The sequence below is a fragment of the Mauremys reevesii genome, linkage group 4 (genome assembly GCF_016161935.1).
Source record: "Mauremys reevesii isolate NIE-2019 linkage group 4, ASM1616193v1, whole genome shotgun sequence".
NCBI lineage: Eukaryota > Metazoa > Chordata > Testudines > Geoemydidae > Mauremys > Mauremys reevesii.
The window spans coordinates 148,882,972-148,950,915 of NC_052626.1; the positions used below are offsets into that span (position 1 = coordinate 148,882,972).

The 67,944-nt window shown below is 54.2% G+C and overlaps 6 protein-coding genes across 7 annotated transcripts in view; 2 read left to right on the forward strand and 4 right to left on the reverse strand.

Moving 5' to 3' along the window:
* Nucleotides 1-12,217: 12,217 nt before the first annotated feature.
* LOC120403326 (serine protease 27-like) lies at nt 12,218-16,710 on the reverse strand. Its single transcript, XM_039534307.1, has 4 exons — nt 16,440-16,710; nt 16,031-16,302; nt 13,480-13,649; nt 12,218-13,134 (listed from the first exon to the last, which is right to left on the reverse strand). The coding sequence occupies exons 1-4, from the start codon at nt 16,550-16,552 to the stop codon at nt 12,853-12,855; spliced, it is 837 nt and encodes a 278-aa protein (XP_039390241.1). The 5' UTR covers nt 16,553-16,710; the 3' UTR covers nt 12,218-12,852.
* A 145-nt stretch (nt 16,711-16,855) lies between these two features.
* LOC120403314 (serine protease 27-like) lies at nt 16,856-40,194 on the forward strand. 2 transcript variants are annotated; one of them, XM_039534282.1, is made up of 6 exons: nt 16,856-16,932; nt 21,295-21,558; nt 38,562-38,724; nt 38,927-39,198; nt 39,392-39,549; nt 39,868-40,194. In XM_039534282.1, the coding sequence occupies exons 1-6, from the start codon at nt 16,896-16,898 to the stop codon at nt 40,177-40,179; spliced, it is 1,206 nt and encodes a 401-aa protein (XP_039390216.1). In that variant the 5' UTR covers nt 16,856-16,895; the 3' UTR covers nt 40,180-40,194. The 2 variants fall into 2 exon arrangements, with proteins under 2 accessions (XP_039390216.1, XP_039390217.1); XM_039534283.1 differs by lacking the exons at nt 16,856-16,932; nt 21,295-21,558 and adding an exon at nt 36,796-36,910.
* Nucleotides 40,195-41,079: 885 nt separating this feature from the next.
* On the reverse strand, nt 41,080-47,091 carry LOC120404108 (serine protease 27-like). The gene is made up of 6 exons (XM_039536109.1): nt 47,016-47,091; nt 45,436-45,462; nt 43,027-43,189; nt 42,175-42,446; nt 41,802-41,959; nt 41,080-41,378 (listed from the first exon to the last, which is right to left on the reverse strand). The coding sequence occupies exons 1-6, from the start codon at nt 47,089-47,091 to the stop codon at nt 41,112-41,114; spliced, it is 963 nt and encodes a 320-aa protein (XP_039392043.1). The 3' UTR covers nt 41,080-41,111.
* A 5,033-nt stretch (nt 47,092-52,124) lies between these two features.
* On the reverse strand, nt 52,125-56,508 carry LOC120403322 (serine protease 33-like). The gene is made up of 6 exons (XM_039534303.1): nt 56,387-56,508; nt 55,262-55,282; nt 54,809-54,971; nt 53,410-53,681; nt 52,711-52,880; nt 52,125-52,532 (listed from the first exon to the last, which is right to left on the reverse strand). The coding sequence occupies exons 1-6, from the start codon at nt 56,439-56,441 to the stop codon at nt 52,239-52,241; spliced, it is 975 nt and encodes a 324-aa protein (XP_039390237.1). The 5' UTR covers nt 56,442-56,508; the 3' UTR covers nt 52,125-52,238.
* Nucleotides 56,509-59,607: 3,099 nt separating this feature from the next.
* Nucleotides 59,608-63,174, reverse strand: LOC120404109 (serine protease 33-like). Its single transcript, XM_039536110.1, has 6 exons — nt 63,171-63,174; nt 63,028-63,048; nt 62,737-62,899; nt 60,798-61,069; nt 60,023-60,258; nt 59,608-59,877 (listed from the first exon to the last, which is right to left on the reverse strand). Exons 1-6 carry the CDS (start codon nt 63,172-63,174, stop codon nt 59,608-59,610), a joined length of 966 nt encoding a protein of 321 aa, XP_039392044.1.
* A 47-nt stretch (nt 63,175-63,221) lies between these two features.
* LOC120404110 (serine protease 27-like) overlaps nt 63,222-67,944 on the forward strand; it is a 10,143-nt gene continuing 5,420 nt past the window's right edge. Inside the window, exons 1-4 of the mRNA XM_039536111.1 lie at nt 63,222-63,263; nt 66,063-66,169; nt 66,399-66,561; nt 66,759-67,024. Of these exons, the coding sequence (XP_039392045.1) occupies nt 63,229-63,263; nt 66,063-66,169; nt 66,399-66,561; nt 66,759-67,024 (571 nt within the window). The 5' untranslated portion in view covers nt 63,222-63,228. The remainder of the gene's footprint in view (nt 63,264-66,062; nt 66,170-66,398; nt 66,562-66,758; nt 67,025-67,944) is intronic.

Here is a 67,944-nt window from a genome sequence, read left to right on the forward strand (position 1 = left end):
AGAACAAGAAACAAGCAAGAGATCTTGGAGTCACCGTGGATGGTTCTCTGAAAACTTCAGCACCGCGTGAAGCCATGGTGAAAAAGTGAACAGAATGTTAGGAGCCATTCGGAAAGGGAGGGACAAGACAGAACATATCATAATGCCACTATCTAAAGCCATGGTGTGCCCACACCTTGAATATTGGGTCCAGTTCTGCCCCATCTCAGGGAGGATACAGTGGAAGTGGAGAAGGTTCAGAGAAGAGCAACAAAGATGATCAGAAGTACGGAACGACTTCCACACCAGGGGACACGAAAAAGATGAGGGCTGATCGGTTTAGAAAACAGATGACCAAGAGAAGATGTGACTGAGGGCTATAAAATCACGAGTGGTGTGGAGAACGTGACTAGGGAAGTGTTATTTACCCCTTCACATAACACAAGAACCAGGGGCCACCCAATGAAATTGACAGGCCGCAGGATTAATTAAAAAAAATAAAATAAAAAAAGGGAAGTTGGGACGTTGCATTTCATAATGTTTCATGGAAATATGCTTATGAGTGTAAATATCACGTAACTGGAATCTGCTTTATTCAAAAGGCCTCTTGTAAGGTATCATTACAAAGTTTATAATCTACAGCGTGTTCACCCTATTTGTATGCACGTATCACTGTTGTATCTGAAACTAGGAATGTGAAGTATAACTCTGAGGTCCTATTGTAATTATGCAAAGTGTGGACCATTAATGGTGGCCTGGAATCTCGATGGCTCCCATTGACGAGAACAATTGGTTGTAAATGGCTCTGTTTACTCGCAAACTTTCCTGGGTGCCTGCGGGCCAGCCCTGGAAGAATGGAAGCTGGGGTCTTACAGTGACATGTGATCACGTCACCTGATACTGGAATCCATCTTAAATCTGGTGCTTTTCCACTGAGAAGGAGGAGTGGAGACCCAGAGAGACAAAAGATTCCTGCCTTGTGCCAAAGATATCAAAGGGGGTGGAACAGAAAAAAGGGGGTCTCAGGCATGAGAACACCCCTGCTTTCCACCGAAGATGTCTGCTGGAACTAACAAGGACTGTACCAGGGGAAAGGATTGGGCCCAGACTAAGAAGGAGTCTAGTCTGTGAGAGAAGCTTATTGGAACATCTCTGAGGGTGAGATTAGGCTTAGATTTGCATGTTTTTACTTTATTTTGCTTGGTAACTTACTTTGTTCTGTCTGTTATTACTTGAAACCACTTAAATCCAACTTTTTATTTTATACTTAATAAAATCACTTTTGTTTATTAATGAACCCAGAGTAAGTGATTAATACCTGGGGGAGCAAACAGCTGTACACATCTCTCTATCCGTGTTATAAAGGGTGGACAATTTATGAGTTTACCCTGTATAAGCTTTATACAGAGTAAAACAGATTTATTTGGGGTTCGGATCCCATTGGGAGCGGGGTGTCTGGGTGCTGGAGATAGGTGACCTGCTGAGCAGTTTTTGGTTAAAGTCTGCAGCTTTAGGGGCGTGGAGCAGACCTGGGTCTGTGTTGCAGCAGGCTAGCGTGTCTGGCTCAACAAGGCAGAGAAAATGGGCTCAGAAGTAAATTTAGCGTGTCAGGTGACAGTCGCAATGTGATGGAGCAGGGAGCAGGGCGGATTTGACCTGGGAATGTTGCTATTTGGAGGCAGTGAAGTGGGTGGAGCTAGAAAGCAGCCATTTGGCAGGGAAGTAGCCCCGAGGCTAGCGAGATGCCTTGCAGTGTTCTGGGGAGAATCCCTTTGAATTTGGCAAGTGAGGAGGCTTTGGGGATCAGGTTTCACACATGATCAGTAGATTGTTTTACCAATACAAGGATCACCTGAGGTACTGAAGGGAGTTAGCTTTCACAGGCCCAAGTCATTTCTGCAAGACAGCGTCCCCTTGGGAGTGATATCAGCTGCACTGAGCATGTGTGGAAGACCCTGCATCGTGTCCCTTTGCTATATTAGGCACCGCGAGAACTGGAAGCTGGGTCTGAGTTTCATGATGACGGGGATTGAAAAAAGTAACCTCTTTGTCTTTTCAAAATGGAATTCTTGTTTTCCAAGGACCCGTACGGCAAAGCACCTTGCATATTATCCCAGCGCGAATGAGCTTGTACAGAAGACATCACCTGCAGCCAAGGTCCGTGTCTCCTGGGGCCCTGGCTGGAAGGTCCGTGTCTCCTGGGGCCCTGGCTGGAAGGACCGTGTCTCCTGGGGCCCTGGCTGGAAGGACCGTGTCTCCTGGGGCCCTGGCTTGAAGGACCGTGTCTCCTGGGGCCCTGGCTTGAAGGACCGTGTCTCCTGGGGCCCTGGCTGGAAGGACCGTCTTCTGGACCTGTGATGGGCTGTACAAACTTCATGCTGGGAAACAGATGGTTAAGGAGCGTCTCTGGGCCCGGAGGTCTCACCCAGTCACACCTGCCTGGCAGGCTGTCAGTGGAGGTGCAGCGAAGCTCAGTCAGGGAGGCCTGTGAACGGGAGCTGATCTCCACTGGTAGGTCCTGCAGGAGCACAGCTGGAGCCCCATGCCACCCGGAGCAGAGCGCGGAGAGCCTGTGAGTGAGGGGGAAGAACCGCTGGAGAGGCAAGGCGGGGTGGCGCTGGGCAGTAGGCAGCGACCCATGGAGCAGGCTAGCTGATACCCTTGCCCAAGTGATGCACTGGAACCACCAGCCCCGGGGTGTGGGAGGGCACGTGTTCCCCTACTGCGAGGCCCACAGCCTTGAGGCACTAGGGGGACAGGAAAATAGTGTTCTGATCACTAGGGGACACACACAACCCTGCCCCATCTCCTAGGCCCCTGCCTAGAAGGGTCTGCTGGGTTAGAGCAGGGGGGAGGGGCTGGGAACCAGGAATCCTGGGTTCTCTCCCCAGCTCTGGGAGGGGAGTGCAGACTGGTGGGTTAGAGCAGAGGGGAGTGGGAGCCAGGACTCCTGGGTTCTATCCCCGGTTCTGGGAGGGGAGTGGGGACTGGTAGGTTAGAGCAGAGGGGACTGGGAGCCAGGACTCCTGGGTTCTGTCTGCATCTCTTGGGGAGGGGGATCTAATGGGTTAGAGTGGGGGGCTGAGAGCTAGGACTCCCAGGATCTCTCCCTCCTGTGGGAGGGGTGTGAGGGCTAGTAGATTACATCACTAGTGTTAATTATGGCTGCTGGGATCAGCACAAAACTGCTGCCAAGCTAATCCCTCCCAGGCTGGGATGACTGAGCATGTCGAACAGGAGGGAGGGGGTACAGCAGCCAGGCTGAGTGGTTACAGCAGCCCTTCCCAGGGTGGCTCCCAGAAATCATAGGCCTGTCGCCATGCCAAGCTGGCCGGCAAGGCTGCCATTACTGGGGAGTGCCTGCCTGTCTCCGCCAAGAGGCCTTGACTTCTTGACCTTTCACTCTGTGAGGCAAAGGAAACCGGTGCGGGGAGCTGGGGCCCAGGACTCCTGGGTTCTATCTTTAGGGCTGGGAGGGTAGTGGGGTCTAGTGTCTAAAATGCTCTGTGCATCATGCTGCCACTTACAGGTACGCAAATCTGCTCTCAAAACACTCCACTGCCCAGAAATTTCCCTGGCCCATATATCAAGAGGAAACCATGACGCCGAGGCCTTCCTCAAATGACGCATATTCCCCCAATCAATGGCAGCCGTGTGCTGTTGTTCCCTTCCTCTCGCCGCCCACAGGATTTATTCCCACCCCGGCTATGCAAGGTCCCAGCTGATTTCCCCATCGCTGCTTCACACCCACTTCCTGCTTTGGGTTCTGGGAAGGATTTGGGCGGCGGATCTCAGAGGTGGGCTCTGATTTCGGGGCACGGCTATTCGTACAGCCCCTGCTTTCTGGGCAAGAGAGAAGTGCCTGATCTTTAGCTGCTGTACGCTGAAATCGGGGTGTGTGTGTGTGTGCGTGTCACCGAGATCATATTCCTACCCCTATTAAATGTGTCATCAAACAGCTCGCGGGAAGCGGTGTTCACCTCTTCCCCATGCTGGTGCAAGCGCAGAGCAGAAGGACAGCCCCTGGCCTGAAGAGCGTAGAACCCAAGCACAGCGCCGGCTCGCTTTCTTCGCCCTTCGGCTCGACGGCTGGCGCCTCGGGCTCTTTGGAGACCAAGCGGCCACCAGTTTGGACAACGTGACTCAGAGATGTCACTCAGAAGCCTGTCCGTCGAGCCAATACGGCATTGCTTCTCAATGCTGCCCTCTAGGGGCCGGCTGGTGCAATGGGCCACCTCGCCCCGCAGGGAAGCATCGGTGTGATGAATTTGCTAGGGCTGCCAGAACGCTGGTCGGAGGACCAAGCCACAGGGAGAAAGCTGAATCCTCGCTAGTTAAGGCCAGAAGGGGCTGTTCAATCACCTAGTCCGGCCACCCATATTTCACGGGCTAGTAAATTTCTCCTGCGTCCTCCTCTATTGAATCCTGTAACTTGCATTGGGCTAATGCATTTTCCGGATAGGTGCCCAGGCTGGCTAGGAAGCCGTCAAGGGATGGGCCGTCAGCTGCTGTACATCAGGGTCTGTTCTAATGGTCAATCGCCCGTGCGACCACCAGCCGCCAGCTGGCAAAGGGCATGGGGTGCAGAGGATTTCACAGGGATCCCCTAGGTCAGATGTCTGAATATTAGCTCCGCAAAGGGGGGGAGCATGTGACGTCTCTGCTGAGAGCCCGCTGGCCGTCACAATCCTTGCAAGCTGGGTGCATGGAGAATATCGAAGGAGTTGTGTAACGACACTGCAAATTCTGTTCTTCAAGCCAGAAAGTTAAGGCAGGAGGTGCCCAGGCCTCGGGCGGGTTTCTCTCGGGCGGGGGTAGAGGAGGGTAACGCTATCTGCCCGCTCGCTTGTGTGAAGCGTATTGTGCGTCTCGCCCTGTCACAAGAGCGCCTCCTTCTGGCCAGGCGTGGCGTGGCAGCTTCCTTCGCACACGGCGCCCTCTGCTGGCGACCACTCCGCCGCTGTGATGCGCTCTGTTCCTGTGTGTCACAGCGCCTCCTATTCCCGACTCAGCCCTCCGGCCGGCTCACCACATCGTCCCCCCACCTCCGCGGTATCAAAGTCTCCCCGGACCAGCTGTCCCCGTGGGGCCTCTGATGGTCCTGTGCCTGTGGCTGGCAGAGAAATCCTGTACCCCGGGTTGCAGCCCAGACCCTTTAACCGCCAGCCAAGGTCTGCACAGTCCCCTTCCTGGCTGCTGTTTCTCTGGGTGTCAACTCATGCCTCCTTTCCCCACAGCTCCCCTGGGGTTTTCTCCTCTCTCCTCTCAGAGTCAGAGAGTGATGGTAGCCTCTCCCCCGGCTGCTGCAAACTTCCTCTCTTTTTAACCCAGGCTCTGAACGTCCGGGCCCGGAGGTGCCGGGGCTCTGAACGGCCAGGCCCGGAGGTGCCGGGGCTCTGAACGGCCAGGCCCGGAGGTGCCGGGGCTCTGAACGGCCAGGCCCGGAGGTGCCGGGGCTCTGAACGGCCAGGCCCGGAGGGGCCGGGGCTCTGAACGGCCGAGCCCGGAGGGGCCGGGGCTCTGAACGGCCGAGCCCGGAGGGGCCGGGGCTCTGAACGGCCAGGCCCGGAGGGGCCGGGGCTCTGAACGGCCGAGCCCAGAGGGGCCGGGCCTGTGAGCGGCCAGGCCCGGAGGTGCCGGGCCTGTGAGCGGCCAGGCCCAGAGGTGCTGGGCCTGTGAACGGCCAGGCCCAGAGGTGCCGGGCCTGTGAACGGCCAGGCCCAGAGGTGCCGGGGCTCTGAACGGCCAGGCCCAGAGGTGCCGGGCTCTGAACGGCTGAGCCTAGAGGTGCCGGGCCTGTGAACTGCCAGGCCCGGAGGTGCCGGGCTCTGAACGGCCGAGCCCAGAGGTGCCGGGCTCTGAACGGCCAGGCCCGGAGGTGCCGGGGCTCTGAACGGCCAGGCCTGGAGGTGCCGGGCTCTGAACGGCCGAGCCCAGAGGTGCTGGGCCTGTGAACTGCCAGGCCCAGAGGTGCCGGGGCTCAGCCCTGGCACAAATTAAGCAGTGGGTGCTGGGTTTTGGAATAAGGACAACGGGTTGTTCTGGGGCAAAGAGACTGGCAGGGTAATTCGCCTAGGAAGCAAGTTGACCCTGCGTTTGCCTGGTGCCCAGAGGATCACAGCCAAACCTGGCTGTAAATCGCCGGAAGGGCAGTCGCTGAGCAATCTTTAGCTAGACAGGAGAGTATCTTGTTGGCTGAGTCGAGGCTCTACACTGCGGCTTCGGGCGTCATTTTCTACGCAGGCAGCTGGTGGTTTCCAAGGCTTCTCCATGCTGTCACTCGGCTCTCTCTGCCGTGTGACACGCTCACCGACCAGCTGTCACTAGCAGCCTCTCGAAGGGCCGTGTGCTAGGCTGGAACTGGTAAGCAGGGGTGCCCGCCGTCCTCAGACGCAGATATCTGTAAATTCTGCAAGCATCCACTGGACCAGGGAGACGGTCAAGGCTGGGCGCTTGCCTGCTGCTAATCCCTAGCGTGAGGGTTGTGAGTTCAATCCTTGAGGGGGCCATTTAGGGATCTGGGGCAAAATCAGTACTTGGTCCTGCTAGTGAAGACAGGGGACTGGACTCGATGACCTCCAAGGTCCCTTCCGGTTCTGTGAGGTGGGTGTATCCCCATATATTACTATAGGAGAGCGGGGCTCTGCGAAGGCCTAGAGGGCGGGGCTTGTATTGCCTGCGGCTGATGGAGCCAGGGGTGCCAGAATGGGGGGCAGGGCATGGCCCCGCCACTTTTTATCTGCCTTAAGGGCGAGTGATGGGAGGAGGGGGCAGAGAGGAGCGAGTGGGGGCGGGGCCTCAGGGAAGAGGCGGAGCGAGGGCGGGGCCTCGGGGGGAGAGCCGGAGTGAGAGTAGGGCCTCAGGGTGAGGGGTGGACCAGGGAGCGGGGCCATGGCTCGGGCCCTGGTGGCCCCCCATGTCTAGGTAGCTTCCGGCACTCCTGGGCTGAACCCCAGTTGGCAGGTGGTGAAGAGGGAGCCCTGGGTACCCCAGGAAGTGTGTGTGTGGGGGGTACAAATGTCCCCCAAACGTGTCACCCTGTTTTCTCGTCCCTTGGCTGCCATAAAAGCCAGCCGGCTAGCAAACTCGGCCGTGGCCGTCACCACGTTTGCCCGAGCTCAGCGGCCCGGAAGCGCCAGAAGCAAGGTGGCGACTGCGGTGAATTTATAGGCACCGACCACACCGCACAGATGCTGAGACATGTGTGTGTGTGTTTCTCTGCTCCACCCAAATCAAGGCACCGCCCCAGCGAGTTAAACAGGCCGAGCTCTGTAAGCTTCCCATGATTTTCTCTGGCCCTCGGATAGTTTTTGTGGCTCCTCTCTGATTCTTTGAACGGCCGTTTTAACATGCGCGTGCCAGAAGTGGACGCAGTGTTCCAGCATCGGTCTCACCGATACAGAGGTAAAATCTCCGCGTAAGCCCTTTGAGGTACAGCGTCACGCCGGGAGCTCACATTGAGTTCTTTGTCCATCATGACCTCTTAAATCTTTCCACATGGGATTCTTCTTAAGGGGACGGGAATTTTGGCTCCAATTTTAAGGCCAGCTCGAAGATGGGAGCAGCGTGAAAAACAAGAAGCTGGCAACCGGGATTCTCATCCGACCGGTATGGCCAGATCCCAAGTTATCTCTCATCGCGATTGGCACAGGTTGCAACTGAGTCTTGGCGATGCCTCACCCATTATCACAACTGTCAACAACACCTCCTGTGTCACCTAATTGTTGCTGAGCTTTGGAGGTTTATATAAGTTCTTTTGCATGACAAAAGCTGGGCGTGGGCAGCCAGTGGTTTTGCAAATGCATGAGGTTGAAAAAATAGGGACTGCATATCTGTGGGATGGTAGCCCCCAGAGTCACCAATCGTGTCAGGCACTGCACTCCCCGACCAACATCAGGTCTTCTGTTGTGCTTGGTGCTGTACAGACCCACCCCATCAGGGCTCCTCAGACTCGATGATCGTAATTTTTCTGTTATGATCATTATAGAACGGTGTGTAACCAATGCGGTGCCATCTGTCTGAATCTGCAGGCAGCCTGAACAAATGGTCAGCTGACAGATGGAATGTAATGGGCTCAATGAGTGTTAACTCTGAAACCTAACGATAATAATGTCACAATCGGGCATGGGTTTGAACTGACATGGGGGCATCTGCCTGAGTCTGCAGAGAGCCTGGCATGATAGCCCCAAGAGGCATGTGTCCTGCTAACCCTATATTGTGAATGTTTGTTAATTCTGAAGTCTACCAATAAACATAATTGGAACTGAGGGGAATTTTTGCAACCAAAATTGTTAAGCCAGGAAAAAAAAAGCAGGGTTGGTGACCCCCAAAAATGTTTTGTGAATTTGTATTGGTTTTGCTAAATTTCTTTTATCAAAACAAAGTCAGAAAAAATCCAACATTTTCTAAACAAAATGTTTTTATTTTTCAAACATCAAAAAGGTTTGGTTTCTTTTGGTTCAAAAAGACTGTTTGTTTAATTTAATTTAAAGAAACATCAGCAGTGTTTCAAAGTGGTTGCAAGATTTGGGTTTTTTGCTTCAAAACAACATGGCGTTTCAAGAGTTCCTTCAATTGAAATGTAAAAAAAATTTAAAATGTTTCAAAGCGGTTGAAACATTTTGATTCTTTTCAGTTTGCAATGACTTCGTTGTTCAAGCTTCCTTGTAATTTAACTTAACCCTCCCCCAAATTTTTTTTAAAAAAACAGTTGAAATGTTTCGATTTTTTAAAAATGAAACATTTCAGTTGATGGATTTTTTTTGTTTGCATTTTCAAGTCACTAAAAATGTCTAAAACCTAATTTTTCAGTTCAACCCATCCCCTCTGCCCCGATTTTCAAAAAATCAATTATTTGCCCAGAACTAGATGTGCCATTTCATGGCTGATTGGAACAAAAAAAGGAGGATTGTATTGTATAGGGATCATACAATCCTTTGAAATCCCAAGTGGGTGGGACCTATGTTGTGGGAGGAGCTAAGAGGAGCCACACCCCTTATTTCCCTTATTCCCCCCACCCCTGGATTGTGAATAGACACAGCTTCGATTCATTTTTGCATCAAAGGCTTTTTATTAACAACAGAGGCAGAAAGCTACCTCACATCTAGAGCAGAATTGACACCCCGCAACGGTGTGTATGTCTGAAATGGGGGAGGGGGGTAATTCCTTACCCCTAGACTGACCACAACCCTTTCCTTTGTGGCTTCTCACAGCATCCCCCTGTGAGGTAGGAAAATTTTACAAGCTCCATTTGACAGATGGGTGGGGGGAATGGAGGGAAGCCAATTGACTGGCCCGAGGTCACACTGTAAACTGGTGGTAGAGCTGGGAGCAGAATGCACCCCCCCATATGAGGTCCCCTTTCTGAGCTAGGAATCGAACCCAGGCGTCCTGATTCCCATCCTACCACCTCTAACCACTACTCCCCTCTAAAAGGCAGACCTAGAACCCAGGAGTCCTGGCTCCCACGCCCCCTGCTCTAACCTACTAGGCCCCCCTGCCCTCCCAAAGCTGGGCACATAACCCAGGAGTCCTGTTTCCCAGCCCTCCCCTCCCAGGGCTAGGATAGAACCCAAGAATCCTGGCTCCCAGCCCGCCTTCCACTACGTACTGGATCCCTCTGCCTTTCCAGAGCTGGAAAATGAACCCAGGTGTCCTGGCTCCAGACTCTGTGCTGTAACCACTAGACACTGTGGTCCTGCCACCCCCTTTTGTGAACATCAAATGAGAACAAAAGCATAAACTATATTGCAAGGTAAAGTCAGAGAGTATTTTAACTAGAGAAAAGATCCAAAAATTCAGTGGTCCCCTTAAATCTGCCCCTGGTGGAATTTAATAGTTGGATGTAAAGGGAGTTCCTTCCAATTAAAGCTGTTCCAGATCTGGAAATCCTTAATCCTAAACCCTTTCCGATTCAGAATGAATCCCCCCCAACATTTTACGTTTCCATAAAACAACATTTTTGAAAAAAATCAAGTTTTGAATTTGATTTTTTAAAATTTCAGTGGATGTTCTTGCTCTTTTCATACTATGTTTTTCTTTCCTATAATGTGTCGTATAAAATAAATTTCAAACTGAAAAGTCTTTTCAAAATTTAAAAAAAATGGAATGTATTGTTCTGATCCAAAGACTGTTTTGATTTCCACGTTTCTGTATCTGATTGGTCTTTTTATTTTATAATTTATGAGCGAAAATACATTTTCAAATGAAAAGTCAGAACTTTTCAATCTGATCAAAATGTTCCATTCCGATGTCAACTTTTCTTTCCATTTCTTTATTTGAAAATAAAATACAAGCTCAAGAGGAATAGTGTGTGTGTATGTGGTATAGTATCTTATATACCCTCCTATGTAGACTATAAAGCATAATACATTTCAAAGTATCATAAAGTTTCATTTCAATTTCAACTTCACTTTTCTTGTCATTTCTTCATCCTGTATTATTTTGTATTTCATTTATATATATATATATATATATATATATATTTCTATTCTAGGCTACTCAATTGATAATAGAATATAAAATAAAATACATTTTGAAAGGAAAAATTGCAATATTTAATTTCAATTTCAACTTTGCTTTTCTTGATCTTACGTTTTATTTTGTAGTTAATTTTCATATTCTGAATTTTATTTTATAGACGACGATATTCATATATTTCAAATCACTTTGAAATTAAAATTGGAATATTTTAACCTGATCTAAGTGTTTCAAATGGGGTTTGACTTTTCATTTCTTGATCTTGTATTTTATTTTATGTTAAAGTCTATTAAATTCCATGATTATTTATAATAGAATAGAAGATCAAATCAATTTCAGAATAAAAAGTTCTTTCAAAATGAAAAAATCAGAACATTTCTTTGTCTTTTCTTGTCTTTTCATCTCTTGAACTTCTACTGTATTTTAGGAATATTAATTTGACTTTTATATTTTTAAATTTTATTTTCTAGCCTATTCTTTATTATTTATAACAGAATAGAAAATCAAATCCATTTCAAAGTGAAATACAGTTTTGAAATGAAAAATTGAGATGCTTAACCTTTTGATTTTGAAATGAAATTTCCTTGAAATTGACCTGTCCTCATGGAATATTTAGATCTCAATGAATCGGCATTTCCCAACCAAAAAATATTCCATCAGAAATTTTTCCATCTAATTGGAGCGGATCTCATTTCTCACCCAACACAACTCTCCCGTGGATTGACAAGTGTATCCAATTCTACTTTCCTAGGCCGAGTCTCGGTAGGCTGACTGTATTTTATCTTAGCCTCGTGGCTGCAGTGTGAATCAGCCACTGATTTTAAATTCTTCAGGGCAGGTTTTTTCATTTATCTCTATTGAAACATTCTGAGGGGGGAATGAAAATCTATCAAGCCCTTCCAAAAAATAATAAATATGGAATCTCATCTACACTGGGTTTATATAGTCAGATCTCTGACTTGGTAGGGGAGATAGATAGATAGATAGAGGGGGTATCTGGGGATGGATAGATAGATAGATAGAGGGGGTATCTGGGGATGGATAGATAGATAGAGGGGGTATCTGGGGATGGATAGATAGATAGATAGAGGGGGTGGATAGATGGGGTGGATGGGGATAGATAGATAGATAGAGGGGGTATCTGGGGATGGATAGATAGATAGATAGATAGATAGATAGATAGAGGGGGTATCTGGGGATGGATAGATAGATAGATAGAGGGGGTGGATAGAGGGGGTGTGTGGGGATGGATAGATAGATAGAGGGGGTGTATAGAGATAGATAGGTATATAGATAGATGGATGGATGGGGTGGACTAGTCCCAAAGTCCCCTGCTGGAGGCTTGAGGGTCCTGCCACAACCATCCCAGGAAAGGAGCAGGGGAGGGGTCCTCCAAGCGGCCTCAAATGCTTGTGAGGAGCCAACCAGAGGGGCTGCTAGAACGGCTAATCAGGGACCGGGGGGCCATATAAAAGGAGCTGCAGAGTAGAGGAGCACTAGCAGTCAGTGGCTGCTTGGAGCTGGAGAAGAAAGGGCGCATGACTGGCTGGGGGCAGGGACCAGGGGAGGGGGAGGCTCCTGGCTGGCTGCTAGGACTGAGCCAAAGACAGTTTGCTAGCAGGGACCAGGGGAGAAAAGAAGGAGCTCCTGGCTGGCTGCCGGGACGAAGGACTGAGCCCAGCTGGAGGCCACAGGAAGATAGTGTCTGCAGGGAGGAAGCCCTGGGGATATGGCCCCATACCAGGGCCAGGGCTATTTAGAGACTGAGCCCAGGGAGAGCTGGAGAGACACCACCAGAGGGGCACTGAGAGAGGCCCCGGTGGACTGTATGCCCCGGAAGGGGTCTGCTCTGGTTCACATGCAGACAGTGCGTGGGACTCAGCCGGAGGGCTGAGTCATTGAAAAAAACACCTGAGAACCACCAAAGGGGGTCACCGGAACTGAACGAATGCAGACAGGCCCCACCAGAGGGGGCGCTCGCCAGAGGTGGGTGCAGACCCTGTTACAGATAGACAGATAGGTTAGCTTAGATGGGGTATATGGAGATTAGGGATGGCTGGCTGGAGGCATGTGCATGGGGATATGCAGGCAGACAGAGCAGGGGGTAGAGAGGCCAACAGACAGAAATCCAGTGACTCTGATCAATAAATAAGGCTTGGATCAGACAGGCGAGAGAGTTGGGCTCTGGACGGCTGCGGAAGGACAGGCAGACAGATGCTGAGTTTGCTCACGCTGCCCCGTTCCCCCATGGGTGTGAGCGAGAGAGACGGGGGTGCCCTCCCCGGGAGCTCAGTGCATGGGGTGGTGCCCTCTGGGCAGGTGGCACTGACAGATCCCACCCCCCTTCCAGCCTGGGGACAGGGAGGGAGACGCCTCTCCCCCCGGTAGCCCTTTCTAGCCCTCCAGGAGAAGCAGCCCCACAAGCAGCAGCAGCCAGGTGGTCGTGCCGATCCTCGCGGCCCAGCCAGCCCCAGCGTTCCCGAACACGTTCCTCCCCTTCTCTTCTGCCACAAACTCGATGTTGGGGACGTGGTCATGGATCCAGGCCTCATAGGAGGTGAGGCGGATGTAGACCCCAGGGCGGTTCTTGATGGCGCAGCCTTCGCCCCAGCTGACGATCCCGGCCAGCAGCCACTCCTTGGAGGCCTTGCAGACCAGCGGGCCGCCGGAGTCCCCCTGTGGGGCAGAGGCAGAGACGGGGTGTGGGAAGGGGCGTGAGAGTGGTGCTGGGGATCGGGGCCTTGTGTGCGTGTGAGCAGCACTGCCTCCTGCCGGAGGGAATCCGGATCAATGGAACACCCGGCTAGATGGGCTGGTCCTGGGTAGCAGAGAAGGGGCAGGATACCGGGCTAGATGGGCCCATGAATCTGAGCTGGGACAGCAGGGAGGGGGCAGGATACCGGGCTAGATGGGCCCACGATCTGACCAGGGCAAGAGGTAGGATACCAGGCTAGATGGGCCCATGGGTCTGACCCAGGGAGGGTGTCAGGACTCCGCCTTCCCTGGCCGGGGGGCGCTCACCTTGCATGTATCCTTCATGCCCTCAGCATACCCGGCACACATCATGTCATTCTGGATGGACTTGGGCGGGAACTTCCCCCCCAGCGCCTTGCTGTAGAGATACCTGCAGGTCTTCTGGTCTATAATGGGCACCTGAAGCTTCTGGAGGGTCTGTGGGGCTGGCAGGTCCTCTGGGAAGGAGAACCAGAGACAACGGTGAGGGGCCCAGATGGCTTTGAAGCAGAGCCAACGATTCCAAAGGGAGTGGAGGATGGGGGGAGATCAGAGAATTTCCCCTCTCATCCAGAGCAATTGTCCATGTTGGGTGCCATCACACAGTCCCCATGGGAACATCTGTGATGGGCCTTGTTCAGTCAAGGGGAATCTCTCTGGACTCAACGGTGGACATTCACTGTTTGAATTCCTGTTTAACGGGTTTAAGTTTTCCTCACCCAAGATTTGTTTAACCTTTTTTTGGTGGGGAGGGAGGTCGGTTTCAAAGGATCAGGCTCTGTTTTGGGAGATTTGGTTTTCATTGGTTGTTGGCTTTCGTTTATCGGTTATCGTTTCTTTGGTTGGGTTTCACTGATTAGGTTTTCAGTTTGACTTATCCGTTTTCCTTTCTCGAGCAGTGGGTTTCATTTGCCGGGTTTCTGGTTTCATTGATCTGTTTCTGTGTTTTGCTTGTCGAGTTGGCTGTATTGGGGTTTGGGTTTCATGCCTGACATTTCATTAAGGGATTTTGTTTCTCAAGGTTTGGGTTGTTTCATGTATTATTTATTGGGTATTGTTTATTGGGTTTTATGTTGCCATGGTCGGGTATTATTTGTCAGGTTTCACATTTCTATGATCAGTTATTGGTTATTGGTTTCCATGATTGGTGTCGGTTATCGGGTTTCACATTGCGTTTATTGGGTATTGTTCATTGGGTTTCATATTTCCGTTATTGGGTATTGTTCATTGGGTTTTTTATTTCAATTATCGATATCATTTCTCGGGTTTCATGTTACATTTATCAGGTATTATTCATTGGGTTTTGCATTTCCGTTATTGGGTATTGTTTATGGTTTCTATTATCGGGTATTATTCATCAGGTTTCACGTTGCCATTATTGGAGATCGTTTATTGGGTTTCATGTTACATCTATCGAATCTTGTTGATCAGGTTTCATGTTTCTGTTGTCAGTAGACTTGTAGGATTCGATTTTTAGCAGTAAATGTTGGTAAACATCAGGTTTCACCGTACACACATCCACACACAAACTGATGAAAAAATATTTCCATTATCGTAACAGAAATTTACACATCGCCAAAGTAAGAAAAATGCTGCTTGAGAACTTATGAGAGTTTGATTTAAGGATATTTACTTTGTATCTTTTTGCCATGTGATTTTGACAATTTGTGTTGAGCGGTTATAAAGCTTTCACTTTTTGAAATCAATGTCTACAGTCACTAAATAATTATTGTCTGATGCACCCTGTTGTCTGATGGCTCCCCATAATTTCCCACAACTGAAAATTTAGATTGATGAAACTAAAAAGATGCTTAAAACTCATAATTTTGTGCAATTTACATGGATAAAAATAGGAAAAAGTGCATGAAAACAAATCTGTTGAAATTATAAAAAAATAGAAATCAAATTCTACCAAGTTATCAGCTATTTTTTACCGGGTTTTGTTTTTCTGTTATAAGTTTTCATGTTTCGTTTATTGGGCATTTGTTAATCGCGGTTGGTGTTTTGTTTATCATGTTTCATTTACTGGCCTTGCATTTTTGTTTCTTTGTTCTTTATGTTTCATTTATTGTTGAACATGTTTCAATTATTTTATTTCATTTGTCATTTATCTTGTTACTTTTGTAGTTTACTGTGGTTGGTTTAATCTTATTTCATTTATTGTTTCTTGTATTTCACATATTGTTGGTTGTTTCTCATTTATCGCAAGCCACTTATCGCTAATTGGGTTTTGCTTATTGAGTTTCCTTCTATCACCTTCCACTTTTATCATGTTTTGTTTCTTGTGTTTAATTTATTGTTGATGGTGTTTTACTGATCAGGTTTTGTTTACTGGGTTTGCTTTGTCATGTTTCTTTTATCACTGATCAGGTTTTGTTTATTGGTTTTGTTTGTCGTGCTCCTTTGATCATTTCTCAGGTTTGTTTAGCAGTTTCATTTATCACATTCTGTTTATTGTTTATTGGGTTTTGTTTATCAGTTGTGCTCCTTTGATTGATTGTTGGGTTTTGTTTCTAAGTTGTTTGTTTATTGTCTTTCATTGGTAAGTTTTCTTTATCAATTGCGTTCATCGGTTTCTGTTTCATTTCTGGGGATCCGATTTTGTTTACGGGTTCCCTGGTTTCCCCCTTTTCGAATGCACCCCATAAACTTCTTCGTAGACCATTTCCCATCATGAATCGTCTCGGGAAAAGAAATCCCAAATCCCGAACCTGCTAAATAACCTCCCCTTCCTCTGCGTCCATCATCCCAACTGCTGACTCCCACCCACCCTTTGAACCCACCGTTTTCCTAGTTTCTCTGCCCCAGTGCCATGATCCCAGCTCCCAAAGACACCTACCACCTTCCCGGATGTTGCCCCAGCCTGTTACCCAGCATTTCATGCCTGCTGGGAACTGGACAGAGGCAGCTGGGAGGCAGATGGGGAGGATATAATCGGTGAATTGGATGGGTCTCTCCAGCTCCACCAAGGCTATGTCTCCGCTGGAAGATTCCCCTAAGTATTTCGGGTGGCGGATGATGCGTTTCACACCCAAGGACAGCTTGTGAGGTTGACTGTTGGCCAATTCGTTGACTCCCAGCAGAACCATATAGTTGGAGGTGTTTGTACTCCTGAGAGCAGAGAGAAGAGTCAGAAAAGGGGGCTGTGGGCTGGCATTGAGGGGCACCGGCAGCACCGGGGGTGGGAGGAGCCCAGGACTGGGACAGCAGGGGGCTGCGGGTCGGGATCAAGGGACGTTGACACTCACCGTTGGAAGCAATGAGCCGCCGTCACCACCCACTGGTTGGAGATGAGGGATCCCCCGCACAGGTGTTTGTTGTACCAGAGCAGACTCGCCTGCCAGGGCCACTCACCTTCCATCGAATCCTCACCCCCCACGCTCCGGTACTGAGCTCTGGGGCGGCCACAGACTGGGGAGAAGGAGGCGGGGGTGGGGGATGCTCAGACAGCCTTGGGGGATTGCCAAAGCCAGCAGAAAACAGCTGGGTACATCTGGGGTGCATCCCCCACCTCACCCCGCCCCGCCCCGGGCAGGTCTTGAACCAGCCCACACGTTGGGCCCTGGCTGGATCCGTCCCCCATCACAGAACCAGACAGAGCCCCACTCTGATTGGCTGCCGGGAGCCAGTTGCCCGGGTAACCCCAGCTGTGTGTTACCAATGGGGAGGGAGGGACCAGAAACTCACCTCTGTTGGACCGGGTCATGTGGTTGCTGGGAACTGAAAGAGACCAGAGAGAAGGTAAGAGAGATCAGACCCATGGGCCCATCCTGCCCCCTCCCTGCCAGCTGGGAGCAGGCCATGGGCAAAATTTCTCCCCAGCCTTCCCGAGTTTGACACAGGCTTCTCCTCTGAGGCATGAAGTTTGTGGCCCAATCGATATGTGGGTCCTAGGTCGGGGGTTCTCAAACTCTTTTTCCTGGGCCCCCCTTTGAAAATATTTCAGGTTGTGATGACCCTCCCGCCCCGTCACACTGTTGGTACTGGACATAGTTTTCACGGCATCAGTGCAGATCCCTGCAGAGCGAAGTAACTATGCCAGGCCACCCTTAGTTCAGCAGCAGCGCTGCCTTCAGAGCTGGGCTCCCGACCAGCAGCCGACGCTCTCCGGCCACCCAGCTCTGAAGGCAAGAGAAAAGGACGGGCAAGGACCCCAAAAAAGAGGGCATGTCCGGGGAAGCCTGGACGTATGGAAACCCTATAACATTTTTGTGATCTTGCAACACCCCCTACAAGAGCCTTGCAACCCCCATTTGGGTCAGGACCCCCAGTCTGAGAAATATTGTCCTAGACCCTTTAAGTGTGTAGGAAATTTCTGTCCTTCCTCCAGATATTCCGCATTTTGGCTAGAATCCTGGGAAAACGTGTGACCCCGTCGCGTCCTACAGCAGGGCGATCTGCAGGTTAATTGAGTTCTACATTAAGCTTAATCGCCGTTGGTCAGTCCCAGCCATAGTCACCTCACTTCACCCTTTGTTTTTCGCTACCCAGAATCTACCTTGTGCCACACGTGAAATTAGTTTCACCGTAGCAGATAGATCAGGGCCCCATCGTGCCAGGTGCTACACAACGCCCCCCCCCCGAACCGAGATCGAGGCCTGCATTGTGCCGGGTGCCTTCACAGACCCCAGAGATTGCTGCACAGAGCCCGTGACCGAGATCAGGGCTCCCTTTGTGCCAGGCACTGCCCAGACACGCAGAGAGAGACAGTCCCTGCCCCAAAGAGAGAGAGACAGTCCCCGCCCCAAAGACCTTCCGGTCTGAATAAAGACGAGAGACAAAGGGCAGGAGGGGAAACTGAGGCACAGAGTGGCCTGAATCATACTGGCTCTCTGATCAGAAGCCATTGAGAGCTGGAAGAACACCCGCCTTTGTAAGGCTGGGCGTGACACAATCACTGGCTAATGTGGGTGTGAAGCAAACTCCCCAGGGTGACCAGACAGCAAATGTGAAAAACCGGGACGGGGCTGGGGGGTAACAGGAGCCTCTATAAGAAAAAGACCCAAAATTCAGGACTGTCCCTATAAAATCAGGACATCTGGTCACCCTAAAACTCCCCCATGGGGCGGGGTGACCCACGGCTGCCTCCTGCAGGGACCGTGGCACTTTCCAGCAGGGGTGGAGGAGCTGCAGACGGGATACCGGACTAGAAGGCCCCTGAGGCTGATCCGGGGGTGGCAGGATACAAAACTACATGGATCCATTAGTTTCATCTACTACAGATCCTCCCAGGGGCCAGGTCCAGGATTTCCCAGCGTGGATCCAAGCTGAACTGGAGGGTTCCTGGTCTGAACTTCCACAGGAGGGAATTCGGCAGGTCGGGGGGCCCAGGGCAGCTGCAACTGGCTGAGGCCCCATCTACCCACTCCCCTGCTCTCAGGCACCTAATGGGGAGGAGGGGGGAGGCAGGTTGTAAGGGGAGGGGGTTCAGGCTGGACTCTGTGACTGACCCCCTTGGGGGCCCCTCGGCTTGCCCAGCCCCACAAGCGCCTTCTCCCTGTGCGGCGCTGACGGCCAGGCCCCGAGGGGGGGAGGCGACGGGCAAACACCCACATGCTGAGGGCAGACGGTGGTGAGTCACTGCCAGGGCTGGGGAGAGAACCCAGGAGTCCTGGTTCCCAGCCCCCGCTCTGACCACTAAACCCCACTCCTCTGCCAGAGCCAGGGGGAGAACCCAGGAGTCCTGGCTCCCAGCCCCCTCTGCTCTGACCCATTAAAACACCCTCCTCTCCCCGAGTCCCGGCTCTCACCTCTGGAGAGCGATTCCGTCTCGTCGCAGCCTTTCCCGTGGAAATCCACTATGCTGGCAGCCGGCCCTGTCAGCCCGGCCAGGACCAGGAGCCGCAGCCCCCCCCAGCCCATCACCCCTCCCCTCTCCCTCATGCCACTCCTGAAGGGTACAAGCACAGCCTCTCCTGCGCCGGAGAGCTGCCAGGTGCCCTCTGGGGTTCGGGGCTCCTATATACCCAGGCGAGCAGGGCGGGGAGCAAAGCGGCCCAACTCGTTCCAGGTGAGGAGCCCAAGCTTTGCTCCAACCTGCGTGTGGTAGAACCCAGGAGTCCTGGCTCCTAGCACCACCCCCACCCGGCTCTAACCCACTAGCCCCCACAGCCAGGAGAGAACCCAGGAGTCCTGGCTCCTAGCACCACCCCCACCCGGCTCTAACCCACTAGCCCCCACAGCCAGAAGAGAACCCAGGAGTCCTGGCTCCTAGCACCACCCCCACCCGGCTCTAACCCACTAGCCCCCACAGCCAGGAGAGAACCCAGGAGTCCTGGCTCCTAGCACCACCCCCACCCGGCTCTAACCCACTAGCCCCCACAGCCCGGAGAGAACCCAGGAGTCCTGGCTCCTAGCACCACCCCCACCCGGCTCTAACCCACTAGCCCCACAGCCCGGAGAGAACCCAGGAGTCCTGGCTCCTAGCACCACCCCACCCGGCTCTAACCCACTAGCCCCCACAGCCAGGAGAGAACCCAGGAGTCCTGGCTCCTAGCACCACCCCCACCCGGCTCTAACCCACTAGCCCCCACAGCCAGGAGAGAACCCAGGAGTCCTGGCTCCTAGCACCACCCCCACCCGGCTCTAACCCACTAGCCCCCACAGCCAGGAGAGAACCCAGGAGTCCTGGCTCCTAGCACCACCCCCACCCGGCTCTAACCCACTAGCCTCCACTCCCCTCCCACAGCCGGGAGAGAACCCAGGAGTCCTGGCTCCTAGCACCACCCCACCCGGCTCTAACCCACTAGCCCCACAGCCAGGAGAGAACCCAGGAGTCCTGGCTCCTAGCACCACCCCACCCAGCTCTAACCCACTAGCCCCCACAGCCAGGAGAGAACCCAGGAGTTCTGGCTCCTAGCACCACCCCCACCCGGCTCTAACCCACTAGCCCCCACAGCCAGGAGAGAACCCAGGAGTCCTGGCTCCCAGCCCCCCCTGCTCTAACCCACTAGCCTCCACTCCCCTCCCACAGCCGGGAGAGAACCCAGGAGTCCTGGCTCCCAGTCCCCCTGCTCTAACCCACTAGACCCTACTCCCCTCCCAAAGCTGGGGAGAGAACCCAGGAGTCCTGGCTCCCCGTCCCTCCTGCCCAACCCACCAGCCCCCACTCAGAGCTAGGATAGAACCCAGGAGTCCTGGCTCCCAGCCCCCACCCCCCGCTCTAACCCACTAGACCTCACTCCCTTCCCAGAGCTGGGGATAGAACCCAACAGTCCTGGCTCCCAGCCCCCCGCACCACTCTAACCCACTAATCCTCACTCCCCTCCCATTGTGCTGGGCACCGCGCAGACCCTGCCCAAGACTGGGGCTCCTGATGGACACCCCTGAATGATCAAGGCTGGGATTTTATAACAGTAATAGGGTTACTTTAGTAATAGGTGTCTGGTTGGTGGGGCCAGCTGACCTGTCTTCTAGCCATCACCTCTCATTGCTCCCACAAAACCCCACTATCCCCCATTTGGCTCCAGTGGTGGTAGCTCCGGATTTACCCTGGGCACATGGGGCTCAGAATATGGCCCTCACGGCCTTGGCCTGAGTGGGTCCCTCCCAGCATAGGCCAGAGTCTTTGCAATCGACAGCTATGGAATCAGCCACTAGCTGGAGTTTGCCCTCCTGGGACAGACAGTGAAAGGTTTTTCTTGGTTAAAGAACCATGACCCCCTGCCCTTAAACCAGACGGGAGACTGGGCTAGATGGGCCCATGGGTCTGAGCCAGGGGGAAAAACCCCAATCTCTGCATGTTGTTATTTCTCACCAGATTCTGTAACTCTCTCCCTAGCGGTTATGAAGCTAAGATCTCTGGGTCATTGCTTGTGACCTGCTTTGTAGACCACTGAAGATAACCCAATGCTAGAGATGTTTCTGGTATTATTAATGAGCTGGTACTGACCTATAATCAGGGTGATTACTATTATTTAACTCAAATGACCAAAATGCACTTGGGAGAAACACATTTTGAGTTAAATTTCAGCATCTCGGGCCTTCCTGTCTTACTCTCTGTGTTGTGGTATCACCTCCAATGCCTGGAGCTGGAGTGCTACCCTCTGGGGCTAGGCCCTGGACAAAACCCTTTCATTCTGAAACCTCTCTTGCCCTTCCCAGGAGACCTCCAGCTGCCACAGGAGAAGAGCAGAGTGGATTGGAAATGGCATGGTCCCATTCGATCTTCAAGGCTCAGTTTTCCCTCTGCTCCGGCAGTGCCGAGACTGGTCCCAGCTCTTGTTATTTACTCCACCCACATGCCCACCCATGCCAGGCATGCCGCCCTGGCAGTTAGCCCAGTTCCTCCTCCCGCCCACGCTGGTCTGCGTGCTGCTTCTCCGAGGTGCCCTGGATGCCTGAGGAGGGTAACTCAAGCCTCCCCAGGTGAGTTTTGTGTCAGTGCCAACGGCTGCTGGTGACCCACCGCCTGCCATCTGCCTGCCAATCTCCTAACCTAATCTAATTTAATCTGTCCGCCCTAATCTCTGTGCCCGTCACGCTGATTACCTGACCTTTCCCACCTAAATCTGATAGTTCCTTCTCTTGTCCCTCCTAATATGAATTTTCTACTCCAAAACATCTCTGCTAATCTAATCTAATTTTATCTAATCTAATAATATCCCCGGATACCTAATCTATACTAATTTGAATCTAATCTAATCTAATATGATGCCCTGATAACCTAATCTCTTTTACTTTGAGCTTCTTCTAATCTAATCTAATCTAATCTAATCTAATCTAATCTAATCTAATCTAATCTAATATGATGCCCTGATAACCTAATCTCTTCTAATTTGAGCCTATCCCAATCTAATCTAATCTAGTCTAATCTAATCTAATCCGACTGTCTGCAAATCTAATCAAATATGATGCAGCAAAGAGTCCTGTGGCACCTTACAGACTAACAGACGTTTTGGAGCATGAGCTTTCGTGGGTGAACACCCACTTCATCGGATACATGTCAATATGATGCTTTCTTAACGTATTCTAATCTGAGTTTAAAAAAAATCCGATGTAAACCTCTGAAAATCAAATCTAACTGAGCCAGAATTTACTAATCTCATCTCTCTCCCACTATCACAGTGCTTCGTTCACCTAGCCCCGTCCTGTTGGATTTCCTATACAAACTGTCCATCAATTTCTCTTCTAATTGAGTTTAATCTAATTTCTAACTAAAATTATCTTCCACTTGCTACTTCTCTCGTAAACTAAACTCTCCTCGATTCTGCCTTTCCTGATCTAATCTGCATTCTACCATTTCTACCTCCATGATTTAATTTGATCTATTCTAAATGACCCCAATTTAATTTTATCTCCTCTAATCTAAAATATTCCTGTTCTAATCCAAACCAATTTAATCTGTTACCCCATAATCTAAAATAACCTAATTATCTCTATTGATACTAACATCTGGGCACCTCACAAATTCATCTAACCACTCTATTAATTTAGGGCCTGTTTCTAAAAGTAATTATTGTCATTGCCTTGATTTGGACTTTAGATCCACTGACTACAATGATTTATTCCCAGTTCGGAGAGGGGAGTGGGGTCTAGTGCTTAGAGTGGGGGTGCTGGGAGCCAGGACTCCTGGGTTCTGTCCCTGGCTCTGGGAGGGGAGTGGGGCTGGAAGCCAGGACTCCTGGGTTCTGTCCCTGGCTCTGGGAGGGGAGTGGGGTCTAGTGGTTAGCGTGCGGGGGCTGGGGGCCAGGACTCCTGGGTTCTGTCCCTGGCTCTGGGAGGAGAGTGGGGTCTAGTGCACTAGAGCAGTGGGGCTGGGAGCCAGGACTCCTGGGTTCTGTCCCTGGCTCTGGGAGGGGAGTGGGGATGGAAGCCAGGACTCCTGGGTTCTGTCCTTGGCTCTGGGAGGGGAGTGGGGTCTAGTGGTTAGAGCAGGGGGGGCTGGGAGCCAGGACTCCTGGGTTCTGTCCCTGGCTCTGGGAGGGGAGTGGGGCTGGAAGCCGGGACTCCTGGGTTCTGTCCCTGGCTCTGGGAGGGGAGTGGGGTCTAGTGGACTAGAGCAGTGGGGCTGGGAGCCAGGACTCCTGGGTTCTTTCCCAGACAGGGCAGGGCTAGAAGTTTAATAGTTAATACAGCTGGGTCTGGGAGACTAGGCGCCTGCATTCCAAGCCACACCCTACCATTCACTCACCACGTGCCCCTGGCAAGGCAGCCTTCTCTCAGTGCCTTAATTTACCCCTCTGTTCCCATCCTCCGCTCCTGGGGTGTGGCTGTGGCAGGATGAGTCCCCATCTCTGCAACACCTTTCGGGGGTTAGCAACACGCTTCAATCAATCAATGTCACACTTCCAGGTCAGCTTGGTCCAGGAATTGTCGGAGAAGCGACTGGATTCCGCGGCTTTTAATTTCATTACGATTTCAACGGCGTGAAGCATTTAACAGCTCACGGGCAGTGCCGGCAGGGCCCTGGGAGTCAGGCAAAGCCCTGGCTCTGGGCGGGGAGAGGGGGCTCGTCGAGCCCGGGGGTGGGACTGGGGTCCCATGGCTCCTGCCACAGTAATAGCGGGAGCAGGTACAATGTACTTTGTTGCGGGCGCGACTGGGTGGGCAAACCCCGCCCCAGATGGCGGGAATTTGTGGGAAATCTCTCGTCAGTTTGTCACAAACAGAATTTCAGCCCCGTAAAGCCCGTTTTTCCTTTTTAAAATAAAAGGTTTAATCCTTAAGTGGAAGCGAGGGATAGAAAGAGATTTGTCTCTTTTTAGAACAGGAGTGGCAGTATATATATATATATTTTTAGCAAGAGTGGTTTTATTCTTTTAGGGGTGAACAGTGTGTCTGAATTCCGTTTATATCTATAAAATACGAGCGTGGGGGAATCTGTCCCTCTTGCGGGATTTGTGGGCTCTAAGGTTTGTGTGAGCGAGGTTAAAACAATACTCATGTGCAGGGCCCTAGGATCTAGTGGGGGGCTGGGGGCTAGGACTCCTGGGTTCTATCCCCAGCTCTGGGTGGGGAGTGGGGGGCCAGCACTCCTGGGTTCTATCCGCAGTTCTGGGTGGGGAGTGGGGTCTAGTGGGGGGGCTGGGAGCCAAGAAGGCAAACTTTACTGATTTAATGGTGAAATGTGGCAGCTGTCTGAAATCCAAGCATCCTGCCTCCCAGCTCCCCCTCCCCGCCCGGTAACCTCCTTAACGCCTCAGACAAAGAGAAACAGACACTATTTGCCTCTACGATGCTTCCACTTATTTTCTGTTGCTGATTGTTTTATTACTGAGGTTTTATGTAATGGCTGTGCCCCGGGCAGGCTCACAGGTTTAGACAAACACACAAATAACTCTGTAAATGCATTTTGATAGCCCTAATTGTGTGGGACAGAAGCCATTTAAGGTGAGGGTGTGAACCCAGGAGTCCTAGCTGGAATTCAGACTGGAATGCAGAGGCGGCTGCATCTCAGCACCAGGGGAGCCCTCCCCATGCAGTGTTATATGCAGCTGTTCCCCAGCTGCTCCTCCCCAGAGGCGGCTGCATCTCAGCACCAGGGGAGCCCTCCCCATGCAGTGTTATGTGCAGCTGTTCCCCAGCTGCTCCTCCCCAGAGGCGGCTGCATCTCAGCACCAGGGGAGCCCTCCCCATGCAGTGTTATATGCAGCTGTTCCCCAGCTGCTCCTCCCCAGAGGCGGCTGCATCTCAGCGCCAGGGAAGTTCGAGGGAGCCCGTCCTGTTCAGCCAACCGGGAGCCACTTGTTCCCATTGCTGGGCCTTGGCTGCCCCCTTGTGGCTCAGCACCCGCACTGCATCGGTTGGGAATAGCTCCGGCACTGGAGAACAGAGAGAATTAACCTTGGTACCCAGCCCCCGGGCTGGAGCGCTAAGTCAGCAGATCTCCCTCTCTTGGCCAGGGATGGACCCCAGGAGTCCTGGCTCCCAGCTCCCCCTGATCTAACCACTAGACCCCACTCCCCTCCCAGAGCTGGGGATGGATCCTAGGAGTCCTGGCTCCCAGCTCCCACCCTGCTCTAACCACTAGATACCACTCCCCTCCCAGAGCCATGGAGAGAACCCAGGAGTTCTGGCCACCAGCCCCCCCTGCTTTAAACCCACCAGACCCCACTCCCCTCCCAGAGCTGGGGAGAGAACCCAGGAGTCCTGGTCCCCGCACCCCCTACTCTAACCCATCAGCTCCCACTCCCCTCCCAGAGCTGGGGATGGACCCCAGGAGTCCTGGCCCCCATCTCCCCTGCTCTAACCCACCAGCCCCCACTCCCCTCCCAGAGCTGGGGATGGACCCCAGGAGTCCTGGCCCCCATCCCCCCTGCTCTAACCCACCAGCCCCCACTCCCCTCCCAGAGCTGGGGAGAGAACCCAGGAGTCCTGGCCCCCATCCCCCCTGCTCTAACCCACCAGCCCCCACTCCCCTCCCAGAGCTGGGGCTAGTCCCATCTCCCTTTCACACCCTGCAGCTGACACCTCAGCAGTCCCGTCAGTCAGAGGGTCTGTGCGGTGCCCGTGGCAGTGTTCTCCACGCAGCCCTGTAATGAACGCGGGTGTGATCTCTCAGACTAATCCCCAGGGGAATTTCAAAGCGCCTTGGAGGGGGTAAGTCACCAGGGAAGAACTGGGGCTGCCCATTTTAATACACCTCATGTTTCATTGGTGTTATTAGTGACTATTGCTTTTCTTTCTGGCTGACACACATCACCTCTTACCCTGACCCCAAGACCGAGTCTATTGGAGTAAGATGAAAATAGACTGGCTGATGTCAAGCTGCGGTAGCCAGTGGTCAGAGTTGGGAGCCAGGACTCCTGGGCGCTCTCCCCAGCTCTGGGAAGGGAGTGGTGTCTAGTGGTTAGAGCACTGGGGCCTGGGAGCCAGGACTCCTGGGTTCTCTCCCCAGCTCTGGGACAGGAGTGGTGTCTAGTGGTTAGAGCACTGGGGCCTGGGAGCCAGGACTCCTGGGTTCTCTCCCCAGCTCTGGGAGAGGAGTGGGGTCTAGTGGTTAGAGCACTGGGGCCTGGGAGCCAGGACTCCTGGGTTCTCTCCCCAGCTCTGGGAAGGAAATGGGATCTAGTGGTTAGAGCAGGGGGGAGCCAGGACTCCTGGGTTCTATCCCCAGCTCTGGGAGGAGAGTGGGGTCTAGTGGGTTAGAGTGAGCAGGGGCTGGGAGCCAGGACTCCTGGGTTTTATCCCCAGCTCTGGGAGGGGAGTGGGGTCCAGTGGTTAGAGCACTGGGGGCTGGGAGCCAGGACTCCTGGGTTCTATTGGAGGCCTGCAGGGGGCAGTGCTGCTCCCACTGCTTTAAACCTGTCCACATTCAGCAGAGGCCGACGCTCAGCTTTACATAACTCGCCCAGTCCAATCATACCAACATCGCCGCCCTTCGTGCCTCAGCTCCCGCCCTGCTTGCGGTCCGGCGTGCGCCCGTCTGCCCTGGTGACCGCGCCCCCCAGCAGTGTTTTCCGGGCACGGAGCCCTGGAGGCACTAAACTTCCCTGTAATTATCCCTCTGACGGTGCCCTGAGCAGGCCGGGCAAGTCAGCCCCCTGGCAGGAAGCTGTTGCAAGGCCGAGATGCTTTGGAGGTGAAATCAGGCAGGGCCTTGCGACAGGCCCCTGGGTCCACACACCCGTTTGCAGCGTCGCCGTTTGCTTTTCTTGCGTGTGTCCTGACTTTTCTTTGGTCACTTGTTTCCAGCGGTGCTGAGCTTTGTGGCTTGTGTGACTTTGGTATCTTGGTTTTCTTTTCATGCGTTTCTCGGTTATTGGTTCGAATGTAGTGTTAGAACGTAACCATAGAGACGGGTTTGATACATTGCAGCCTCTCGCTCTTTGCTGTGGGCTTGTTTTCCCTTTCAGGCACTAGTTCTTCTTTTATAACTGATTATCATACACCTCCACCCCGATGCAACGCTGGCCTCGGGAGCCAAAAAATCTTACCGCGTTGTAGGCGAAACCGCGTTATATCGAACTTGCTTTGATCCGCCGGAGCGTGCAGCCCTGCCCCCCCCGGAGCGCTGCTTTACCGCGTTATAGCCGAATTCGTGTTATATCGGGTGGCGTTATATCGAGGTAGTGGTGTATCTTAAACCTATATCCGCTCTACTCAAATCGTAACTGAAGATGCCTCGATGAGTGGTTTTCATTTTTCATGGGTTTCCTACCCTGCATCTCGTTTCTTTGCTACTTCTCTGCTGCAATTCATGTGTGATCTATTGTCTCTCCCTTCTCTCCGTAACAAAGAAGAGGAACTAGATAATACGTTAATTGTGACAAATAAATAATGCTTGGTGAGAAACACATGAAAAATAATGTATTTCTTATTAGCGGTTCATTACCTGCTTTGTTAATTGCCTCTGATTTGGTTGCTGCCGGTGACCCAGTCTGCATCGTTTGTAGCCCGGTTGGGGGTGTCTTCCATCTTTGCCGGCCTCCTGCTGTAGTCCTGGCCTCTTCCCACACAATGGCTGGAGCTCCCACGAACAGTCACACACCTGCCGCAATCTCCGCCTCCAGATCCCTCTTCAAAGCTCACCTCTGCGCGATGCTGCTGGTGACCACAGCTCACTCCTGACTATGGTTTCCTTGTGCTCCTCTGTCCGTCTGCCTCCATCTGGCGTCTCTTGTCGTATACACAGGCTGGGGCAGGGATGGTGTGTGTGTACAGCGCCTGGCGCAATGGGCTTGTGGTCCTAGGCGCTACCGTAATACACCTAATAAATACTGTACAGCGCCTGGCACAATGGGGCCATGGTCTGTGACTGCTGCTTTTAGGTGCAACCATAATAACCTATTTACATAATGCTCCTCGCCTGACACAAGGGGGTCCTGCTTCCGTGGTTGGTATTACCGTAATACACCTAATGAGGAATAAGATTGTTCTAGATTATTGATTTACAACATGGTGATTACTTGCACACCTCCAGTCAAGCCACCTCCGGAGGTCTCGGTTGTCAATGTTTATTTGCTAGTTATGTGGTGCGGTTACCTCTCTAGTTGTTATATGTGAAGATATGATTTTATTTAATAAAATGTGCTTTGAGGTCTACTGATGAATCCTTGGCTTGTATCTACAAGATAAGAACGAAATATTTATTTTTGTTAGCTACATAGTTACTTCTTAGTGTGCCTATTTTTACTTCTTAGGTATTTATAAGTTTGCTACTTATATATTTTTGATTAGTTTTTTCTTTCTAGTAACGTATTACTTAATTTTTTCCCATGATTGCTCTTTGATGGGTATTTTTTGTTGTTTATTTATCAGTCTTTCTTTATTAGCCCTATCGATTTTTGTTATTTATTTGTTACTGTGAAATGTATTTAATAGTTATTTGCGTTTTTCTAGGTTTTGTTTTAATGTCTAGTTAGTTATTGCTCGGCATTCTTATCTGGTTTTGCCATTAGGGATTTAAAATTGTATTTATTTATTAGACGGTCATTCTTTAGTAAGACAGCCTATTGGTTTTCTTATTTATTTACCCTTGTGAAAGTTATTGATGCGTCAATAGCTTGACCCATGTGTTTCCTATTCTTTGTTTTGTTTTTGTGTGTGACATTTATGTATTAGTCACTGTTCTGTAAATGTGTTGGTTACTTTTGGGACATGGAGACACATTAGCTCTTGTCTTCTACACTTGCCCTTGTTGGTTAGCTACATCGAGTTATCGTTTCCATTTCTCCTTTGCTTTTTGTTATTTTGTAATTTTATTAATTATTATCTGGAGCGCCAGCAGCCTTTGTGGCGCCCTAGGCGGCGGAAGGCCCTGCTCTCGAAATGGCACCCCCGACAGAGGCGGCGGAAGGTCCCGCCCCCAAAATGGTGCCCCCGACAGAGGCGGTGGAAGGTCCCGCCCCCAAAATGGTGCCCCCGACAGAGGTGGTGGAAGGTCCCGCCCCCAAAATGGCGCCCCCGACAGAGGCGGTGGAAGGTCCTGCCCCCAAAATGGCGCCCCCGACAGAGGCGGTGGAAGGTCCCGCCCCCAAAATGGCATCCCCGACAAAGGCGGTGGAAGGTCCCGCCCCCAAAATGGCGCCCCCGACAGAGGCGGTGGAAGGTCCCGTCCCCAAAATGGCACCCCCGACAAAGGCGGTGGAAGGTCCCGTCCCCAAAATGGTGCCCCCGACAGAGGCGGTAGAAGGTCCCGTCCCCAAAATGGTGCCCCCGACAGAGGCGGTGGAAGGTCCCGCCCCCAAAATGGTGCCCCCGACAGAGGCGGTGGAAGGTCCCGCCCCCAAAATGGCACCCCCGACAGAGGCGGTGGAAGGTCCCGCCCCCAAAATGGTGCCCCCGACAGAGGTGGCGGAAGGTCCTGTCCCCAAAATACTGCCGACGACTGGGGCGGCCGGGTGTTTGGCTGCCGCGGTCACCGCCCCCCAAATGTCAGCGCCCCAATGGGTTGTGCCGGCCCTGATTATTATATGCTGGTTACTGTATTTCTTTTTTTGACAATTTCTTTTCATTTCTGATTATCTAGTTGTTTGTCTATATTTGCTATTTGATGTTTTTTTTGTTTATCTTGCTTAGCACATCGATGGCATTGGTTATCTGAGAGTTATTTCTTTTTCTTTACTAGCGGTTCCTTCTTTATCAGCACTAGCTAGTGTTTTTGTTATGTGACGGTCAGTTTATTTTACTTCTTAGTTGTTCATTCTTTATTCACACTTTGTTTCTTCGCTGAGCGTTCCTAATAAGAACTAGCTATTGATTTTTCTGTTTTGTGTTTCTTAGCCGATATTCTGTCAATAGCACTGCATATTGTTGTTGCAATGTCTGATTTGTTAGGGTATGGCTACACTTACAAATCTGCAGCGCTGGGAGTTGCAGCGCTGGTCGCCCAGCTGTGCAGGGCCAGCGCTGGTGTGTGGCCACATTTGCAGCATTTGCAGCGCTGCTGGGAGTGATGCATTATGGGCAGCTATCCCAGCGTTCAAGTGGCAGCAACGTGCTTTTCAAAAGAGGGGGGTGGGGTGTAGTGTGACAGGGAGCGGTGGGAGAGAGAGAGAGGGGATTTTTGGAACCGACACTGTGCAAAATCAGAAAAATTTCCCACCCCCTTACTGTTAACTGCAAACAGCCTGCATCCAACATACTCTCTTTCCCCCCTCTGCCCCCTCCCCCCGTTTCTCTCAAGCAAAGCAAACACTGAACCCCTGTGAATGAGACAGGCAGGGGGTTAGCTCATTTCAGTGTTGACAGTAGTTACAGACTGATGACAGCAAACAGGAGCTGTGTTTGAAGCAGCTCCGGGTGCACGGAGCCCGGTGCACGGAGTTGACAACAAAACCCAACCCCTTATTCTTTAACTGCAAAAGCCTGCAGACCAGATAAGCAGCTGCCGACTTGCTTTCTCCCTGCTGGTCAAGCAAAAAGCAAACACTCAACCCCTGTGAATCACGCAGGGAGGAGGATACAGATTGATCACAGCATAAGCAGCTCCGGTAGCAACGGGAGTTCACAACAAAACAAAGAGAGGCTGCATAACAAAGCAAAAGGAGTAATTTAGTTTAAAGCATTCTGGGATACATCCTTATACCCTGGAGGCCAATCACAGCGCTGGTGTGTGGCCACACTTGATGACCAGCGCTGGATCACCAGCGCTGCAATCCTTATTCCCCATGCTGAGCCAGGTGTACGGCCAGCGCTGCAGCCAGGGAGTTGCAGCGCTGGATGTGCCCTGCAGGTGTGGACACTTACTAATTGCAGCGCTGGAAAGCCTCCACCAGCGCTGCAACTTGCAAGTGTAGCCATACCCTTAGTGCTTCTAAGGAAAGACAAGCCAGCTGTTGGTTTTTTTGCTATTTGATAGCTATTTCTCAGCCGATCTTTCTTTAGTAGCACTCTCTATTCTTTTTGCACTTTTGTTTCGTAGCTGTCTGTTGGGGTCCCACCGCTCTGGCTTATTTTGTGCTCAGACATCAAGCGTGTGGCTGAGATACCAGTAATTAAATAACGACATCCCTGCTTGGACATAATGCATTTCCCCAGGCACTATACGAGAGCTGTGTGGCCTATGATTATCTAGGAACGTGGACATGATTTCAGCCCATCATCTGCAGACCCCTTGGGATCTTCTAAGGGGTCTGCAAAAAGTTGTCATTACATAGAGTAGTGGTTTTCAACCTGTGATCTGCAGACCCCTGGGGGTCCGCTGACTCTCTGTCTAAGATTCCCAAAGACACGTCCTTTTGAAATTGTTTAGGGGTCTACAAATAAGAAAAGGTTGAAAGCCACTGTATTCGAGTCTAGCTCTTGCTAAGTATTAGCTAGTGCTTTGTCTGTGAAATGTATTTCTTAGTGAAAAGCTAGTTATTGGTTTGTAATTTATTCAGCAGTTGTCATTTAATTTATATTTGTCTGTTATTTGCATTGATTATTTCCTAGCGATGTATTATTTTGTAATGTCTTTATTAGTTGTTCTGTATTAGTTTAATGGTTATTTATTATTTGTATTTGATTTTTAATAATGTATTAATTGGTTGTCAATTATTAGATAATATTTAACAATTATTTATTTCCTGGTTATTTATTATTTGGTAATATATCTATTAGCTCTCATTTATTAGTTTACATTTATCTATCATTTGTTTTTCTTATTTCCGAGCCATTTATTGTTTTGTAACAGATAAACTAATACACGACAGCTAATAAGTGCATCGTTTGTTTTTCTTATTTACGAGCTATTTATTGTTTTGTAATATATCCATTAGTTGTCAGTTATTAGTTTACATTTATTTATCATTTGCACTGATCATTTCCTAGTTATTTTTGTAACAGACGTAGCTGTCATTGATTGGTTTCGATTTATCTGTCATTTGTGTTTCTTATTTCCTAGCTATTGATTGTTTTTAATATATTGATTAATTGTCAGTTATAATTTTGTATTTATCTGGTATTCATATTTGTTCATAGTTTTTTTTTTATGGTTTGTAATATATTTATTCAGTATTATGGATTGGGGGTCTAGTTCTCTGTAACTTGAATTGGTTACTTCCTAACTCTTCACAGGGGAGGGATAGCTCAGTGGTTTGAACATTGCTATGCTAAACCCAGTGTTGGGCGTTCTAATCCTGGAGAGAACCGTTTAGGGATCTGGGGCAAAGGAACAAAAAAAAAAAAGTCATAATATGTCAGGGACAGTACTTGGTCTTGCTGTGAAGACAGGAGACCCAACTCAATGACCTTCCAGTTCCAAGAGATAGGTCCATATCTTACCTATGTTTATTTATTAGTTTGAATGTACCGATAACTTCTATGGGTTAATTCCTAATTATTTATTGCATTCACATGAATTAGTTGTCAGTTATTAGTAGATTTTTGGCTATGGTTTGGATTGGTTATTTTCTAGCTATTGGTTGGTTTGTAAGATCGTCAAGGGCCATTGGAAAGAGAGATTCTTGCCACATCCAAAATTCTAAGCAGAGCAAACCCCGGTGAAGGATCAGACAGAGGAAGAAGAAGGTAGTGGGTATATTGAGGACCATCAACATGATTTCCATGGCGAGGGCTAATATGGACACCCCCAGAAACAGAAAAAGAGGGTGACCCCAATAGAGGAAAAAGCCAAATCCATCCACATGATGCTCAGATGCTTCAGCAGACCAGAGCAAGACTACCGCTTCCATCCTTTAGCGTTTCTCGGGGGTCTTGTTCTCTGCAGCGAATTGTCCTACTGCTCTGTGGCTCGTACATTTCCACCGACGGATGAGTCATAGATTCTAAGGGCAAGAAGTCGCCATTAGAACATCCTGTGGAGCCCAGGGCACCACATTTCACCCACTTCCTCTTGTGCTTAGTCCTGTAATTTGTGTTTGGTTAAAGTGTCTTCCAGGAAGGTCTCCTGTCTTCATTGGAAGCTAACCAGAAATGGTGAAACCTTCTCTTCCCTTAGGAGTTTGTTCCAGTGCTTAATCACCTGAGCTGTTTAGAATCAACGGTGGGAATTTCCCTGCCTTTAACGTCAGGCCGTTGGTTCTTACTCTGCCTTTCTCTTCCTGATCCAAGAGCCCGTTAGTGCTCAGGACTGTCTCGTATTAACTGGCTTCCAGGCAGCTTTGGAAGTCACCCAAAGATGGAGACTCCAGGTGGTGAACATGGGGTTGTTTTTTTAACCTGACTCCAGATTCTGCCCGTCTCCTGCGACTCAAACGTCTTGTACTGATGATCCCGTTCAGACAGCGCGCCTCGGGGTGCGAACCCCTGTATCAATGACAAACGTTTTTTATATTTAACCCTATTTTCTATGCTAAACCTATACCCTTATTGTTTAAAATGAATTTCCCTTTTCTCACAGCTTTTAAATTAAGACGATAAAACACAGTTTTATCAAAGGATTCTTATGGGCAGAACAGTTCGTTTTTAAAATAGTTGCTGTTTAATCCTGGGGTTGGAGGGAGGACGTGAAGAAACGTTGCCAATATCACCTTGAGCAGCAGATTTAGCGCCCCGTGGCCAATTTGCCACCCTTACTTCTGCGCTGCTGCTGGCAGCGACGCTGCCGTCAGAGCTGGGCGGTGATAACACCGGATGTATTTTGTTTAGGGACAATGATTGCTGTGTTATACGGTTACGATACTTTCTGATGTAACTGTACTACATTGCGACGGAAAGGTGTGTGCGACTTTCTAAAAGGCTAGATTTAAAGGATATGTTTTAGAGCCATTTCTCTGTTTCGTGCATGTACTCATGACCCCCACATAATTATCTCGTGACCCCCCCCCCGAGGGGTTCTGACCCCCGGTTTGAGAACACCTGATCTCAGGGGATTGAAATCAGCATGAGGCATTGTGACGGTTGCCATCCGGCCAGCTTTGAAGCCGCCTGGCTGGTTTTTCGCAGTGCCCCGTCACAGGGTGTCCCGGATGCACAGGATCGGTGCTACGCCCCCGCCTTGCCACAGCCCCTCGGAGGCCCCCACTTCCCCCGTGGACTCACAGTCTCCGAGACTGAGGCTCTGGGCTCCAGCCACGACCGGCTCCAGGCACCAGTGCAGGAAGCAGGTGCTTGGGGCGGCCGATGGAAAGGGGCGGCACGTCTGGTTCTTCGGCGGCAATTCGGCGGCGGGTCCCTCAGTCCCTCTCTTGAGCTGCTGCCGAGGAATGAAGCCGCGCGGTGGAGCTGCCGCCGAAGTGCCACCGATCGGCTTTATTTTTTTTTCCATTTTTTTTTCTTGCTTCGCTGCTTGGGGCAGCAACTCCCCCGCCCCCCGCAAGCTCTGCCCAACGAGTCCAGCTGAGAGAGAGGCCTGCCCACGCTGGAGGGCCCAATCCCCCTCAGCCAGGATTTGCAGTGACGCCCGGCAGCAGAAGAAGGTTGAGTTATCAGCCAGACCGCAGCCTGGGAAGGCCTTAGGTTAGCCCGGAGCAGCAAAGGTGAAGACAGACTCGCCCCAGCCAAGCTGCCATGGACTCTCTCGCCGTCTCTCTGCCAGTCCCAGCCAGGGGGGCCCCATCAGTTTTAAATACAGCCCTCCCACTTTTAACAGGCCGTAAGGGTGCACGATGGGGGGGAGGGGATGGAGAGGAGCGATTGGGGGGCAGGGTCTTGGGGGGACGAGGTGGTGCCGGAACGGGGCCTCGGGGGAACGGGTGGTGTGGGGGCAGCCCCATGGGGGCAGGGCAGGAGTTCAGGGAGAAGGGGCAGCATGAGGGCAGGGCCTCGGGGGGAAGGGGTGATGCGGGGGGTGGAGCCTCGGGGGAAGGGGAGGCACAGGGGGCGGGGCCACGGTTTGGGCACCGGGGGCTCCCCCAGTTGTAGGGAGGTTCCACTGCTCCGGGTCCTGGCTGCTCTCTGCTCTGTCGCGTCAGCAGCCCGTTGGGCTCCCCCGTCGCTCTGACCGCACGGGCCAAAGAGCGAAAGGGGTTACTCCAACCCCGTCGCGGGCCGACAATGACCGGCGTTGAACCGGGCCCGGGGCTTGGCACCCGGGGACCTCCGCCTGCTTCACTCCTGAGGCCAACACCCCCGGGAAAATCCTTTCCTTCCAGGCCCGGAAAAGAAGGGGAAAAGCGGCGAAAGCCTTGGAAGTGTAACGCAGGAACCAAGGCTTTTCATTTCCCCGGCAGTGCTGGGTCCCCGGCCCGGGAGCGGGAGCGAGGTGTTAGCAGGAAAAGCCCCCTTCTTTGACTGTCTCTTTGGTGGTGTCCAAGATGTGGTAACTGGAGGAGAAGGCAGCTGAGATGGGCGGGAGCTGCTGTTAATGTCTGATCCTTTTGCATCCCTGGCGGTGGTGGGGATTCCCCTGGGGCCGGTGGCGATGTTGCCTGGGTCCCTCTCTCCAGACCTGGGCTCCCAGGCGAGAATGGCGGCGGCACCGGGATGGTGAAGTCAATTCCCCCCCAAAGATCTTTTTCTTTACGTGGTGGGTGGAGCAGCCCACCGGTGAGGTCTCCTTTCCAACTCACCAATTTTGGCCCCGTAGCTCACTTGTCTCTTGTTTACCAGGGTTCATGGTAACACGATCCTGGAGTTATATCAGTAGGTCTTTTCGTTTGGACTAATTCAGGCTTTCAGGCCCTACGTTACTGGGACGTCCCATGAACGGTCCGGGATTTCTTACAGCTGAGCTCAGAATTCGGGCCAATCTGCAGGCTCCCACGAGCCGCCCACCGGAGATCCCTGTGGATCTCAGCCCACCACCCATACGGGTCAGCCAGTCCCGTAACGACTCAGTCACTTCACCCCAGGCGGTGACGTCACCCACGCAGGCCCCATTTCCTGATCTGACCCAAGAGCAACTTTCTTAATCCTCCCCCGGGTAGCGATGCGCATCACAGAGGGAAACTGAGGCAGGCACCGGTGTGCCAAAAATAGGACTGAAAATTCCCGCTTTGTCACAGCGAGGTCAGGCAGGTGGGGGGCGGGTGCCGAGTCTGGACTTTCCGCTCCTTGGGGGTGGCAGTGCATGGGGCTGGCTGGCCAGGCTGGGGCCAGCATCACGCCCCTGGTGGGAATCCCTAGCCAGGGGGAATTTGGCTGACAGCTTCAACGGAGCAAAGCTGTCCCCTAACTTCCCCTGCTCCTCGTTAGCCACCCAGCGGCCAATCCCCAAGACACCTCGGGTGAATCTTTCTGCCCTTGGCTTCCGCCCAGGCCCGTGGCTCATCGTGCGTGAGGCCGGGGTGGGGTAACGCGCCTGAGTCACCCGGCGCCCTGTTTCCTTGTGTGGCCTCATCCCCGGGTCTTTCCTAACAGACGTCGCCTTTGGGTCTTTTGCAAACTTGCCCCTCCTGGGCCAAGCCGGGCGCCTCCCCTGTTTCCCAACGGGTTGGTGGCACGGGGGTCTCGCCCGCTAAGCAGGCTTGGGACGGGACGGCTGGCGGAGGGGAGACCGGTAGCAGGGGGATGGAATTTGGGAAGCGGAGAGAGGTGCGCAGAGCGGCCGTACTGAGGCGGGATCCCGGCAGCAGGGGAGGTGGGTGGCGGGGGGTGGATAGCGGGATGGGGGAGGGGAGCAGCTCCCGAGATGGCCTGGCCCGGGCAGGGACAGGGAAGGCAGCTTGCTAGGAAGGAAGGAAGGAAGTCGAGAGGCGTTTGCCAACGTTGGCCCAACAAGTCGGGCGACATTCCCAGCCCCACACCCTGCCAGGGCTGAGGATATAGGAAGCTGCCGTGCCACAGGGCCCCCTCACAGTCTGCTTGTATCCCAGGATGAGTGGCATGGGGCAGCGGCAACAGGCAGCCCAGAGGAGATGGGTGATGGGCAGAGGGACTCTGCTGGCGCTGCTGACCCTGGCAGGGCTCCTAGGGGATGGACCCCAGGCAGGGAGTTGCCTGGCACAATCTGGTGAGAAACATTGGCCAGCTGAGTGGGTGGCTGAAAGCCAATATCCAGTGCAAATGGAGCTGGGAGGCTTCTTGCTACAGCCTCATAATCTAATCCATTTATCTGTTGTTCTGTGCTTAGACACCCATCTTTCGTTCTTTCTTTCCTTTCTTTCTTCTATCTATCTATCTATCTATCTATCTATCTATCTATCTATCTATCCCCAGACACCCCCTCTATCTATCTATCTATCTATCTATCTATCTATCCCCAGACACCCCCTCTATCTATCTATCTATCTATCTATCTATCCCCAGATACCCCCTCTATCTATCTATCTATCTATCTATCTATCTATCTATCTATCCCCAGACACCCCCTCTATCTATCTATCTATCTATCTATCTATCTATCTATCTATCTATCTATCTATCTATCTATCTATCCCCAGATACCCCCTCTGTCTGTCTATCTATCCCTTAATGTTTTTAGTGCTTTTAATATGATTGCTAATGAAGTGGTTATTATTAACTGTGGTGAGTGGTGAGATTCTACTAATTCTGATTAGAAACTGTAGTACTGTTGTTAGTTAATTAGCAATGAATTGTTTGATCAGGTCTCTTGCACGGTGTCACTGTGTGATCATGAGTAGAACATGTCGTGATAATTACTGCAAGAAACAGAACTGCTTTATTAACGGATAAGCAGCGAAATATGACTCTATGAAATGGAATTGACTTTACAGCTGATTAGCAGGGAATGAGGGTTATTACTGATAACCCCCTTTCCTCCCAGCCGCAGATCACAAAGCGCTTTACAAAGGGGGGCAGGATTATTATCCTCCTTTGGAAACTGAGGCACAGGAGCTTGCTCTAACCACTAGACCCCACTCCCCTCACAGAGCTGGGGAGAGAACCCAGGAGTCCTGGCTCCCAGGCCCCCCGCTCTAACCACTAGACCCCACTCCCCTCACAGAGCTGGGGAAAAAACCCAGGAGTCCTGGCTCCCAGCCCCCCCCCCCCCCGCTCTAACCACTAGACCCCACTGTCCTCACAGAGCTGGGGAGAGAACCCAGGAGTCCTGGCTCCCAGCCCCCCCTGCTCTAACCACCAGCCTTGGTTAATAGAATTGCTTTGTTAGGTGATTAACTGTGAATTTTCAATTATTGGTTTCTTAGTGTCCTGTTCTCAGTGTTGTACCTACCTGGGATTCTTAGTACAACAGGGTCCGACTTCTCCTGCCTCGTTACAATTCTGGGCTTTTCACTGGACTCTAAGATTCGCTTTGGAGATTATATTTAATTGTGTTGGGATGAAGTCTATGGCGTCAGGGCTGCATTATGAGCTCTGCGACCCCCGGTGTAAATCTGGAGTGACACCAGTGGTGCCAATGGAGCCAGGGTTGGGACCTGGCTCAGTGACCCCTGGTGTAAATCCGGAGTGACCCCACTGGTGCCAATGGAGCCAGGGCTGGGTCCCGGCTCGGTGACCCTGGTGTAAATCCGGAGTGACCCCACTGACGCCAGTGGGGTCAGGGCTGGCTCCTGAGCTCTCTGTGTCTGGGACCCAGCACAGGCCAATGCTGGAGGTGCACGGCTGGTCCATACAGCCCATTACCGCCCCCCCACCCTCCCATCCCCGCCGGTTCCAACTCCCACCTCTTCTCTCCACAGTGTGCGGGCGCCAGGGCCCCACGAAGCGAATCGTGGGGGGCTCGGAGGTGCGGGACGGGGAGTGGCCCTGGCAGGTCAGCCTGAGACTCAACGGCACCCACCACTGCGGGGGGTCCCTCATCGCGCCACAGTGGGTGCTGACGGCAGCTCACTGCTTCAGAAAGTGAGTATCAGGGTGCTCCTCACTCCCGACCCGCAGCCCCTGCCAGCCCAGCCCCCCCCACAGCTCTGCCGGTGCCCCTCACTCCCGACCCGCAGCCCCTGCCAGCCCTGCCCCCCCAGCTCTGCTGGTGCCCCTCACTCCCGACCCGCAGCCCCTGCTAGCCCAGCCCCGGGCTCCTCTCACTGCTGTTCTCCGTCTCTAGGACCAGGAACCCGTCCCGATTCTCAGTGCTCCTTGGGACCCACAAGCAGCTGCTCTCCAGCCCGCCTGCCGTCATCGCCTCCGTGGGGCAGATTGTCCCCAACCCCCGCTACGGGGGCAAAGTCTCCAGTGGGGACATCGCCCTGGTCCGGCTGGAGAGGCCCGTGAACCTCACCGACCGCATCGTCCCCATCTGCCTCCCGGACGCCCAGGCCCAGTTCCTGCCAGAGACCAAGTGCTGGGTCACCGGGTGGGGGGAGGTCAAAGACAGAGGTGAGCGAAGCGTGTGGCTGGGGTTGGGGGAGCGGAGAGACGGTCCTGCCGTGGGGAGGGAGGACACAGAAAATCTGGGGCACGGCTGTGCTGGAAAGTGTGGGTGGGGGAAGGGATTGTGCCCCCCCCAGTCCATGCCGCTGGGCAGGGGGAGGGGCGGTGGGTGTGACTCTCACGCTGCCCCCTCCCACAGCAGGGGACGGCAAAGCCCCAGAGATGCTGCAGAAGCTGGAGGTGCCCATCATCGCCCAGGCAACGTGCGACGCCTTCTACCGCAAGGGCAAACGGCAGAGTATCCAGGAGGACATGCTGTGCGCCGGGTACACCGAAGGGGGCAAGGACGCCTGTCAGGTGAGAGCCCTGCCCCAGAGCCAGCTGCATCTCGGAGCTGGGTGGGGGGGTTCCCAGAGAAACAGCTCCCCCATCCCACCCCAGAGGTGGCTGCATCTCAGCGCTGGGCGAGGGGTCCACACATAACCAGCCCCCACCCCAGAGGGGCCATGTCTCAGCACTGGATGCGGGGGCCCTCTGGGAATATCCCCTGCGCCCCAACCCAGTGGGGCCACATCTCGGCGCTGGGCAAGGGGGTCCCTGAATAACCAGCCGCCACGTCTCACCCCAGAGGTGGCTGCATCTCAGTAACCCCTTGTCTGTCTCTTTGACCACTAGGGTGACTCCGGTGGGCCGCTGGTGTGTAAAATGGGCCAGAGCTGGGTCCAGGCAGGAGTGGTGAGCTGGGGAGAAGGCTGTGCTCAGAAAAACCGCCCCGGCGTTTACGTCCGAGTCACCAGTTACCACGGCTGGCTCCAAGAGACCGTCCCAGGCCTGGCGTTTGTCCAGGGCACCACGAACGGAACAGCCCACGGCTCCGTGGCTGACAGGAACCGCGAGAAAAAATTCAAAGATGGCAGCTTCAGTCATGCGCCCATGGTGCTAGCCAACACCCTGCTTCTTGCGGCTTGCGCCCTGCACCTCATCTGAGAGCCAGGACTCCTGGGTTCTATGTCTGGGAGGGCAGTGGGGTCAGGGGGTTAGAGCAGGGGGGGCTGGGAGGCAGGACTCCTGGGTTCTATGTCTGGGAGGGCAGTGGGGTCAGGGGGTTAGAGCAGGGGGGGCTGGGAGGCAGGACTCCTGGGTTCTGTCCCCAGTTCTGTTCTTTCCTCACTTGGTGCCTCAGTTTCCCCATGTGCAATAGCAGTCCAATCCCCCTCCCCCCCCGGGAATTATTCTACGGTTTCTTTTATTCCTGTTTGTAAAGCACTTTTGTAACCTGCATTAGGCGCTGCAGAGCAGTAAATTATTTATTTATTATTATTCCATTCTTCCGTGTTTAAATTAAAACAGTGCACAAGGGAGCCGGCTGGATCAAAGCCATGGGCCCATCTAGCCCGGTATCCCGGCTCCTCCCCCTTGCCCCGGCTCCGCCCCCTGCTTGGTCCCATGGAGGAGAATATTGCCGGCAGGCCGAAGCCTGGGGCCTGTGACCCACCCATGGCGCGGGGAAGCCACAGTCTTTTTCCACCACAGGGGCAGGGCTTGTGCCTGGGTGGGCGTGGCCAGAAGGGGGCGGGGTCACTTGACATGGGGTAGGCAGGGCCCATCCATTGGCCACAAGGGAGAGTCCACAGGGGCGGGGGGGATTCCACGGCACAGTCCACTGGTGGGCGTGGCATGTCATGGCTGGGTGGGCGTGGCCAGCAGGGGGCGGGGTCACTTGACATGATGCAGGCAGGACCCATCCACTGGCCACGAAGGAGAGTCCACAGGGGCGGGGGGGATTCCGTGGCACAGTCGTAGCTGGGTGGGCGTGGCTGGAAGGGGGCGGAGTCACTGGAGAGCTGTACCATGGCCCTCTCCCCTTGGGGCCTGGCCTATCCGGGTGGGCGTGGCTTGAGCTGCCAGGGGGCGGGGCTTCAGAGACTGCTGAGCAGCCAGGTGGCTAGAAGCAGGGCGGCGGGGGCGGGGCTGGGGGGCGCGGCCCCGGGCAGGCCGTAGGAGGTGATATTGACCACCCCGAAGGTGGCGTTGGGCACGTGCCGCCCGATCCAGTCCAGGTAGGCGCCGACCCGGATGTAGACCCCGGGGCGGTTGGGGAGGGCGCAGCCCTCGCCCCAGCTGACGACGCCGGCCACGAACCACAGCCCAGCCTCCTGGCAGACCAGGGGGCCCCCCGAATCGCCCTGGGGAGAGAGAATCGGTGACACCGGCCTCAATCCCGACCCGCAGCCCCTGCTAGCCCGGCCCTGCCCCCCTCCCAGCTCCGCTGGTGCCCCTCACTCCCGACCTGCAGCCCCTGCTAGCCCGGCCCTGCCCCCCTCCCAGCTCTGCTGGTGCCCCTCACTCCCGACCCGCAGCCCCTGCCCCCCAGCTCTGCTGGTGCCCCTCACTCCCGACCTGCAGCCCCTGCTAGCCCGGCCCTGCCCCCCTCTCAGCCCTGCCGGTGTCCCTCACTCCCGACCTGCAGCCCCTGCCAGCCCAGCCCTGCCCCCCCCCGCAGTGCCGGTGCCCCTCACTCCCGACCCGCAGCCCCTGCTAGCCCAGCCCTGCCCCCCCGCCAGCTCTGCCGGTGCCCCTCACTCCTGACCCACAGCCCCTGCTCTCACCTGGCAGGCGTCTCTCTGTCCCTCGGCGTAGCCGGCACACACCATGTCATCCTGGATCTCCCGCATGCTGCTCCGGCGCCGATAAAGGGCATCACAGGGCAGTGGGTCGATCAGAGGCACCTGCAGCTGCTGCAGCGTCATGGGGGCTGGGAGTGGGGCTGGGGGGGGAAGGAGGGGTTAACGCTGCCTGGGTGGGGGAGGGGACCCTGGGTGGGGGAGGAGAACACAATGCCCCCCTCCCTGCCCCCTCCAATGCTCCCTCCTCCTTGCCCCTTCTCCTCTGGGTCCCCCTCCCCTCCCCCTTTGCTCGTGGCCCCTCCCACCTCCCCTCCCCCACCTCTGTTCTTCCTCCTGCCCCCTCCCCTCTCCTCACCTCCCTCTTGTGGCGACCCCCAGCCAGTCACCCAGCAGAGGGTCCCGGCGGGGAAGTGGACCCCGGCGTCCGGGAGGCAGGCGGGCAGCACCTGCGGGGTGAAGGTGACGGGGCGGCCCAGCTGGGCCAGGGCGATGTCTCCGCTGGAGCCCTCCCCAGAGTAGAGCGCGTGGCCCACGGCGCGGGACAGGGGCAGCCGCAGGGAGCCGGGCTCTGGGAGCGACAGCTGGCGGGAGCCCAGGACGGCTCGGTACCGAGACAGCTCCGCGTGCCTGGGGCGAGAGAGGGGTCAGCGCCCAGAGACCAAGAGCGGTGCCCCTCACTCCCGACCTGCAGCCCCCTGCTGGCCCAGCCCTGCCCCTCCCAGCTCTCCCGGTGCCCCTCACTCCCGACCTGCAGCCCCTGCTAACCCTGCCCTGCCCCCCCCAGCTCTGCCGGTGCCCCTCACTCCCGACCTGCAGCCCCTGCTAACCCTGCCCTGCTCCCCCCAGCTCTGCTGGTGCCCCTCACTCCCGACCTGCAGCCCCCTGCTAGCCCAGCCCTGCCCCCCTAACTCTGCCGGTGCCCCTCACTCCCGACCCGCAGCCCCTGCTAGCCCCGCCCCCCCCCCCCCCAGCTCTGCTGGTGCCCCTCACTCCCGACCTGCAGCCCCTGCCAGTCCAGCCCTGCCCCCCCCAGCCCTGCCAGTGCCCCTCACTCCCGACCCGCAGCCCCTGCCCCCCCCAGCTCTGCCGGTGCCCCTCACTCCCGACCCGCAGCCCCTGCTGGCCCAGCCCTGCCCCGCCCCCAGCTCTGCCGGTGCCCCTCACTCCCGCCCCGCAGCCCCCTGCTGGCCCAGCCCGGGTCACTCACTGGGGAAAGCAATGTGCAGCGCTGAGCACCCACTCCGAGTTGATGAGGGTCGCCCCGCAGACGTGGCGGTTCTCATACTGCAGACTGACCTGCCAGGGCCAGGCCCCCAGCGGGGCGTCCTCCCCCGCCACGATCCGGCCCTGGGGCCCCCCCTGGCCACACACTGCGGGCGGAGGGAGAGAACCGTGACAGAACCGAGGACATGCAGCGCTCCCTGCTGGAGGGGACTGGAGCTGCGCCGAGCTGCAATGCAGCCGCCTGTGGGGTGCTTGGTGCCACACAGCGCCCCCTAGTGCCGCCCGGGGGCCTCGGCGCCAGCATTCATTGCCTGGGGCGGGCGCCCCCTCTCCCTGCAGCACAGCGCCCCCTAGTGCCGCCCGGGGGCATGGGCGCCAGCATTCATTGCCTGGGGCGGGCGCCCCCTCTCCTGGCAGCACAGCGCCCCCTAGTGCCGCCCGGGGGCCTCGGCGCCAGCATTCATTGCCTGGGGCGGGCGCCCCTCTCCCGGCAGCACAGCGCCCCCTAGTGCCGCCCGGGGGCATGGGCGCCAGCATTCATTGCCTGGGGCAGGCGCCCCCTCTCCCGGCAGCACAGCGCCCCCTAGTGCCGCCCGGGGGCATGGGCGCCAGCATTCATTGCCTGGGGCGGGCGCCCCCTCTCCCTGCAGCACAGCGCCCCCTAGTGCCGCCCGGGGGCATGGGCGCCAGCATTCATTGTCTGGGGCGGGCGCCCCCTCTCCCTGCAGCACAGCGCCCCCTAGTGCCGCCCGGGGGCATGGGCGCCAGCGTTCATTGCCTGGGGCGGGCGCCCCCTCTCCCGGCAGCACAGCGCCCCTAGCGCCACCCTGCGGCCTTGTGATTCATATGTAAGAACATGAGAATGGCCATATTGGGTCAGATCAAAGGTCCATCCAGCCCAATGTCCTGTCTGCCGACAGTGGCCAATGTCAGGTGCCCCAGAGGGAACGAACAGACCAGGGAATCATCCAGTGATCCATCCCCTGTGCCCATTCCCAGCCTCTGGCAAACAGAGGTTTAGGGACACCCAGAGCCTGGGGTTATGTCCCTGCGCATCTTGGCTAATAACCATGGATGGACCTGCCCTCCATGAACTGACCTAACTCTTTTTTTTAACCCAGTTATAATTTTGGCCTTTACAACATCCCCTGGCAACAAGTTCCAAAGGTTGACTGTGCGTTGTGTGAAGAAATACGTCCTTTTGTTTGTTTTAGACCTGCCGCCTGTTAATTTAATCAGGTGACCCCTGGTTCTTCTGTTATGAGAAGGAGTAAACAACACGTCCGTCTTCACTTTCTCCACTCCAGTCATGATTTTATAGACCTCTGTCATATCCCCACTCAGCTGTCTCTTTTCCAAGCTGAAAAGTCCCAGTCTTATTAATCTCTCCCCATACGCCCCAATTCTAAAATATCTTGTTTGAGATGGGGCGACCACATCTGCACGCAGTATTCAAGATGTGGACATGGATTTATATGGAGGCAATAGGATATTTTCTGTCTTATTATCTATCCCTTTCTTAATGATACCTAACATGCTGTTGGCTTTTTAGGCTGCTGCTGCACACTGAGTGGCTGTTTTCAGAGAACTATCCACAATGACTCCGAGATCTCTCTTTTGAGTGATCACAGCTAATTTGGACCCCCATCGTTTTAGCTGTATAGCTGGGGTTATGTTTTCCAATGTGCATCACTTTGCATTTATCAACACTGAATTTCAGCTGCCATTTTATTGCCCGGTCACCCAGTTTTGTGAGATCCTTTTGTAACGCTTCACTGTCTGCCTGGGACTTGACTAACAAGATATTTTGTAACATCTGCCAACTTTTCCAACTCACTTTTCCCGGATGATTTATGAGTATGTTGAACTGCAGTAATCCCAGTACAGGCCCCTGGGGGACACCACTATTTACCTCTCTCCATTGCAAAAGCCGACCATTTATTCCTACCCTTTGTTTCCTATCTTTTAACTAGGTGCTGACTCATGAAGGGATCTCCCCTCTTAACCCGTGACTGCTTACGTTGCTTCAGAGCCTTTGGCGAGGGACCCTGTCAAAGACTTTCTGAAAGGACAAGTCCACTTTATCCACTGGCTCCCCCTTGCCCACGTGATTGTTGACACACTCAGAGAATTCTAGTAGAATGGTGAGGTATGATTTCCCTTGACTCTTCCCCCACAAATCGTGTTCCTCTATGTGTCTGACAATTCTGTTCTTTACTATAGTTTCAAGCACTTTGCTCAATGCAGAACTTAGGCTTATCAGCCTGTAATTGCCGGGATCGCCTCTGGAGCCTTTTTAAAAGATCGGTATCACATTAGCTACCCTCCAGTCACCTGGTGCAGAGGCTGATTGAAGCGATAGGTGATATGATTTCAGCGATAGGTTACATACCTGTCTGGATTCCATTGTCCCGTGCAGCTGAGGGAGACAGGGGGAGGAGTCATAGATGGCGCAAAGCGGGGGAACCGGTTTCAGAAATGACCAGGAATCAGGAAGACAGCAAAAGAAAGACACGCTCACTAAAATAAACAGTGCAAAGTAACACAAAGCTCTCAGGACACCTGGTCTCTCTCCCCAGCCAGGGGAGGTCAAGGGAGGGTAGTTTAGTGGTTAGAGCAGTGGGGGCTGGGAGCCAGGACTCCTGGGTTCCTCCTTGACTCTGGGACAACAGCTGAGTCTTTCTCACCCTGCCCCGCCCACGGGACACAAATACAGCTGCACTTCCTATCTTGTTAACCGCTTCCCTCCTGAAGCCTTGTCCCTGAGTTATTACAATATTTAGAGCAGCTTCAAGAGCCCTACAGTACATTTTTGGTGCTGGCTCAGAGGGTGGGGATGAGCGAGGGTGTCTGTGGCTGAGAATGAGAATTGAACCCAGGAGTCCTGGCTCCCAGTGCCCCCTGCTCTAACCCACTAGCCCCCACTCCCCTCCCATAGGACCCAGGCATCTTGGCTCCCAGCCCCCACTCACCTGCAGCATGGGCAGCAGGAGAAGGATGGTTATTGGGGTGCAGGGGGCTCCCATGGCACAGACGCTCCCAGCTCGGCTTCCACAGGTGACTAGAGGGTCGGTGAGCTGCCCCAGTGACCCCCACTGTCCGTCCCTGCATCGTCTGCATTGCCCAGCCAGTCCCTGCATCGTCTGCCTCTTCTTACCCTTCCAGGGAAACTGCATCATGTGCCGCCAATTCCCCCCGCTCCCATGATCACCGTCCCCCCTGCCCCAGCCGCACTGGCCTCCTGCTCCATCCCCAGGTCCCATGCAGCTGAGAACTCCCCCACCCATGTTTCCGTGACATGGGGCCGCTGGCCTACGTGGATGAGGGGATGTGTTCCGAAATGGCCAGGGAGCTTTCTCAGGTACTTCTGTGTGCGTGTGTGTTTGTGTGTGTGTGTTTGTGCAGCTAAACTCCAGGGTGTGTGTGGGTCTATAGCTAGACTCCGGGGCTGTGTGCATCTGTGTGTGTATTTGTGAGTGTGCGCGGGCACCTCAGGGGTGTGTGGGACACTAGTATGGCCTTTGCTGGGTAAATGGCCAAGGACAGAACCGCCCAAGGAAATTCACAGTATTCTCAGGGTTATTTATTTTGTATCGTTGTGGGTAATGAGCGATGGACCCGTCCTAGACAGACAGACACAATATAGACAGATGGTGACAGTACAGACAGACACAATCTAGATAGACAGCCAGACACAACAGAGACAGGTGGTCGGATGTAACACATTAAAAGGCAGGCAGCCTAGACAGAATTTAGAGAGAGGGGCAGACACAATCTAGGCTGACGGGTATATACGATGTAGACAGTCAGTTGCAGTTGAGACAGACAGACATATGTTTTGTTACTAGTATTCTCTGTATTATTATAGGACCTACGATGCTCCAATATGGGCCAGGAATCCTTTGTGCCAGGTGCTGCTCAGACTCCAGCCGAGATCAGGGCCCCGTGGTGCTGGGTGCTGCCCAGACCCACCGTGGGAGCCAGTCCCTGCCTCGAAGGGCTCACAGTTTAACCGGACAAAGGCAGGAACATTCTCCCCCTTTTCCATCTACGGAAACTGAGACTCAAGAGAGTCTGGGACTTGCTCAAGGTCAGACAGGCAGTCTGTGGCAGAACCAGGGATAGAACCCAGGTGTCCTGGCTGCTAGCCCCTGCCCCACGCTAATCCACTACCCCCATTCCCTTCCCATAGGACCCAGGCATCCTGGCTCCCAGCCCCCACTCACCCTGCAGCATGGGCAGCAGGAGAAGGATGGTTATTGAGGTGCAGGGGGCTCCCATGGCACAGCAGCTCCCAGCTCGGCTTCCACAGGTGACTAGGAGGTCGGTGAGCTGCCCCAGTGACCCCACTGCCCGGTGTCAGCTGTCTGCCTGGCCGGGGAATGTGGCTCAGCCCGTCCCCGCATCGCCTGCCTCTTCTCACCCTTCCAGGGAATCCGCATCATGTGCCGCCAACCCCCCACCCCCATGTTCACCCTCCGCATTCCCAGCCTGCCCCAGGAGCATTGGCCCCTCATTCCCCCAACCGTGTTTCTGTGACATGGGGCCGCTGGCCTATGCGGATGGGGGGATGTGTCCTGAAGTGGCCAGGGAGCTTTCCCAGGTACTTCTGTGTGCGTGTGTGTTTGTGTGTGTGTGTGTGTGTTTGTACAGCTAAACTCCAGGGTGTGTATGTCTATAGCTAGACTCCGGGGCTGTGTGCATCTGTGTGTGTGTTTGAGTGTGTGCGCGGGCACCTCAGGGGTGTGTGGGACACTGGTATGGCCTTTGCTGGGCAAATGGCCAAGGACAGAACCGCCCAAGGAATTTCACAGTATTCTCGGCATTATTTCTTTTGTATCATTGTGGGTAATGAGCGATGGACCCGTCCTAGACAGACAGACACAATATAGACAGATGGTGACAGTACAGACAGACACAATCTAGATAGACACAATCTAAACAGACAGACACAATAGAGACAGGTGGACGCAGTACAGACAGACACAATCTAGATAGACACAATCTAAACAGACAGACACAATAGAGACAGATGGACGCAGTACAGACAGACACAATCTAGAGAGAGACAATCTAAACAGACAGACACAATAGAGACAGATGGACGCAGTACAGACAGACACAGTCTGGATAGACACAATCTAAACAGACAGACACAATAGAGACAGATGGACGCAGTACAGACAGACACAGTCTAGAGAGAGACAATCTAAACAGACAGACACAATATAGACAGATGGACGCAGTACAGACAGACACAATCTAGATAGACACAATCTAAACAGACAGACACAATAGAGACAGACGGACGCAGTACAGACAGACACAGTCTAGATAGACACAATCTAAACAGACAGACACAATAGAGACAGATGGTGACAGTACAGACAGACACAGTCTAGATAGACACAATCTAAACAGACAGACACAATAGAGACAGATGGACGCAGTACAGACAGACACAGTCTAGATAGACACAATCTAAACAGACAGACACAATAGAGACAGATGGACGCAGTACAGACAGACACAGTCTAGATAGACACAATCTAAACAGACAGACACAATAGAGACAGGTGGTCGAATGTAACACATTAAGAGGCAGACAGCCTAGACAGGCAGAATTTAGACAGACGGGCAGACACAGTCTAGGCTGACGGGCATATACGATGTAGACAGTCAGATGCAGTTGAGACAGACAGACATATGTTCTGTTACTAGTATTCTCTGTATTATTATAGGACCTACGATACCCTAATATGGGCCAGGAATCCTTTGTGCCGGGTGCTGCCCAGACCCACAGTGGGAGCCAGTCCCTGCCCCGAAGGGCTCCCAGTCTAAACAGACAAAGGCAGGAAAGTTCTCCCCCTTTTAAATCTAGGGAAACTGAGACTCAGGGAGACCTGGGACTTGCTCAAGGTCAGACAGGCAGTCTGTGGCAGAACCAGGGATACAACCCAGGCATCCTGGCTCCCAGCCCCCACCCCATGCTAATCCACTACCCCCATTCCCTTCCCATAGGACCCAGGCGTCCTGGCTCCCAGCCCCCACTCACCCTGCAGCATGGGCAGCAGGAGAAGGATGGTTAGTGGGGTGCAGGGGGCTCCCATGGCACTGCAGCTCCCAGCTCGGTTTCCGCAGGTGACTAGAAGGTCGGTGAGCTGCCCCAGTGACCCCACTGCCCGGTGTCAGCTGTCTGCCTGGCTGGGGAATGTGGCCCAGCCAGTCCCTGCGGCTGCCTCTTCTCACCCTTCCAGGGAATCTGCTTCATGTGCCACCAACCCCCCCCCCCCCCCCGTTCCCAGCCTCCCCCTTGCCCCAGGCACGTTGGCCCCTCACTCTGTCCCCGGGTCCCGTGCGACTGAGAACTCCCCCAACCGTGTTTCTGTGCCACGGGGCTGCTGTCATATGGCGAATGGGGGGATGTGTCCTGAAATGGCCAGGGGGTTTTCCCAAGAGGACTCACTGGGTTCTGCTGTGCGTGTGTGTGTGTGTGTGTGTGTGTGTGTGTGTGTGTAAACTCCGGGGTGTGTATTTGTACCTCCAGGTTTCGCGGGGTCTCTTGTGTTGTCTTTGTTGGGCAAATGGCCAAGGACAGAACCGCCCAAGGAATTCCACAGTATTCTCGGGGCTATTTATTTTGAATCTCTGTGGGTAATGGGAGATGGACCCGTCCCAGACAGACAGACACACAGATGTTCGTATTCAACACAGAAAGAGACAGCCTAGATGGCAGAATTTACACAGAGAGGAAGACACTATCTAGACAGAAGGCGAACTAGACAGATGGGCATATACGATGCAGGCAGTCAGATGCAGTTGGGACAGACAGAGATATCTTTGGTTACTAGTATTCCCCGTATTATTGTAGGTCCTACAATACTCTAACATGAGGCAGGAATCCTTTGTGCCAGGTGCTGCCTAGACTCCAGCTAAGATCAGGGCCCCGTGATGCCAGGGCGCTGCTCAGAGCCACCGTGGGAGCCAGTCCTTGCCCCGAAGGGCTCCCAGTCTTAACAGACAAAGGCAGGAACATTCTCCCCCTTTTCCACCCAGGGAAACTGAGACTCAGAGAGATCCAGGACTTGCTGAAGGTTACACAAGGAGTCTGTGGCAGAATCTGGGATAGAACCCAGGAGTCCTGGCTCCCGGCCACCCTTCTGTGCTAAGCCACTAGCCCCCACTCTCCTCTCATAGGACCCAGGCGTCCTGGCTCCCAGCCCCCATTCACCCTGCAGCATGGGCAGCAGGAGAAGGATGGTTAGTGGGGTGCAGGGGGCTCCCATGGCACAGCAGCTCCCAGCTCGGTTTCCGCAGGTGACTAGGAGGTCGGTGAGCTGCCCCAGTGACCCCACTGCCCGGTGTCAGCTGTCTGCCTGGCCGGGGAATGTGGCCCTGCCAGTCCCTGCATCGCCTGCCTCTTCTCACCCTTCCAGGGAATCTGCATCATGTGTTGCCAACCCCCCACCCCCATGTTCACCCTCCGCATTCCCAGCCTGCCCCAGGCGCATTGGCCCCTCACTTCATCCCTGGGTCCCGTGTGTCTGAGGTTGAATGAAGACTGGGAGTGGATGGGTCATTACACAAAATAGAGCTATTCCCCCAACTGTTACTCACACCTTCTTGTCAATTTCTGTGACCCGGGGCTGCCGTCATATGCAGAATGGGGGGATGTGTCCCGAAATGGCCGGGGAGCTTTCCCAAGGGGATTCAGCGGGTTCCGCTGTGTGTTTGTGTGTGTGTGCGTTTGTGTGTGCAGCTCAACTCCACGGTGCGTGTGTGTCTATAGCTAAACCCCAGGGTGTTTGTGTGTATATAGCTGGACTCTGGTGTGTGTGTGTGTGTGTGTGTGTGTGACTTCAGGGGTGTGTGGGGTCCCTTGTGTTGTCTATGTTGTGTAAATGGCCAAGGACAGAACCGCCCAAGGAATTTCACAGTATTCTTGGGGTTATTTATTTTGTCTCATTGTGAGTAATGAGCGATAGACCCGTCCCAGACAGACACAATATAGACAGATGGAGACAGTACAGACAAACACAATCTAGATAGACACAATCTAAACAGACAGACAGACACAACAGAGACAGATGTTTTGATCGCACACATTAAGAGATAGCCAGCCTAGACAGGCAGAATTTAGTCAGAGGGGCAGACACCATCTTGACAGACAGACACAATCTCGACAGGTGGGCGTATATAATCGACACAGACCGATGCCGCTGAGGCAGACAGACATATTTTGTTACTAGTATTCTCTGTAGTATTGTGGGACGTGCAACACCCCAACACGGGCCAGGTGTCCTTTGTGCCAGGTGCTGCCCAGACTCCAGCTGAGATCAGGGCCCCGTGGTGCCGGGCGCTGCCCGGACCCACCGTGGGAGCCAGTCCCTGCCCCGAAGGGCTCACAGCCCAAACCAGCATTTCTCAAATATGGCCACCGTGGCTGCATATGGCCACCAGCGACCACAACAGTGTCCTGGTAGGAGATGGGGGGCGGGGGCGGAAAGAAGAGACACCACTACATTATTTTTATTACTGAGTCTGTAAAAAAAACCCCAAACCCACCAACAACCACACAACAACTCCTACGTAAATAAATGCCAATGATTTAGACTTGGATCTGTGCAGATTTATTTGTTTTTCTTAAAATAAATTAAGTATTTTAGGAAAAAGTGTCAGAGCAGCCACTAGCAAGAGTTGGGTGGCCACACCCTGAGGCCACCAAAAAAATTGTTGTCAGGACACCTGGTCCAAACAAACGCAGGTTCAGTCTCCTGCTTTTACACCTAAGGAACAGGGGACTCTGAGAGACCCAGGACTTGCTCAAGGTCACCAGGGGATCCGTTGAGCCAGAGATAGAAACCAGGACGCCTGCTCCCAGCTCCAACCCACTAGCCCCCACTCCCCTCCCAGAGCTGGGGAGAGAACCCAGGAGTCCTGACTCCCAGCCCCCTCTGCTCTAACCACTAGACCCCGCTCCCCTACCGGAGGTGGGAATAGAACCCAGGAGTCCTGGCTCCCAGTCCCCCCGCTCCAACACACTAGACCCCACTCCCCTCCCAGAGCTGGGGAGAGAACCCAGGAGTGCGGGCTCCCAGCTCCCCCTGTGCTAACCCATTAGACCCCCACTCCGCTCCCAGCCCCATCATCACGCCTTGTCTCCTCCATGGCAGGGCTGGTTGTTAAATTAGCAGATCAGAAACCAAGCAGTGGCCCCATCCCCGGGGCAGCGCTGGCCAGCAGGAGGGTGCCGAGAAGCAGGGGGGTGGACGCTGGAGTGTAGCCGGCATTGGGATGACTCCTAATGGTGACATTCACCACCCCGGATTCCACACTGGGGAGCTGCTGCTGGATCCAGTCAGAGTAGGCCGAGACCAGGGTATAGACCCCAGGACGGTACGGGAGGGCACAGCCGTCTCCGAAGCTCACAATGCCGATCAGGAACCAGGAGTCAGCCTGCGAGCAAACGAGGGGTCCCCCAGAATCCCCCTAGAGAGAGAAGGAGAACCAGTTAGACCAGTGCCCTGCAATCCCAATCTGCAGCCCCGGAGGATTACATACCCGTCCCCCACCAGCTCTGCCAATATCCCTCAAGCCCAACCCGCAGCCCCCTCCAATGGCAGCCCTGGGCTCCTGGATCTCCTGGGATGTCCCTGAATCCATTCACCTGGCAGGAGTCCTTCCCTCCTTCGGGGTAGCCAGCGCACACCATGCCGTCTTGGATGGGGTGCGACCCCGGGGACCCTGTGAGAGGTTTGCTATAGAGGTCATTGCACGTCTCGACATCTATGAGTGAGACCTGAACCTCCTGCAGAGTGCGGGGAGCAGGGAGACTTTCTGTGGAGAAAAAATACACCTCATCAGGGCCCATCTCAGCCATCTCCACCTGGGGCAGGATCATCCCCGACTGTCTGTTCCCCTGCAGAGATGGAGATGCCCCACCTAGGTAGGTCAGGTGAGAATAGGAGTTTTTAAGCACACGAGGAGTCCTGGCTCCCAGCCAACCCACTCTAACCCAGCACACCCCGCTTCCCTCCCCAAGCTGGGGATAGAACCCAGGAGTCCTGGCTCCCAACCCCCCCCTGCTCTAACCACTAGACCCCACTCCCCAACCAGCACCTCATCCTGTCTCCCATTGGAAGATCCCGTCTCTTCAGCAGCCGTTGGGCTTTGCTTTGCTTGCTTGGGCTGTGGCCGCTAGATGGTGACATGACTCATGCAGCAGACACAGCCCTGGCTCAAGGGTTCTCCCATGTCTCCTTTGGGGGACCCCCACCCCAGCAGCAGACACAGCCCTGGTGCAAGGGTTTCTCCCATGTCACCTTTGGGTGAACCCCATCCCACGCAGGCCCTCCAGGCATCTTACCATCTGTCTGGACGTTCCCCCAGCCGGTGACCCAGCACAGGGTGCCATTCGTGATGGAATCACTGGGGTCTGGAAGGCAGACGGGGAGGATGTAGGCGGTGTAGTGAAGGGGCGTGCGTAGGCGCACCAGGGCTATGTCTGAGGCAAAGCTGATGGGGTTGTAGTCGCTGTGGATTATGATCTGTGACACAGCAGAAGTGAAGGCGTTTGCGCTCTGGCTATTCAGCTGGAATCTCCCAAGGGAAACAGAGTAAGCAGTGAGGGTCGAACTCCTAGGAGAGGGGGAGACATTGGGCAGGAGTTTGTTATGATACTGGTTACCACAGAGCAGAAATGCAGCCACCTCTGGGGTGGAGCATCTGGGGAACAGCTGCACATAACACCACATAGAATAGCTTGCCTGGGGCTGAGATGCTGCCACCGCTGGGGTGGGGCAGCTGGGGAACAGCCTGTGGCGAAGTGGGACTTTTCTGTAATATTTTTATTAACCCGCTATGTGCCTCAGTTTCCCTATTGGGTGCAAAACTGTTAAGTCTCTCAGTGGGGCAGCACCGGGAACCGGGCAGAGGGGTTATGTTACATTGCTCGCTGGCGTGGACTGAAGAGGTCCTTACAGGGCCGCCTGAGGCCGACCACATACCACTGGGGAAGATGAGAAGAGAATGAAAACCGCCGTGGCCAGAACATTGAGACCCAGCAGCCAAAGGCCTGGAGGAAGCTGGATTCCTTCCACGTCTCCAGAGGGAAGCTGAGCAGAAGGTAGCCGAGAAGAAAGGACTGAGAGCTGACAGCCGGGGGATAAGGTTTGGGAGGGGCACAACGGATATGTCTACACTGCACTAAAAAGCCCGGACTAGCTGCCCCAGGCCACCTGCGGCCGTGCCACGGGTCTCTCATTGCCGGGTAAACGTACCCCGAGAGACAGCGGCTGAAATGGAGCCCAGAGCAGGCTGGGGAGCGCTGGCTTGGCCAGATGGGCTCTACCTCCACCGTGGTTTCTCTGGGCCAACCTAGGGATTTCCCGGAGCCGTGGTCGAGTTGATTAATTAACCGGGCCCTGGTCTGACAACGCTGCCTGACGTCACTGCAAATCCTGGCTGAGGTGCACTGGCTCCTGCAGAGCAGACAGGCCTCCACCAGGGCTCTGTCTCCCTTGGACTCGCTGGGCACAGCTCATGAATTGAAGCAGGAGGCCTGGAGCCCAGAGGCTCAGTCATGGAGTGGGTGGGGCCACGGGCCGAGTGGGACCCCCCGGGGGTCTGGCACACTGAAGGGTTCCTCCAGGGGATTGTTTAAAAGCTGGGCTATAGCTGCACGGTGACGCCTCCTCCCCCTGCCTGCTCTGAGATGCAGCCACCTCTGGGGTGGGACAACTTGGGGACAGGCTGGGGGCACTCACAGACTGAAGCAATGAGCCGCAGACACCACCCATTCCCCGGTGATGAGGGACCCTCCGCAGATGTGGCCTCCGTTGTATCGGATGCTGGCCTGCCAGGGCCAAGCCCCGTTCTGGGCATCCTGCCCTCCTACAATGCGGCCGGAGGCCACCGACTGCCCGCAGGCTGGGAAGAAAAGTGGGGAGGGGTGTGAATAGAACCCAGGAGTCCTGGCTCCCAGCCCCCCCTGCTCTAACCCACCAGACCCCACTCCCCTCCCAGAGCCAGAGATGGAACCCAGGAGTCCTGGCTCCCAGCCCCCCCTGCTCTAACCCACCAGACCCCACTCCCCTCCCAGAGCTGGGGAGAGATCCCAGGAGTCCTGGCTCACAAACCCCCCACACCAGGCTCTATCCATTAGACCCCACTTCCCTCCCCTCCGAAAGCTGGGGACAGAAAGTGTCCAGGTTCCTTACTTGACTGGAACTCCTCAGCACCTAGAAGAGAAGGAGAGGGATGCGTGAGGTGTGAAAAACACACACCGCCCAGACCCCTCCAGCAGGGGGCAGCGCTGCACCCACATGTGCACACACACACACACACACTCACACACACGATTTCCACAAGCAGATCCCAGAAAATTCTCCTCTCGCAACCCTACCTGGCCCCCTTCCCCCATGGCCTGCCCGTATGCCTCCCATGGGTCCCTGACCCCCTCCCATGGGGTGGGAGTGGTTCTCTGGCATGGGGTGTGACGTGTGACCCGCCCCCCCAGGAAGTGAGGTATGTAGGGGGACATAGTCTGATACAGGCTTTCCCCCTCTGGCTGAGAGCCTCCACAGACAGCCCAGAACCTAGATCCAGGGTCTCTGCCCCATAACTTCCCCGTGTGGATGATGGGGGAAGGGCCCATTCTCTCAGCCAGGTTGTGCATCCCCCACTCAATCTGGATGAGATATTCCCTGGCCCACACATCCACCCCAGCCCCACTTATCCATCCCCTCTCTGCCCCCTAAGCCCTACATCTCTCTCCCCTTCCTTTGCCACCCACAACCTACCCTTCCCACAGGCCCTCACCCTGCCCCCCCGCAAACCATCTCCCCTTTCCCAAACCCCTCCTGCCCAGTGTAAGTGCTGAGAACCCCACCCCTGGCCTTTTCCTCTTGAAACCTACAGAGGGCAGAGTCCTCCGGCAGGGAGTGCCACAAGTTTTTGGCAGAGGGAGTAATTCCTCATGGAGGGTTCCAGTCCACTTGTCCTTGAAGGTGTGAGGGACAGAAACCCACTCCCCTTCCAGAGCTGGGATAGAACCCAGGAGTCCTGGCTCCAAGCCCCCTCTGCTCTAACCCACCAGCCCCCACTCCCCTCCCAGAGCTGGGATAGAACCCAGGAGTCCTGGCTCCAAGCCCCCTCTGCTCTAACCCACCAGCCCCCACTCTCCTTCCACAGCTGGGATAGAACCCAGGAGTCCTGGCTCCCAGCCCCACCTTCTCTAACCCACTAGCCCCCACTCTCCGTCCCCACAGTCCCTGTTCTGTCCCTTTCCGATCCTCATCCCAGCAGATTCCCAAGGTCAGGACCTCAGCAGACCCTGCACTCACCCTCCAGCAGTGGCAGCAGCAGCAGGGCGGCCAGCGGGCAGCTGAGAACACCCATGATACCGGCTCCCACGACTCCAGCCGGCTGCCCCGAGGGCTGGGACCAAAACCCAGACCGGGAAGGGAAAGTCACTGGCTGCAATTTACAGGCTACACGTCACATTCACAATCAGAGCTATAAAACCACAAGGCAGATAAGTTCATGAGAGGTGCCGATGGCAGCTCCCCCCACCCAGAGCTGGGATAGAACCCAGGCGTCCTGACTCCCAGCCCCGCTCCCGCTCTCTAACCTAGTAGACCCCACTCTCCTTGCAAGTGAACCCAGGAATGCAACCTGCTAGTCTCTACTCCCCTCCCATAGGACCCAGGTGTCCTGGCTCCCAGCCCCCCCCTTACTCTGCCGCATGGGTCGTAGGAAAAGGATGGTTACGGGTTCACAGAGGGCTCTCATGTGTAACTGTTCTGCCAGCTGGAGCCAGCAGCAACCGGGGCCGGGTTCAGTATCTAGTGGTTCCTTTCCAACAATACAACACCGAACCGGCTCGAGCCCCCACCCAGTGACCTGGGACATTTACGCCCCACCCCTGGGTGCCTCTGAGAGGCAACACTTCCTCACTCACGAGCACCCAGTCTGGGTGTAGAAAAGAAACTTTGAATGAAAGGAGAGAAGTCACCCGACATTAATTAGGGACAATGCCACAAGCGGGATTCATAATCATAAAGGTGTGAGCAGGACGCCCACCCCAGACTGCATGGGGCAGAGCCTTCCGCCTCATGTTCTTCAACCAAAAGTTCCTTCACTGTGCCCCGCTTTGCTCCCTCCCCACACCCCACTCACCGGGGTTGTCCTCGGTCAGAGAGGACCCAGGGTTCAGAGGTGCATCTGTGGGAGTTGACCTCCCACCCGGGGAAGAAGGTACCGAGCTTGCTCTGCCATCTGAGTCCTTGTTCTGGCTGGCTGCCCTGCCAGCCGCTGTTCCTCTCCTTCGGCCACCCCGCCAGCCACTCGCCCCCCAGCTGACTGTCAGTCACCTTCTGCGGCCACCTGCCTCTCGGCTGTGACCTGTGCAGGTCGGTCGCTTAGGGATCGCAGCTCTTTGCAGGCTGGGCAGACACGCTGCTCCACCGCCCGTGATTCCAGCTCTCATTTGAGCACTTTAAAATAACAAAAGGATCCTAATGAACTTTGAACGGTAAGGAGGAACAGGTTAAGCTAGACTGAGAACGCTGAGGGAGAAACTGCACCTCCTAGCAGGGACACCTGTCCCCACCCCTTTTACTTTCACAGGGCTCTGGCATTCGAGCCCCTGGCCGAATGAGGTCCTTTCAGCGGAGGGTGGCCCCCTCATCTGGGACAGGTTAAGCACAGTTCTGCTCCCCTTTATTCATACAATAAAGGCAACAACATTGATAACCTGTCGCTACCCCTGCATTCAGTGCTAAAGTGATTTCTATCCCAACAGCGGCCAAAGCTGATCCCTTCAGCAGCACAGCTCCTGTCTGCTGGATGCCTTGGCAGAGTAGGTGTAGCCATGTAAATACAATTTGCTCCTGAAGTCTCTCCTCCCCCTCCCAGCTGTCAGGGGAGAGCCCATTCAGACCCTGCTTGTACAGGGCACAGCAGCTCCCAGCTCTGCTTCCGCAGGGGACTAGATGATCGGTGAGCTGCTCCAGTGACCCCAATCCCCGGTGTCAGCTGTCTGCCTGGCCGGGGAATGTCACCCCGCCAGTCCCTCCATCGCCTGCCTCTTCTCACCCTTCTAGGGAAACCCCTTCTTGGGCCTCCACCCCCGACCCCTGTTTGCACTCTCGCTGTATCCAGCCTGCCCCCTGTCCCAGCTGTACTGGCCCCTCACGTCTTCCCTGGGTCCCGTGCATCTGACACCCCCCCCCCTTGCGTTTCCACAACTTGATGCTGCTGGCAGGTGCAGAATGGGGGGATGTCTCCTGAAATGGCCAGGAAGCCTCCCCAAGGGGACTCGCCTGGTTCTGCTCTGTCTGTGTGTGTGTGTGTGTGTGGCTAAACTCCAGAGTGTCTGTGGGTGTACCTCAGGGGTGTGTGGGTCCTCTGGTGTCAAGTATCAGAGGGGGAGCCGTGTTAGTCTGGTTCTGTAGAAGCAGCAAAGAATCCTGTGGCACCTTATAGACTAACAGACGTTTTGCAGCATGAGCTTTCGTGGGTGAATACCCACGAAAAAAAGTGGGTATTGCATCCGAAGAAGTGGGTATTCACCCACGAAAGCTCATGCTGCAAAACGTCTGTTAGTCTATAAGGTGCCACAGGATTCTTTGCTGGGTCCTCTGGGTTATCTTTGTTGTGTAAATCACCAAGGATAGAACAGCCCAAGGAAATTCACAGTATTCTTGGGGTTATTTATTTTGTATCATTGTGGGTAATGAGAGATGGACCCGTCCTAGACAGACAGACACAAGATAGACAGATGGTGACGGTACAGACAGACACAGTCTAGACATGCATCCGACAAAGTGGTTATTCACCCACGAAAGCTCATGCTCCAATACGTCTGTTAGTCTACAAGGTGCCACAGGATTCTTTGCTGCTTTTACAGATCCAGACTAACACGGCTCCCGCTCTGATATTAAGAGACAGACAGCCTAGACAGGCAGAATTTAGACAGAGGGGCAGAAACAATCTTGACAGACAGACAAGGCAAACTAGACAGCCAGGCATATACAGTCTAGACAGACAGATGAAGTCGAAACAGACAGACATATTGTTTATTACTAGTATTCTCTGTATTACTGTAGGACCTACGACACCTGAACATGGGCCAGGAATCCTTTGTGCCAGGTGATGCAAAGACTACAACTGAGATCAGTGCCCCATTGTGCTGGCACTGCCCAGACCCACAGTGGGCGCCAGTCCCTGCCCCGAAGGGCTCACTTTCTAAACAGACCAAGGCACGTTTATTCTCCCCTTCTCACATCTACGGGAACTGAGACTCAGAGAGACCTGGGACTTGCTGAAGGTCACACAGGGAGTCTGTGGCAGAGCCAGGGAGAGAACCCAGGAGTCCTGCTCCCAAGCCCTGCTCTAACCCACCAGATCTCAATCCCCTCCCAAAGCCAGCGATAGAACCCAGGAGTCCTGACAACCGGTCCCCTCCCCCAGTCACTAACCCACTAGATCCCACTCCCCTCCGAGCCCTATAATCATGGGTTGTAATTCTGGTGGCTTGTCTTTTCCATGGCAGGGCTGATTGTTAATTTAGCAGCTTAGAAAGCAGTGGCCCCATCCCCGGGGCAGCACTGGCCAGCAGGAGGGTGCCGAGGAGCAGGGGGGTGGGCACTGGAGTGTAGCCGGCATTAGGCTGAGGGCTAATGGTGACATTAACCACCCCAAATTCCACACTGGGGAGCTGCTGCTGGATCCAGTCGGAGTAGGCCGAGACCCGGGTATAGACCCCGGGACGGTAGGGGAGGCCACACTCAATTCCCCAGCTCACGATGCCGATCAGGAACCAGGAGCCAGCCTGCGAGCAAACGAGGGGTCCCCCAGAATCCCCCTAGAGAGAGAAGGATAATTAGTGATATTGGTGTCCCTCAGTCCTGACCTGCCGCCCCGAGGGACTACATACCCGTCCCCCACCAGTTCTGCCAATGTCCCTCAACCCCGACCTGCAGCCCCCTCCAGTCGCAGCCCTGGGCTCCTGGATCTCCTGGGATGTCCCTGAATCCATTCACCTGGCAGGAGTCCTTCCCTCCTTCGGGGTAGCCAGCACACACCATGCCGGCTTGGATGGGGCGCGTCCCTGGGGACCCTGTGATGGGTTTGCTATAGAGGTCATTGCACGTCTCGACATCTATGAGTGAGACCTGAACCTCCTGCAGAGTGCGGGGAGCAGGGAGACTTTCTGTGGAGAAAAAATACACCTCATCAGGGCCCATCTCAGCCATCTCCACCCGGGGTAGGATCATCCCTGACTGTCTGTTCCGCTGCAGAGATGGAGATGCCCCATCTGGGCCCACCTAGGTAGGTCAGGTGAGAATAGGAGTTTTTAAGCACACGAGGAGTCCTGGCTCCCAGCCCACACACTCTAACCCAGCACACCCCGCTTCCCTCCTCAAGCTGGGGATAGAACCCAGGAGTCCTGGCTCCCAACCCCCCCCCGCTCTAACTACTAGAGCCCACTCCCCAACCAGCACCTCATCCTGTCTCCCATTGGAAGATCTCGTCTCTTCAGCAGCCGTTGGGCTTTGCTTTGCCTGCTTGGGCTGTGGCCGCTAGATGGTGACATGACTCATGCAGGAGACACAGCCCTGGCTCAAGGGTTCTCCCATGTCACCTTTGGGGGAACCCCCACCCCAGCATCAGACACAGCCCTGGCTCAAGGGTTCTCCCATGTCACCTTTGGGGGACCCCCACCCCATGCAGGCCCTCCAGGCGTCTTACCATCCGTCTGGACCTTCCCCCAGCCGGTGACCCAGCACGGGGTGCCATTCGCGATGGAATCACTGGGGTCCGGAAGGCAGACGGGGAGGATGTAGGCGGTGTACTGAAGGGGCGTGCGTAGGCGCACCAGGGCTATGTCTGAGGCATGGCTGGTGGGGTTGTAGTCACTGTGGATTATGATCTGTGACACAGCAGAGGTGAAGGCGTTTGCGCTCTGGAGATTCAGCTGGAATCTCCCAAGGGAAACAGAGTAAGCAGTGAGGAGCAGACTCCTAGGAGAGGGGGAGACATTGGGCAGGAGTTTGTTATGATACTGGTTACCACAGAGCAGAAACGCAGCCACCTCTAGGGTGGGGCACCTGGGAAACAGCTGCACATAATGTCACATAGGATGGCTTGCCTGGGGCTGAGATGCAGCCACCGCTGGGGTGCGGCAGCTGGGGAACAGCCTGTGGTGAAGTGGGAATTTTCTGTAATATTTTTATGTGCCTCAGTTTCCTCATTGGGTATAAAAGGGTTAAGTCTCTCAATGCACAGGAGAAACAAGAGGGAGAGGGGAGACCTTGCTGTCTGGCACGGACTGACCGGGTCATTGCAGGCCCAGCTGAGGCCAACCCTATGTCAATGGGGAATCGGAGGAGAGGATGAAAACCGCAATAGCCAGGACATTGAGACCTAGCAACCAACGAGCCCGAGGAAGATGGATTCCTTCTGCATCTCTGCAGCGATCTGAGCAGAAGCTAGCTGAGAAGAAAGGACTGAGAGCTGACAGCCAGGAGATAAGGGGTTGGCCAAGGTTTGGGAGAGGCAGGGTGATGCCGGAGTCCTGAGCAGGGGGCGTGGCCTCAACTGGAAGAGGTGGGGCCTTTAAATACCCGGGCCCTTTAAATCAAGATTTAAAAGCCCTGGGGCTCCAGCTGCAGCTGGGAGCCCCAGGGCCTTTAAATAACCTGGGAGCCCAGGGGCTCAGGGGCCATTTGAAGGGCCTGGGGCTCTGACTGCCATTACCACAGTGGAGCTCTGGGCCATTTAAATCTCTGACGGAGCCCTGCTGCCGCTACCCCGTGGCTCCAGCAACCAGGCTCAGGTGGCCATTTACCTGGTTCTTTAAAGCGCCTCCCGAGTCCCACTGCCAGAGCCCTGGGGCAGCGGCGGCAGGGCTCTGCAGTGATTTAACGGGCTGGGGCTCTGGCTGCTGAGCTAAATCGCCAGCCTGGTGAAGCCGGTCCGGTCCAGCACGGCACAGTGGCTCTTGCCGGTACACTGGACCGGACTGAACTGGCTTACTTTCACCTCTGGGAGAGGCACAACAGATATGTCTACAGTGCACTAAAAAACCCCCGCGGTGCTGGGTCTTGAAGCCCGGACTAGCTGCCCCAGGCCATCTGCGGCCATGCCACGGGTCTCTCATTGCCGGGTAAACGTACCCCGAGAGACAGCGGCTGATATGGAGCCCAGAGCAGGCTGGAGAGCACTGGCTTGGCCAGATGGGCTCTATCTCCACCATGGTTTCTCTGGGCCAACCTAGGGATTTCCCGGAGCCATGGGTCCAGTTGATTAATTAACCGGACCCTGGTCTGACAACACTGCCTGACGTCACTGCAAATCCTGGCTGAGGTGCACTGGCCCCTGCAGAGCAGACGAACCCCCACCAGGACTCTGTCTCCCTTGGACTCGCTGGGCAGAGCTCATGAATTGAAGCAGGAGGCCTGGAGCCCAGAGGCTCAGACAAGGAGTGGGTGGGGCCATGGGGCTGAGCATGAAGGCAGAGTGGGACCCCCTGGGGGTCTGGCACACTGAAGGGTTCCTCCAGGGGATTGTTTAAAAGCTGGGCTATAGCTGAACAGTGAGACCACACAGAGATGCCTCCCCCCTTGCCCGCTCTGAGATGCAGCCACCTCTGGGGTGGGGCAGCTAAGGAAAAGCCTGGGGCACTCACCGATTGAAGCAATGAGCCGCAGACACCACCCATTCCCCGGTGATGAGGGACCCTCCGCAGATGTGGACTCCGCTGTATCGGATGCTGGCCTGCCAGGGCCAAGCCCCGTTCTGGGCATCCTGCCCTCCTACAATGCGGCCGGAGGCCACCGTCTGCCCGCAGGCTGGGGAGAAAAGTGGGGAGGGGTGTGAATAGAACCCAGGAGTCCTGGCTCCCAGCCCCCCGTGCTCTAACCCACCAGACCCCACTCGCCTCCCAGAACTGGGGACAGAAAGTGTCCAGATTCCTTACTTGACTGGAACTCTGTAGCACCTAGAAGAGAAGGAGAGGGATGCGTGAGGTGTGAAAACTGCACACGACCCAGACCCCTCCAGCAGGGGGCAGTGCTGCACCCAAGTGTACACACACACACACACACACACACACACACACACACATGTTTTTCACAGGCTGATCCCAGAAATTCCTCTTCTCACTGTAAGCAGAGTCAGGATGAGCTCTGCCCTGAGATCTGGTGGTGAATTGTGGTGAGTTGTGGAAAGGAACTTCAGGGGTTGGTCTTGTTTGCATAGACACACCCACCCCGCCTAGCATGAGCCCAAATGGTCCATTTGGCTGCTGTGGGGTCCCCAGTTTCTCTGTTATTGGGGCAGGAAGAATAAAGTGTCATTACCCTGATTATGTGAATCAAGGCCAATGGAACTGTTTTATGACAGAGGGACTCGCCATCAACTAAGTAGCACTCGCTAGACAAGGGACATGGGTTCCAAAACCCAGTGAATTGAGATATGCTGGGGGCAGGTATTTGTATCTGGTGGTATGAGACCCTGAAATGCCAGCTGCACATTCTTTTCTCCACTGTTGAATAGCAGAGTTAATTATGTTCCTGTTAAGGGTTTAGTTATAGGCAGCTGAGCTGAATTTACTTTGGGTCAATGGTGCACCAGCACTGGGGCTCCCCTACCACAAGCAGAAATCACTCAGATCTGAGCGCTCTGTTAACTAGTGGGGGAGCGTGAAGATCTATTGGTAAGCAGCTGGCAGGGCAGAGCAGTTTGTGGGACAGTTGGAGCAGCCCACTGGACAGCGAGTGAAGTGAAGCAGTGCAGAGCGGAGCAGTTCGTGGGATGGCGGGAGTGGCTCATGGGACAGCTGGTAGAGTGGAGCGGCTTGTGGTGAAGGCTGCAGCAGAACCCGACGGAGAGGCGGGGCAGTCGGCCTCGGACCCAGTCGCGGGCAGGATGTAGAACTCTGCAGATAAACTTTTGAACTCTGGGGCTGCACTGACCAGGGACAGAGACTTTTGGGGTGTTGGGCTTTTGGGACTTTGGGGTGATCTTTTGGGTGGTTGGACTTAAGACCCTGAGGGGAAAAGGACACTGCCAGACTAGCTTGGGGGTGGGTTTTTTGCTCATGGTTTGTGTTATGAATCCTGTTTGTGGTGTTTCCCCAACGTAATGCCGCATTGTTTCCCTCCTTTATTAAAAGGATTTTGCTATACTCAGACTCCGTGCATGCGAGAGGGGAAGTATTGCCTCCTAGAGGCGCCCGTGGGGGGTGGTATGTAATTGTCCCAGGTCACTGGGTGGGGGCTCGAGCCGGTTTTGCATTGTGTTATTGAAACGGAACCCCTGGATACTGAACCCGGCCCTTGTTGCTGCCAACTCAGACGGGCAGGAGGGTTACATCACAACTCCACCAGGTCCCCTGACAGCCATGGCCTGCCCCCATGTCTCCCATGAGTCCTCGACCTCCTCCCATGGGGGTGGGAGTGGTTCTCTGGCCTTGGGTTTCACCACCCCAGGAAGTGGGGCAAGTAGGGGGACATAGTCTGATTCAGGCTTTCCCCCTCGGACTGAGATTCTCCACAGACAGCCCAGACCCTAAATCCAGGTTCTCTGCCCCATAACTTCCCCCCAGTGGGTGATGGGGGAAGGGCCCATTCTCTCAGTCATGGTTGTGCATCCCCTGCTCAACCTTGATGAGCTATTCCCTGCCCCATGCCCCACACATCCACCCCAGCCCCACTTATCCATCCCCTCTCTGCCCCCTAAGTCCTACATCTCTCTCCCCTTCCTTTGCCACCTACAACCTACCCTTCCCACAGGCCCTCATTCTGCCCACCCAAAACCATCTCCCCTTTCCCCTACCCTTCACTTCCATCCCCTCCTGCCCAGTGTAAGTGCTGAGAACCCCACCCCTGGCCTTTTCCTCTTTAAACCCACAGAGGGCAGAGTCCTCCAGCAGGGAGTGCCACAAGTTATTGCAGAGGAAGCTTGAAGGTGTAAGGGACAGAAACCCTTCCTTTCTCAGAGCTGGGGAGAGAACCCAGGAGTCCTGGCTCCCAGTCCCCCCACCCCCATCCCTGTTCTATTCCTTTCCAATCCTCATCCTTCATACCTGCACACTCCCACAGCCAGAAGGCGTCAAATGCCAGGACCCCCGCAGACGCCGCACTCACCCTCCAGCAGGGGCAGCATGAGAACCAGAATCAGAGCAGGCAGCGGGCAGCCGAGAACACCCATGATACCGGCTCCCCCAACTCCTCTGAGGGCTGGGACCAAAGCCCAGACCGGGAGGGCAAAGTCACTGGCTGCAATTTACAGGCTGCGCGTCACATTAATAAACAGAGCTATAAAACCACGAGGCAGGTAAGTTCTGAGAGGTGCAGATGGCAGCCCCTCCCCCAGCTGGGATAGAACCCAGGAGTCCTGAATTCCAGCACCCCCCCTCCAACCCACCAGGCCCCACTCCTGTCCTATAGGATTAACGGCATTGAGCAGGTGAGCACAGATACACAGCAGCTGGCTTTCTGGCTGTGGGGGAAGAACCAGCCGAAGCGAGGAGACCACATAGAAGTAGCAAAGTGTCATTGAATAGATCCACCTGGAGATCACACGTCGGGAAGGCCCAGGCGGGGATAGCAGGGGGCTGCGGGCCAGGACTGAGCAGAGCTCGTGGCTAACATACGCGTTCAACTCCATCCGGGTTTAAATATTAAACCTCGTATCTGCTTTGAACAGGAAACCGTTTCAGGCTTAATGGCGTGAGACTGAAACCAGGAAATAACCCAATGAATGACCTCTCTGGGGGGTCTGGTGGGTTAGAACAGAGGGGGAGCCAGGACTCCTGGGTTCTCTGCCCAGCTCTGTGAGGGGAATGAAGTCTAGTGGGCCAGAGGAGGGGAAGCTGGGAGCCAGGACTCCTGGGTTTTCTCCCCAGCTCTCGGAAGGGGCGTTCCCTTTGTCACCTTTCACCACCTGCTCTTTATTTTCATACCTCTGTTTGCGAAACTGCCGTGGTATCTGTATTTTCTCCCCCCTCAGGTTCCCTTTCACATTCAGGATTCTGGAGCCAGGTGCCTCTGGAGGAATGTGGAGCGTGAGAGGTCTAAGCTGTCTCCTGGCCATTCGGCTGCTGCCACTGCTGGAAGGTGAGTGGTTGGCTGGACACCTGGGAAACAGCCCTTGGAATTGAGACCTCATGGGTGGGGAGACAGAGGTTGGGGAGGGAAGACAGGATAGAGGTTATGTGCCAGGCAGCCAGGAGCCAGGACTCCTGGGTTCTAGCCCGGGGAGTGGGGTCTAGTGGGTTAGAGCAGCGGTGGCTGGGAGCCAGGACTCCTGGGTTCTATTCATTGTGCTCCCCATCTTTCTCCTCAGCTTGTGAGCAGCCAATGAAATCTCCCCGCATTGTGGGGGGTCATGATGCTAAGAATGGGTCCTGGCCCTGGCAGGTCAGCATCCGTCAAGGCAGCAACCATATCTGCGGAGGGTCCCTCATTGCTGAGAGCTGGGTGGTATCAGCAGCTCATTGCTTTAATGGGTGAGTAACTCAGGCAGGAGCCATCTCCCTGCGGCTGTTCCCCAACTGCCACATCCCAGAGGCAGCTGCTTCTCAGCCTCAGGCTAGCCATCCCGGTCAATTGTCATTATGCAGCTGGTACCCAGCTGCTCCACCCCAGAGTTGGCTGCATCTGATTGCTGGGTGAACCACCTTTATATTCCTCTTGTATCTTGCAGGGACAAATCTGCCTATCATGTGAACCTAGGGGAATATCAGCTCCTGAACCCCTCTGAAAGTCTGGTATCTTTTCCCATCAAGGAGATTTACCGCCACCCCAGCTACACGGATATCGGGTCCAGCGGTGACATCGCGCTGGTGGAGCTGGAAACCCCTGTGATCTTCAACAGTGTTATCTGCCCCATCTCCCTTCCGGCCTCCTCTGTGGAGTTCCCCACAGGCATGGAGTGCTGGGTGACCGGCTGGGGTGACACTCAGTACGGAGGTGAGGGGTGAATGGGGGCCTGTGGGGAAATGGTAGGACTATGGGGGTTAATGGGGGAGGAGGTTCTAGGGGTCCCCTGGATGGTGACTGGAAAACAGCTTTGGGGCATAATTCTACCATAATCTTAACCGCGAACCCTTAACTCTACCCCAACACTAAACCTACCCCTCTCCTTTCCCCTTGCCAATAACCCTTATCCTTAAAATTCAGATTAACAGTTATGATCACCCTACACTTAAAGATAACACCATACTCAAACTCCCACCCCACCCTAACTTTTATGGTCCCTGATCTAATCTTTAAATTTAATCCTAACCCTTAATTCTAAACCTAACACAACCTTATCTCCAACATAATCCTTAAACCTAACTATTAATCCTTAACTATTAACCAGAAAACTTAACTCTTGACCTTAACCCTAAATCAAAATCTATCACTATACACCTGCTATACCCTTAACCCTAACCATAACCCTACTATTGACTTCAATGCTAACACCAAATCAAACTCTAACATTTTACCATAGATACACCCTTAACCCTAGCCCTACTGTTAACAGCAATGCTAGCCCTAAATCAAAATCTAGCATTGTACCCCTGCTATAACATCAATCATAATCATAAACCTAACCTTGCTGTTAACGGCATTGCTAACCATAAGTCAAAATCTAGTGCTATACCCGTTATAACCCTAACCTTATTTTTAACTGCAACACTAACTGTAAATCAAAATCTAGCATTATACCCCTGCCATACTCTTAATCCTAACCCTACTTTAACTGCAATGCTAATCTAAATGAAAATCTAGCTCTCTACCCCGATATACCCTTAACCCTAAACATATCCCTGACCCCAGCCCCAACCATAAAAGTTAACCCTAAATTTAATGTGAATGCTCACCCTACTGCTAAAGCTAAAACT

Excerpts from the sequence above, each read along its gene's own strand:
- LOC120403314 (XM_039534282.1), top strand. The coding sequence starts at position 16,896 with ATGTGGTTGCTGGGAACTGAAAGAGACCAGAGAGAAG. Across the intron at positions 21,559-38,561 it reads GGTAACTCAAGCCTCCCCAG|TGTGCGGGCGCCAGGGCCCC; the intron begins GTGAGTTTTGTG and ends TTCTCTCCACAG. Across the intron at positions 39,550-39,867 it reads GGGGCAAGGACGCCTGTCAG|GGTGACTCCGGTGGGCCGCT; the intron begins GTGAGAGCCCTG and ends TTTGACCACTAG.
- LOC120403322 (XM_039534303.1), bottom strand. The coding sequence starts at position 56,441 with ATGGGTGTTCTCAGCTGCCCGCTGGCCGCCCTGCTGCTGCTGCCACTG. Across the intron at positions 55,283-56,386 it reads GCTGCTGCCACTGCTGGAGG|GTGCTGAGGAGTTCCAGTCA; the intron begins GTGAGTGCAGGG and ends CTTCTCTTCTAG. Across the intron at positions 52,533-52,710 it reads GAGGGAAGGACTCCTGCCAG|GGGGATTCTGGGGGACCCCT; the intron begins GTGAATGGATTC and ends TTCTCTCTCTAG.
- LOC120404109 (XM_039536110.1), bottom strand. Across the intron at positions 62,900-63,027 it reads TGCTACAGAGTTCCAGTCAA|CCTGCGGGCAGACGGTGGCC; the intron begins GTAAGGAATCTG and ends TTTTCTCCCCAG. Across the intron at positions 61,070-62,736 it reads GCGGCTCATTGCTTCAATCG|GAGTCTGCTCCTCACTGCTT; the intron begins GTGAGTGCCCCA and ends CCCCTCTCCTAG.
- LOC120403326 (XM_039534307.1), bottom strand. The coding sequence starts at position 16,552 with ATGGAAGGTGAGTGGCCCTGGCAGGCGAGTCTGCTCTGGTACAACAAA. Across the intron at positions 16,303-16,439 it reads GCGGCTCATTGCTTCCAACG|GAGTACAAACACCTCCAACT; the intron begins GTGAGTGTCAAC and ends CTCTGCTCTCAG. Across the intron at positions 13,135-13,479 it reads GCATGAAGGATACATGCAAG|GGGGACTCCGGCGGCCCGCT; the intron begins GTGAGCGCCCCC and ends TCTGCCCCACAG.
- LOC120404108 (XM_039536109.1), bottom strand. The coding sequence starts at position 47,091 with ATGGAAAAGGGGGAGAATGTTCCTGCCTTTGTCCGGTTAAACTGTGAG. Across the intron at positions 43,190-45,435 it reads GGACAATGGAATCCAGACAG|TGTGTGGCCAGGGGGGGCCC; the intron begins GTATGTAACCTA and ends CTCCGCCCGCAG. Across the intron at positions 42,447-43,026 it reads GCTGCACATTGCTTTCCCCA|GCACGCGGAGCTGTCTCGGT; the intron begins GTGAGTGACCCG and ends CTCTCGCCCCAG.